We start from the raw sequence: 72089 nt of genomic DNA on the forward strand, positions 1-72089 counted from the left end.
TACCAAATCAATTCACATTTCCCTCAACCAAAAAAACGAAAAAAATAAAATTATTCACACCACACAAAGAGAGAGTCTTGCCCCGTTTTACTATACAAATGCTATTCAAAGCTACTCCCTCCTTCCATCTATATAGGGCCTAATGCGTTTTTCGATGCTAACTTTGACCAAATATTAGAGCAATAATATATGACATGCAACTTACACAAAGCACACGGTTAAATTCATCTGTGAAAGGTTCTTTCAATGATATAATTTTCACATTGTGCATGTCATGTACTATTAGTCTTGTTAATAGTCAAAGGCGGTCTTAAAAAACTCATTACGCCCTATATAGATGGAAGGAGGGAGTATGAATCCATGTTATGTCCGATTAAATTTTTTTGCTTGCTGTATAATGCATGTAACCTACTCATACCAACATTTTAGTGCATTCCAAATGTCTATACTACCGCTGTAATTCGAACTAAATTTGAATTCGTTTCTCTATTTCAATAAGAATCTACAATCATGATTGTTGCCAACTTCAACCATCATTTGTGTATTACCTTAATAACACACCACATGATTACTATAGAGATAGATATGAACTATGTGTACTACATGAACTCGATCTATTTATTGAATACACTTGATGTTGATTCCAAATAATAGTACATTTGATGTACTAACTATATATTCATAATCTAAACCATGTTCCATACGTACACCGTGTTTATCACACAAAGTGTAGTGCCCCGCCCCCTACATTATGACAAGTATTTAGACCTGAGCTGCAAAAGCCACACACTAGCCCAAATTATAATCAATGTTCTATGTATTATACGTAGTACTAGCAAGATGCCCATGCGTTCCACACAACATCAACATGATCAAGGGGCCTAATTTGCAAATATGGAGAGGGCTGTGGGTATCTTTTTTCAAACTTGCCATAGTTTCCTTCCTATCCGCCAGATATAAATCGGATGGCCTATATTGCAAGATGGCAAGCACACCATCATCAACAACTCCATTTTTATAAGAGTAGAGATAAAATATATTATATGTAGTATAACATGTTCATAACCACACCATGTGTATCACCGTTATATATATTCACACATGCGTCAGTTTAAAACACTATGACAAATTCTTCAAATATCCGAATTCGCTTTTTATAATGAAGTATGATCTCTATTCGTCTTTTACACCCACACAATCCTCTTATCTTTGTAGCTAGCGCTAACTTTCTCTCGTGCATGCACACGCCCGCATCCCTCTCACCCTCCCTCAGCATTCTCTAGCTCCATCACGCAAATTCGTCTTTTCACTTTAGATCGTTCACCCACGGTGTGTGTAGGCCCCCCAGCTCCCTCTTTACGGCACACATCGATCGATATGCCTCTCTAGCCAGGTGTGCCTAGCACAAACACAAGCTTCTCCTCTTCTCTTATCACCGACCATGCCTCACTCCCACCACTCTTTTCATCGATCTCGTACTCGCACACTCCTTCCCCCTCGATATAGTAATGCCTCTCGTACCACCTCCTAGATGCATCCCTCTCTCTCTATCCTTCTCCTCGTGCCTCATTTGCTTCTAACACACACATGCATGTATACTGTAGGATCTTGAAGTATGTCTATAGGGGGGTGATTAGACTACTTGACCAATTAAAAACTTAACCTTTTCCCAATTTTAGTCTTTGGCAGATTTTAGCTATCTTAGCACAAGTTAAGCAATCTTCACACAATTCAAGTAAGCATGCAAAGAGTATATGAGCAGCGGAAAGTAAAGCATGCAACTTGCAAGAATGTAAAGGGGAAGGGTTTGGAGGATTCAAACGCAATTGGAGACACGGATGTTTTTGTCGTGGTTCCGATAGGTGGTGCTATCATACATCCACGTTGATGGAGACTTCAACCCACGAAGGGTAACGGCTATGCAAGTCCACGGAGGGCTCCACCCAAGAAGGGTCCACGAATAAGCAACCTTGTCTATCCCACCATGGCCGTCGCCCACGAAGGACTTGCCTCACTAGCGGTAGATCTTTATGAAGTAGGCGATCTCCTTGCCCTTACAAACTCCTTGGTTCAACTCCACAATCTTGTCGGAGGCTCCCAAGTGACACCTAGCCAATCTAGGAGACACCACTCTCCAAGAAGTAACAAATGGTGCGTTGATGATGAACTCCTTGCTCTTGTGCTTCAAATGATAGTCTCCCTGACGGTATCCTGGACTAGGGGGTACTCAACGCGTCATCTCCCGATCAGTTGATTTGGGCCGAGGACCCCCATGGTCGTATACTCATGGGCCAGTCCGGACAGCTGCCGCATACAAGGAAGAATCCACAAGACTTGGCGATCAAGACAAGGACTCCTCCCCCACCGGCGTATTCGGCTAGGACTCTTGTTATCCTAGGCCTCTGGTGCATTATATAAACCGGGGCCAGGCTAGTCGATAGACATATATAACAACAATCATACCATAGGCTAGCTGTAGGGTTTAGCCTCCTTGATCTCGTGGTAGATCTACTCTTGTAATACCCGCATCATCAATATCAATCAAGCAGGACGTAGGGTTTTACCTCCATCAAGAGGGCCCGAACCTGGGTAAAACATTGTGTCCCTTGTCTCCTGTTACCATCCTCCTAGACGCACAGTTCGGGACCCCCTACCCGAGATCCGCCGGTTTTGACACCGACATTGGTGCTTTCATTGAGAGTTCCGTTGTGTGTTCGGCAAAAGGTCGATGGCTCGCCTGCAGATCAACTGCGACTGCGGCATCTTCGTCACCAGCTCGGCTGGTCACCTTGGTTCGACCAAGGACTGCACCCTACCTCCTATCGTCATGTTCGTATGAGGGCCTTCATCAACATCAACTCCAATCTCTATCAAGATAATGGAGGAATCATCCAGGGAGCCCGGGGGCTCAACGTCAACATTGCCCTCAAGCGACCGTACTGTTTTTATGGACAGTGGACTTGTGTCTGCCGCCACCGCCTCCTCGGGTGTCGTTTTAACGATCGCTTCGGTGGAATTGTGCGGAATTAAGTCTACAACAACCCTGCAAAAAATTTCGTCGAGTTTCGATGGAGGAATCTCCGGCAATCTCCGATATACCGGAGCCCTGTTGAATCTGGACGAGAATCCGGAGGAGTTTAGGCCTTGGTATCCAGCATCTAGCTCCGATGTCCTTTGGAGGATCCAACCGTTGATTTGCTACAGAATTCCCATATCTACCACCTGCCAAAAATGCAGCTCGATCCGACCGTCCAAACTCCCCGAAACTTGCGATTAGTGCATCACTTTTTGGATCTGTTTTCTACGCGAGAACGAATCCGACCCGAATTCATCTTTTTTATGAACGGGATCTCGGACATCCTTTTTGTAGGAAGTTTTCGTATGGGGTGTTGTATTTTATTCTCAAACACATCCCGGTAGTATTAAAAGTATTCTTGCAATATGAACTTCACCGTCGCGCCGGTGTCAAACCAGCCCGACAACATCACTCCACGGCGGCCGACCTGCGTTAGACATGTCGTCGCTTTGTTGAGCCGAGCTCAATTTCTTTGGATCATCATCTCGGCCAGCCGAACAATAGTTCGGCATCGCGAAGGATAAATCGTCACCAACATCACCGCCCCACGGATTACACGGAGCGGGCACACCTGCATCGCCACACGGTCACTTCATCAAGCCGGCATCGACCACGTCACGACCTGCATCACTGGACCGGGGGCTTCATCATCTCTTCATCAACCTACTCCGGAGACTTCGGCGTCGCTGGCCGACCAGCTCCGTCACGTTAGCTGGATCGAGGGCTTTGCCTCGGTGAGCCAACCTTTGCCAGTATCGACATGCCGTTGCTTTATCACCCATCAGGTGATAGGTGTGCGAATCGAGTCCCAATTTTGGGAATCACCTTTCTTCGGATTGCTACAACAAATAAGCCAGGTGCTATTAATCCTAGTATTTTTGGTTTGTTAGGGTTCATTTTTCCCAATGAATTATTACTATGGTTTGTCCGTCATATGTACGCAGGTCTATCAAATGGTGGCCGCATTAACGAGGTTGCATGGTGGTTCGGTCAATTTCCGTACATAGTCCGGCGAACGCCGCATCCGGAACTCAAACCGACCCGTGAATTCAGGCCTTGCCATGCCTTTACCGCATCAAGCCGCCGCCCGGCATCGATATTGACTTCGGCGCCAGGCCATATTTCTTTTATTACTCACTTTGCATAAATTATTTTTTATGCAATGAATTTTTTTTAGTTTTATTATTATTACTATTATCTCCGGTTTGCACTATTTTTTGTGCACAGGAAAATGATCCAGCCGGACTTTATCCTTTGGCGTCACCTCGGCTGGACGGGGGGCTTTGTCAACACTTCATTACCCCATGCCGGGGACTTCGGCATCACCCAGCCGTCCTGCATTGAACGTGCTATGTCACCACTTCGAAGTGCCGAGCTCTTTGCTCCGCCTCGAGACCAGCTCGGGGATGGAACCTTGTCCCGCACCAAGCTCGGACCGCGTCATCAATAATGAACACATTAACCAGCTAAGTTGTCTTAATGCTCAAAGTTTTAAATTTTTAACTTGTGTTCGGCTCGGCCAAGCATTATACTTTTTTGGAAAAAAGTTGCTTGTAAAAATTTCCTTGTCCAAACTTTGTTTGTGACGCGCAAATTCAAATACCCCGTTTACTTGGGGGCTTCCTTCATGAAGCTTTTGCCTCTTGAATATGGTTATACTTGTATGGCTTCGTTCCTTGTTCGTGTATTACGCCACAATATGCACCATATTGACTTAAGCGATTTGCAAGTTGGGTTGCCTGGCTCCTGTGTTTACCCCTATGTTCCCGATTGTTCGGCTAGGGAGTAAAGGGAGCACCTCTGCGGTTGTCACGATCGGGTCACCCGAGCCGGACCTCAGACTGGGTGAAGCCGAAAGCTAGCGCTCTTATTGTTTTCAATCATGGTCGGCACACAACGGAGCTCATCAGTACAAAAAATCTATTGCACAAGTCTCATAATAACAATGAGCACCGAAGAAAGGTATAGGTGGGGGTACTATTTTCTTCGAAGATGCTTCTTATTCTTTGCAGTAATATAACATAAGTTCCCTGAGCGCGCTTTGTCTGTTACAACCTTATGGCCTGATTGCCTGGTTATTGGAAACACCGTCGATGTTCTCGACAGATGGAGTACATAACACTTTTCGGTCCTTGACCAAAGAGGGAGAAGCCGACGGTCGGTTAAGACGCGTTTAAAGTTCTGTTGAACATAGATATGATATAAGTACTTCGGTACATGCAATCATTCTTTTACCCAAGTCACATGGGGGCTCTTAAATTTTTATGAGCCGTTTTATGATAAGTGTTTTTTTTCTTAGTCGTTGCAGATTTTTTATTATTATTTATCACTCCTTTTCTCGACACGAGTGTGCGGTCACTAGCCGGGAGCCTAATTTCTCTCTCAAAACCGCTAGAGTTTAGTTTAAACTGGCCTAATGAGAAGTACTCCGCCGTCGGGATGGGAGACTGAAGCCGTAGGCTGACCCGCTTGAAGTCTTGAGATAGGATGTGTCATGTCAAAGCACGGCAGAAGCACTTTTTTTCTAAAGTCCAATTTTGGGATTGGCACCGAACACTTGATCTTGTTCGGACGTCATGTTTTTACTGACGTTTTTTGGTTTTCCAAGCTTTTGGCACTTTTAAACTATTTGTGTGTTTTCAGCACAAGTCTCGCAGTGCAACGCCGGACACCTTTAGAGATTCGGCAAAAACATTCTCGGATATTGCTATATATGCATCAGTTTCGAATTGTATCTTCGGTCAATAGTTGGGTTGCCCGGCTCCCGCGCTTGCCTCCTACGTTTCACTTTGTTCGGCTAGGTGTGCAAAGGGAGAACCACTGCGATTGTGCTTCCAGCTCGCATGGTCAAGCACCTCCGTGGAGAAAGCCGAAAACTGACTATCACAATAGGTGTAAACTGGTCAGCGATCCGATGACTATATTAAATGACGGGCCATTCATAACATTGGCCGAAGTGTTTTCGGCTTGACCTCGACTGTCGCCGAACACTACCGGGGGCTATTAACTGGCCTCCAAAACTAAATCCTCGATATTTTGCTCTTACATTGGAGCTGAGGTTTCATGATCATGCTTAGCATGACAATCAAAGAAAGGAACCGATAGGGGGACTATTTTGTTTGGAAGACATTTCTTCTGTTAACCAGTAATATAACATATCTCTCCGCGTACCTTTGTTTATAAAACCGTATGGCCAGATTGCCTTGTTTGTTGTCAATCTTTGCCCTCATAAAGGCTTTATAAAGTAGGACAAACACTCCTCGGCTATTGGCCGAGGAGGTGGAAGCTGATGGTCGGTCAACGAAGTTTTGTACAATACGGATCCGAGCATTAATGACGTAAAGTACTTGGATACATAGAGTCATTACACATAATTTGTGATTTTACTATGGATATCGATCCTTAATTCGGCCTCCCGTGCCCGCATTAAGGCTCGGGGGCTACTGGGCTTCGGGCTTATTATTTACAAATATTAAAGGGGCACATCAATCCACTGATCTAGTGTTGCCACCCGACCAGTGTCTCGGGGGCTACTACATTGCCTGTTCTATGCAGAAAATTTTAAGTGCAATACAGTTTCCGAGGAGATTTTGATCCTCAGGTTGGTCGGCCGCACCCAACCTGAGTCTTGAGAACTGAGCACGCCGCTTTTTGTGTCCCAAAGTATTCTGATGAGCTAGGACTTGATCCCCAGACCGATTTTGCAAATCAACTTGAGTCTCAGCAGCTACGGGGATCAGCGGTCTTATGTCATCCTTCATGGGCATCTCGGGTTTTAGACCGATACCCACCTTGAGGGCTACTGGCTATGTATCTCGGCAGAGAATAAATTGCACCAGTCAAAAAATATTGACAAAAATCGGCCCACATTCGGGTTGGTGCACCACCTCAGAAGCAGTTCGGCATAAAGCTCGGGCGCTAGTGGCTGGCTCCATAGAGGGCATTTCCGGCATTAAGCTCGGCTAAACTCCTTCAAACTTCTTTGAACCAAGGTGATTTACGACACCTCGGATATAGTCCGGCATTGGAGCACGGATACATAGTCCGGCGTTGGAGCTTGGATACAGTCCGGCGTTGGAGCTCGGATACATAGTCCAGCGTTAGAGCTGGGAAGCAGTCCGGCATTGGTGCTCGGCTGCAAAAGGTACCTCGAATGCAGTCCGGCGTTGGAGCTCGGACGCAAGAGGACGTTGCCGCCCGGGAACAACTTCAAACCTGAGGTGTGGCATAAAAATAACAAGGAATTGATAAAGGCCGGAAACGTAAAGGGGCTCCTCGGATACCCGACATGTAAACTCATCGAATGCATTTCGGCGATCCTCAAGATAGAAGATGAGAAGATTTGTTGAACCAGTTTTCAAGACCGGCAACCGAAGATGAAGAACAGTTCGGAAGAATCGAGGAGCGTCCCTAACTTGAAGACCGGTTCAGGGGGCTACTGACGGTGTCCTGGACTAGGGGGTACTCAACGCGTTGTCTCCCGATCAGTTGATTTGGGCCGAGGACCCCCATGGCCGTATACTCATGGGCCAGTCCGGACAGCTGCCGCATACAAGGAAGAATCCACAAGACTTGGCGATCAAGACAAGGACTCCTCCCCCACCGGCGTATTCGGCTAGGACTCTTGTTATCCTAGGCCTCTGGTGCATTATATAAACCGGGGCCAGGCTAGTCGATAGACATATATAACAACAATCATACCATAGGCTAGCTTCTAGGGTTTAGCCTCCTTGATCTCGTGGTAGATCTACTCTTGTAATACCCACATCATCAATATCAATCCAGCAGGACGTAGGGTTTTACCTCCATCAAGAGGGACCGAACCTGGGTAAAACATCGTGTCCCTTGTCTCCTGTTACCATCCACCTAGACGCACAGTTCGGGACCCCCTACCCGAGATCCGCCGGTTTTGACACCGACACTCCCCAACACTCAACTCTCTCTCACATGATTTGGATTTGGTGGAAAGAAGATTTGAGTGGAAATCAACTTGGGGAAGGCTAGAGATCAAGATTCATATGGTAGGAATGGAATATCTTGGCCTCAACACATGAGTAGGTGGTTCTCTCTCAGAAATGGTAAGTTGGAAGTGTAGGTTTGTTCTGATGGCTCTCTCCACGAATGAAGAGGAGGTGGAGGGGTATATATAGCCTCCACACAAAATCTAACCGTTACACACAATTTACAAATCTTGGTGAGACCGACATGCAACTCGGTGGGACCGGTTCGCTCATTAGGACCGACATGTAAACCTAGTGACCGTTAGGGTTTTCGGTGGGACCGACATGCAACTCCGTAGGACCGATATGGTTAGGGTTAGGGCATAACGTAATCTCGGTGAGACCGATTACACAAAATCGGTGAGACCAATTTTGGTAATAAGCTAACCAGAGAGTTGGTCAGGTAAACTCGGTGGGACCAGTTCGCTCATTTCGGTGGGACCAAAATGTTACGAAAAGGAAACAGAGAGTTTACATTGCAATCTCGGTGGGACCGATCACTCACTTCGGTTAGACCGAAACGTTACGAAGGGAAACAGAGAGATTACAATCCCATCTCAGTGAGACCGAGATCCCTATCGCTGAGACCGATTTGCCTAGGGTTTGTGGCAGTGGCTATGACATCCGAACTCAGTGGCGCCAGATAGAAAGAATCAGTTGGCCGAGTTTGACTTTTGGTTTGGGTCATATGTGGATATGATAAAGTACTTGAGGGTTTTTGGAGCATATCACTAAGCACTGTGGAGCAAGAAACTCATTAAGCAACACCTCATCCCTCCTTGATAGTATTGGCTTTTCCTGTAGACTCAATGTGATCTTGGATCACTAAAATATAAAATGTAGAGTCTTGAGCTTTTGAGCTTGAGCCAATCCTTTTCATCCTTAGTATTTTGAGGGATCCACTTTCCTCATCCATGCCTTGCCATTCATTGAGTTTTCCTGAAATATTTGTCTTGGAATAGTATTATCCCAATGAGCTATATGTTGTTAGAAATTACCAAAACCACCTAGGGATAGTTGCACTTTCATATACCGATCGATCTCCCAACATATACCTAGATCGACTTTAAATATCTCCCCCATCGATCGACGTACCTCACAAGTTATGTCTCTCCTTTCTCTAACAAAGGGTGATTGATATTCCTATGTAATTACGTCTGCTTATCACAGCCATATCGTCCCCCCTCATCATTCGTGCATGCCTCCTGACCCGTCTCTCACACGCACGTGCACAGACAACAATAACCCATCTCCTCTCTTATTGATATTGCAGGCATGCCCTCCGTTTTCTAGCAAGCCTATCCCACCATTTTTTAGAAGCAACTCCACTACCAACCCCTCCAACACTCTAGCTCTGTATCTCTCCCAACCTTATTCCTCTCCTGCACATATGCATGGATGCCGATCGATCTCCCTTAATACATGAGACAGATCGATCTCCTTAATACATGAGGTAGGCCTCTCTCCTCCTCCACACATATACCAGCCATTGTACCTCTATAGTTAATTGGGCCTCCCTCTTCCCCCACCACACACCGATAGTCGAGCGCTGCAGGTAGGTATCCATGCCACAAAGACAAACTGCACATGTCCCCTCTCACGTACCAGTAGGCCAGCCACTCTATATCTTTGACGTGGGGACACACAAATTCGATGGTACTCTTTATCGATCGCGCGCGCGCACACACACACATCATCCCTCTCTTCGATTCTATGGACACCTCAAGACGATGATACCTCCACTCTCTTCTCGTGGATCGCCCCCTCTATATATATGTTATATCCAGGACTCTATTTCACACACATTGCATATGTTACATTTTTTAACCCCCACCCCCCCCCCCAAAAAAAAACTCTCAAAACCCACACACTATATCTCTCTAGGTTTGTATCTCTCTCACACAACCCCACGTAGGTGGTTTAAGTATACAAGAGAATAGGTGCACCGTGCATGTACTCACGCTTCGTGCCTAGCCACACCCGCACGGGTACACGGTGGAGCTCATTTCTTTACGAAATGGCAGCCCACGTGCTAATTTGAACGCCTGTAGCAGTTGTTTACCTAGGGAGGTCGTGTACCACGCATGCACGGAACAAAGTTCGACTTCACGCATTGCCGCGTTATTTTTAAATAAAGTTATAGCGCTCAATGGCATGTACACAGAATATAAAACGATTTTTATGGAAAAAAAGGTTGTCCGCTCCACTATATACAATGGAGCCTGCCTGCCTGGTTTGTCGCTCTTCGGAGCATCTCACACAAGGCTGCGGTGGCCTCTCTCTCTCTCACCATTGGTCAATGATCCGGCCGCATCTCGTCCGTCGGGGGAAAGGGAGGAAGTGCATCGTTTCTTTGTTCGACGGCGTCGAGGCAGCACGTCCCGATCTGCGGTACATGTCGTTCTCTCTGACCAAGCTCCGACGCAGCAGGGCCTATGCCACCTGCTCGCTGTCGCAGTATGGGCAGATTCCGCCCACCGCCGCTCACCTAGTTACATCCCGACGACCTCCAGGTATCCCCTCCGGCCTTGCTCCACTGCCCGTCTTCCCACATTGCTGCATGTGGATCTTCCATAGTTCTTTGCCCAAAACGTAGCTCATCCGGCGTACTTTCCATATTGCAATCTCGTCCTCACACCGTTTTAGACAAACACAACCGTGTTGTTATCTTCCCTTAGGACAAGGAATATGCTTCTTTTTGTCATTGCATGTGTCATCAACTGTTATTGGCCAGTAATTGTTTCCTTTTACCTCTTTTTTTGCAAACAGGGCTATCCATTTCACCTCGTTGCTATTGCGACCTTTGGTGAACTGCACAAATCACTTTTTTCTTAAGAGTGTTTTGTGCAGTTGTACTAAAATGTCACACGGGCAACATCTCTACATTTCAGTGCGACTGCACAAAGGGAGATTGGTTTTGCTCTATCCTCATCCAACTCCGGGCCTAATCTTCTCCAACTAGTTAGTCTTAAGAGAGACTACAAAGGTGATCGGCTTCTATTTGTGTGTTTATTGTTTCATCAGCAGTCCCCTATTATCGTAATCACACTTAACATCTTTGGAACAGGGACGCTCAGCTCTATTTTAGTGGAACTGCACAAAATGATCGGAATGTTGCATGCTCTAGACAGCTACTTTTTTCCCAACATGCCTTGTTGATTTAGACAGAGCTGGGGGGACGTTGCTGCCAATGAAAGCATGGATCAATTTTAATTTAACACCTTCTCACAACTCTATCTTCAGTTGTGATGTAAATATTAGCTCTGATCTACTAATAATTGACATGCATTAGCAAGGAAGTTAGTTTTTTATTGTTTCCGAAAGAGCATCGATGGCAAGACACACGAAACAAAAGTTCAAAGCTCACACCATTGTACAATTTCATGTCGCTGGAAAATTATTTGTATAGTACGTCAATTATGTAAAAAAATGATGGAAGCTTGATAGCATTGCCAGAAGCCTCTTCAGCATCCGGGTCCATGTGCCATGCACAAAATTATACTCCTTCGTTCCTAAATATTTGTCTTTTTACAAATTTCAAATGGGCATATTTTAGAGTGTAGATTCACTTATTTTGCTTCGTATGTGTACTCCCTCCGTTCCTAAACACTCTATTCGTCTTTCTAGAGATTTCAACAAGTGACTACATACGGAGCAAAATGAGTGAATCTACACTCTAAAATATGTCTATATAGATCTGTATGTAGTAGTCCATTTGAATCTCTAAAAAGACAAATATTTGAGTAGTCACTCGTCGAAATCTCTAGAAATACAAATACTCCGGAGTATATTTAAGAACCGAGGGGGTCGTTTCCAAAAAAAACCGAGGGGGTAGTGCACAACCGCATGGGAGACTCAGCCCGGTCGTTGCGCCACATTAATAGTGAGTAATGAGCAGTCAAATCATAAGCCCCACCTTTCCCACTGTAAGTTGCTCGGAAGAAGCAACCATGAATACGCTCTTCTTTGAATCCGCTCATACTACTCCATCCGTCATTGTTTATAGAGCGCGCTTTAGAAAAAGGAAAAAAATCTGTGGGACCAAGGCGACTAGCGATCGGCCTGAAAAATAGCATTGGTAGATATAGCACGGCGTCTATTACTAGAGGGAATAATGCGTACACACATGCATGCAGTGCTTCCACCCCGGGTACACACATGCATGCACTTACTCCACTCCGTAGTAGTACATCAAGAGAAAATTGTGGACTTGATTGCGGTTACCACACCCTAATTAATTTAGCATTAAACCAAACGCATCTAAAGTCTCTCTGGTGGTGGAAATGCATTGAGAGAAATGCATCATAATGAAGCGCGCCCTGTAAACTGTGACGGAGGGAGGAGTAGTATGAAGGTGCAAAACAAAGTACGTGTATGGCCAGTTGGTCAACGCACCTCCTCTTGGCATATCACTGACATGTGGGACAGGAATGTGAGCAAACCGATCTCAATTGACGGCAAAGAGCCAACCCGCCGTTCCTTGAGAGAGACGAGGAGCGAGAACACACAGACGGGCTCGCACGGAGGCCAAGATATATTTGAGCATGGTTGGTTGATCGATATCATCATTACATGTTGGGTTGCCGTTTTCCGCCCTTCTCCAAAATAAGCGTGTACTTTATCAGAGATTAAAAAAATAAGAGTACAGACGCTCCACCATGCGGTTCTAGTAGTAGTACTACTCGTACTACAAAACCTTGCGCTTGGATCTTCGCCTCTTCGTGAAGTCGAACAATGATGGTACTCCGCATGTTGGGTACTACAGTGTATGCCTTTGACAATCTGACACCGAATGGACTGATGCATGTCCATCGAAGGTAGGTTGCTTTAGTCAAAAGGCGTAAGCGAGCTTCACCTTGTCTTGCAAGCTTCTCCTCGTTTTGCGAGTTGACGGGACACACCAAAAAGTTGTGCTAGTCCATACTCCCTCCTTTTCGGTTAATATGGCTTAATCTTTTTTGCGGGTAAATGAGAGAGCTTTGCTCACATATAAGCATTCATAGGACGATCTGTCAAGACACTATTCACTGGGAAGCGAGGTACCCCGCAAAAAAAGAAGTAGGAAGCGAGGTGTTTCATCAAGCCAGCTCTCGGCCACATTCAAATTGCAGCAAGCACGGTTCGCACGAAGATGCGCCACAAGGTTTGCTGACCTGTTTACATGCTGAATAACAAAAAAAGTGGAAATATTACCGAGCACTCCTATTTGTAACAGGATATGAGCCAGAATTAAGCGAGAATTGTGGCGAGTGTTCCATGCAATCAACTTCCATTATCACATGCGAGAACCCTCAAAGAGAACCAAATGTGTTGAAGATTGCTTTATCATATTTTAAAATTATAATAAGAGTGCAGACGCTCCTCCATCCGGTTCCTAGTACTACTAGTATAGTACAAATCTCTATAGACTATAGTAGTAGTACTAGTACTACTAGTAGACTTTGCGCTGGCTGTTCGCCTGTTCGGGAAGTCGAACAATAATAGTACTAGTAGTATAGTGTATGCTTCTGGCAATCTGACACCGAATTAACTGTTGCACGTCCACCGCCTGAGCGAGGGAGAGCTTACATTAGTCAAAAGTTTCTCCTTGTCCTGCGAGCCATCGTGCGCAAGCTTCTCCCGTCCTGCAACCTTCTCCTCGTTCGGCAAGTTGAAGGGACACAGCAAAGTAATGCTAGTCCATACTGCCTCCTCTCCGGTTAATATGGCTTAATTTCAAACGTGATAAATACACTGTTGGTCACTATATATTTGTAAAAATACGGTCAGTGGACTTCATAATACACTCATTGTGCTCAATATAAATTTTTCCGGTGTTTATACGGTCACTAACTCACCCTGACTGAGTATGTGTGTGCATGCACGTGTAGGTTGAGCACTTGAGCGTGACCGTGTGTGTTCCGTCGTGTGCTCGGACATGCATGCATTAGGGCGTCGCGCGCGTTTTTGCATCCATGTGTATGTGTGACTGTTGCATACACGTAGGGGGGTACGTGTTGGGGCCACTAAGGAGTAGTCAAATCACACAGTAAGTTAGTCGGAAGAAGCAACCATCATTTCACTCTTCAATGACACGTACGCAATATAAAATGGTTGATATGGAGAGAAAAATAAAACCACTATATATACACTAGTAGGAGCCTAAGCTACAAGCCTGCTTGCTTAGGTTGCTCTCTTCACAAGCATAGAATGACGGCCCTGATCCCGCAACTGGGGGAAGGGAACAATGTTCTGCGTAGACGCGGTCGACATCGGCGAGGGAGAAAACCCACAGTCGGTGCGTCCCAATCGAGGGTCACCGCGGTATGGGCCGATGCCGCGTCCCAACCGCCCTTCTAGCTACAGCCCGACGTCCCAGGTAGTCCATCTTCCTTTTGGAGCCGGCTTGCTCCACTGCCGTAGCTCCATCTCCATGTCGATCTTTCTCTACTTCTACCGGCTTCTACTTGTGATGAGTTTATGTGTCATGAACTAGTGCCAGTTCTATTGTTCTAATCAGACTTCTTCAATATCTTTGCCATCAGGGATGCTCAGGTCGATTTTAGTGGAACTACACAAAAGCATCATATGATCCGAGGGTGTCGGCCATCTTTCCTTCGACAGGTTCTACCTGGCCAGGAAATTAAATCCTGTTTAGGGTTTAGGGTTTAAGTCGTAGTGACCCCATCATTATTTTTTCTTTCGTACACACTCTCACAACTTTTGTCTTTAGTTGTGAAGTAAATATTGGCTATGATCTGTGAATCATTGAGATGCATCAGTGTGCGTGTTAGTTTTCCTTTGTATTTGATGGGATGTTGTAATGGGGCAACCTTGGAATAGGAATGAAAATGGATTGGAAAGTTTCTGTTTTTCCGGAGAAAAAATGGAAACGGAGAGAAACCAACGTTTCGTTTCGTTGGATCACGCCATCGAGCAAAACCAACGTTTAAATCACGTCTGTCATGTTCGTGTCTCACCCTCCTCCATGGCTCGACCCCACACAATCGCTCGGCATGCCACTCACCGCAAACCGAGTATGCAATAACTTTCCCGCCTGCTTGTCGATGGATCGCGCCATGGAGTACTAGCACTACTGGAAGAGATTGACGAGTTGGGGGAGGACAGCTAGCTGTAGCACGGACTCCCAAGAACTTTTTACATGCATGTTGTAGCCGGCTATTGTGACCTCTGGACATGGAGCAGTCGCGTGCACCAAGAAGCGGCGCGGACGATGCTCTCTCGGTCGGCGCGCAGCTTCAATTCCGGCGCTAGTGAGAGGTCACATCCGCTCTAGCCGGGCATGAATTCGGCACTGACCGTTTCAGGCGGGAAGCACGCGCGGGTGATGAAGAGGGTTCAGGTTGGTCAGGACCGGCCGTGACAGCGGTCCGGACGTCCGCAAACAAGAGATGTTGTATGTTAATATTGCTGCGTATATAATTAACAACGTAAATAATGTGCCAGTTGGACAAATATGATTGGAGATGGAGATGGGAATGGAATTTTACGTAAACACGGATATGCATGTCTATGTCTATGTGTATCTGCGCGACGAATCTCGCAACCTGGAAGCAGGGGCGTGTTTTTGATCGAGTTTTCTTTCTTGGTACGTTAAAAAATTGTCTGCCAGTTTTCGTTTTTTTTTCGGGAATGCGCGTATTCTATTTAAAACCACTGCTATGGTGAGATTTTTTACTCCATTATAGCCTCTTGTTTGATAGAGTTTCTCACGTCTCGCTCTCTCACCCTCTCCATATCAAAACAAGATGACAATGTCCACTCTATCTCTCTCCTCACCGGTGGTCACAGATCCGGCCGAATCCCGTCTGCTATGGGAGGTGAGGAGGTGCAGCGTTGACGTTGTCGTCGTCGGCGATGGAGGAAGCCGATGCGCACCGTCCTCTCGGAGCCGGCGCTGGCGCGGACGAAGATCCTCCGCGCCCTTGTTCGCTGCCATCGCGTGGGCAGATCCCGCCCGCCCGCCTAAACGACATCTCGCCCACCTGAGGTATAACTTCTTGTACTGGTCCAGCTCCCCAGGTCGTTGCGCGCGGGTTTTCTTCTATGCGACTACTCCCCAGCTCCCCATGTATAGTAGCTAGGGTTCGTCGGCTGGTCCAACATCACCTACTAGTACTATTATAGAGGAAATTCCACTTGAAAACTTGTCCTGATTTATGCCTCGGTGGAGGTATACATGTTGTTTCGACAAAAAGTACATGGTGGTTGTACGGTCATTGTCCATATGGTGGTAGTACTATCACTGGTTAAATGAAGAAATGCTTTTTTTCTTGGGTATCCTGGTTTAGTTCCCATCAAGATAATTATGATGCTTCTGTTTGTTGGTGTACTTTTCATTAATTCTTATTGACAATTGAGATGTCGTTGCTAATCTTGTAAAACAAAGTAACAACACTATATCCCTTTTTTATATTTTTGGAAACAGCGATGTGTATCTCCATACCCGGGCATGTCTTCCTCAATTTTAGTGGAACTACACAAAATTGGATGGCCATTGTTGTTCCGCCTCACTGTCCTCTGCCACGTGGTTCTTCCTTCCTCGATCTTGATTACTGAGAAGAAACAGTCCACAGTGAGGATTTGTCGAACTTCATAGGTGCCTCACCCAAACTTGATGCCAAATGGATGATGCATCACCACGATTACCTATCGATGCTCATGGTTGCGCCTCATGGTTGCGTCGGCTAGTGAAGCTGATCGATTTTCAATGAAAAACAAGTTGTCTTCCATCAGTGCTCTTTGCTTGTTACGCACAAAGATGATATCCTTCGTCAGTTCACCTTGGTTGCATTGGAGACGCAGTCGTCTTTCACGTTGGTGCAATTTTACCACACAATTGGCTATGAACCAAATGTTTCCTCGAAGAAGGATCGACATTGGTACTAAGAGCATAAGTTTTGTATTGATTTCTAAGCCTTCTCACAACTTTGTCTCCAGCTCCCATGTAATTTTATTTGTCCAGCTATTAACTTTGATTTAAAAAATGGTGTGGACTAAAAACCCGGATGGACGTAGTAGCCCTCCATTTTTATTTACTCCGCATATTAGATTTGACTGAAGTCAAACTTTGTAATACTCTCAAACCTTTCCGATAATTGAAATTAAAATTCTTTATTTGTACACACTCTCACACGTTTCTGATAATTTGGCGCATGTGTGGTTGTTCACTTAAGGGAGGGTAGTGTACCACACCTGAAGGACATGAAGTGCGACAGGGATGCGTGGATCGTTAGTTCATCGGAAGTAGTAGTAGTTTTCTTCACTGTATGTTAAATAACGAGTTTCATTTCGTACTTACACAATTTAAAACGATTGTTATGGAGAGAGTAAGAAAACCACTCCACTATATTAGTCATATACACGAGAGTACTATATGGACGCAACTTCATTGACTTAGTGCACTTGCCTTTGGGTTTATGATAGGTGGGCCCAAAATGTGGCTGGCTCACCTGTCATACAGCCAAAAGCAGGTGCAGTGAAGGCACCGGAGCTCAGTCCGTACTACAGTAGTATATATGTAAACTGGAGCCTCAGCGCTTGTTCACTAGGGTTTGCACTCTCCACACTCTCACCACACTACATATATATATATACACGTTGGAGGCTCAGCGTTCATTTGCTAGGGTTTGCTATATTCAATGTCCCTCTTCACCAGATCTAAACAAGATTGCGTTAGCCTCTTGTCTCTCTCTCACTCCTCACAGCTGGTGAAGGAGGCGTTTGTATCCCGTCGCACCGAGAAGGGGAGGAGGTGCAGTGTTCACTCTATCGCCTTCGGCGAGGGAGGCAATCCACTGCCGGCTGCACTGTTTTCTTTCATCCAGCGCCTGTGCAGGAGGGCCACCGACCCCTTCTTCCTCGCTGTCGTGCGTAGTGTGGGCAGATCTGGCCTCCCACCGCACGCCTTGCCACATCCCGACGACCCTAAGGTATAAGTTTCTTTGAAACCGTCGTTGCTCTAGCTGCATGTGGATCTTTTTCGATCTGTAGTCGAATCTAGGTCTTGGTTCAAAGAGGAAAAAAGGGTGTGGTGGGCTGGAGCAAGAATCTAGGACGTGGTTCAATGAGGAAAGGAGGGACAGAAGGTAGTATAGACTGGCAATCCAGCCGCTTTGTTGGTCGAAAAGGGAAAAAGTGGGTAACCCAGTACACACATCTGTAAGGAACCAATCTCTTTGTTGAAAAGGGAAAGAAACTGGGGGGTCAGGTAGTTTGTGCAGGACTAGATTTGCTGCCCTCACATAGGAAAAAGGTTCAAAGAGAACAAATATGGGCCAACGCATATATGCTGCTCTGCTACATACTCTGCATCACCCATTTATACGTGTGGACGCACGTGGTGCTGGCATGTCCCATACAGCTATTTTGTTGTTGTTAATCTAAGAATGCCGTCGGAAAATTGAAGCAATGCCACTGTTAAAAGTAAATTACATTTTTAACGAATGTTCTTTTAAGAGAATGTCTCTGTTAATATGAATCAATGCAACCGTTTTAGAAATGCTCTATCCTACTTTGTTTTCCATCCAAGATAAGTTAGATGCTTCTTTCTGTCACCGTCTGTTTCATCCTCCTATATCGGCTAGTAATTGATTCGTTTTTTGCCTTTGTTTAAAGAGGGATATCTATTCAACTTGTTGCTATTGCGACATTTTGCTTCGCTACGCAAAACACGTTGCTTGATTTCAGTGCAACTGCACAAAATGAGATTGGCTTTCCTATTCATGTTGGCAGATTCGTACATTATCTTGTGAGCGTCATGACAGGTTGGTACTTGCCTTCATCCACATGATAGTGCAGTGTGTTTTGAGATAATGTGCTACTTGTATTGGTACTGTTTTAAATAAATTTAGAATTGGAGCTATTGTATTGCTCTCTTTTCCCATTAAGTAGTGAACAAAAATGGTACCAACCCAGACATGATGCTTGTTGCTTTGTTACAACAAACTTTGCATCACCCCGTTTATAAGTAGATGGAAGCACATGGTGTTGTTGCACCACTCTCCCCTGGAACTATTTATGCTTTTTGTTAATCTAATGCCACTGGTAAAATTAAGCAATGCCACTCTCAGAATTAACTAATGAATCTTATTTCAAAACTGCAACACTTGTTAGGGATTGGCAGGATTACCATTTTTTGTGGCCGCATGTTTCATCCTCCTTTATTAGCCAGTAATTGATTCCTTTTTTGCCTCTCTTTAAATAGGGATATCTATTCAACTTGTTGCTATTGTGAAATTTTGCTTCGCTACGCGAAACACTTATGTTTTAAGAGTGTTTTCTGTAGTTCAACTTGAATGTCACACTGGCGACTTTGCTTAATTTTGGTGGAACTGCACAAAAGGAGATCGGATTTTCATATACGTGTTGGGATTTCATTCAAATCCTCCTCGCGAGTTGTTTCAAATCTTGGTCAAGAAAGGTCAGTACCGACTTTCATCCACATGATGATGCAGTGTGCTTTGAGATGTTGTGCTACTTGTATTGGAACTGTTTTGGATAAATGTTGAATTGAAGCTATTGAACTGTTGTCTTTTACCATTACGTGAGCAAAAATTGTTCCAACCCAGATATGATGCTTGTTTCTTTGTTACAACAAAACTCTGCATCACCCCCTTTATAAGTAGATGGAAGCACATGTTGTTGTTGCGCCCACTCTCCCATGGAACTGTTTATGCTTTTTGTTAATCTAATGCCGCTGGTAAAATTAAGCAATGCCACTCTCAGAATTAATTAACTACTGAATCTTAGTTCAAAACTGCAACACTTGTTAGGAATGGTACTATGCTGCTTTGTAGTTCTTTCTACATGTTTAACCAAGGTATTGTTAAGATAATGTCTCTGTTAAAATGAATCAGTTGCATTGTTTTAGGAATGGTACTTTTCTGCTTTGTCGTTCTTTATACATGTTGAAACAAGGCATTGTTAAGATAATGTCTCAGTCAATATGAATGAATCACACTGATGGAGAATTGCTACTCTCCTGCTTTGTTTCCCATTAAGATAAGGTAGATCAGTAGATGCTTTTCTTCTGGGAGTACAAGTCATCAACCGTTATTTCTCAGTAATTGTTTCCCTTATACCTATTGTTGCTTATGGGGATATCAAAATTAAAGCTCGGTTTTATTCCGACTTCGATTTTAGTTGAACTACACAAAAGGAGCCAATGTGTCCAAGGCAAACTGCTGCATTACTGGGTCCAGTTGGTCGTTCCACTTTGCAGAAAGAAGCAGACACTGTTTGCGCTACATTACAGAAGGAATGACCGAGAAGCTTTACAGAGTATTATTAGACGTTGGTGACATGACTAGTCTGCAGAGAGCAGTGGCAATTCTACAACACGTGGAGTGCACTGGGCAAAAAGTGCCCAAACAAGTACAAGAAGCTACGACAGGACTCCACGATCATAGGCATTACATATTTTGAATGGAAAAAGCTTGTCAAAGTTTAATCATTGATGTTAGCAAGAAGATGTTAGTTTAATATATTTGAATTGGAAAACATTGTCAAAATTTGCTCATTGATGTTAGCCAGAAGACATGCATTTGATATTTTTGAGTGGGACGCCCTTGCTGTGAGCAGCGTCGATTGTTTTTTCCTATTCCTGTGTTCAGTTTAAAAGTAAATAGTTAATCTGCTGAGATATTCCTGTGTTAAGAGTTTGTTCTGAATATTGTCTATGTAATGCCAGGCCTTGTGTTTGATTGCAAAGTTGAGCTTGGAATGTTGTGGCATGCGGCATCACGAGCTGTTCACCGTGCCTCCTGAGAATAATGCTTCATATTGTTTTGCATGTCGATCTAATGCCAGTGATTTGCTTGTTAAGAAGATCATCCTCTTTTGTTGTTTCCGTGCTTAAGAAGTTCATCGTCTTATGCTTCATTCATAGCCGACACTGCAAGCTCGGCTGATGCTACTATCATCAATGCTAGGAATATATAAATAGAGAGTGACCACATGCATATTTTGTGCTGCAGCCTGGCTAGCTACTTGCATATCTGCATATATCCATCTAGCTAGGAAATACGGTTCTGACACCCTGTCTAATGTATCCACTAACGGATCTCCACGTGCTCCCCATTTTTTATCCTTTTACAGCATTTGCCAAAATATACATCATTTTTTCTTGAAGAGATTTACAAATTCGATCATCTGTTGTGCAAATTTGGTAAACCATGAAACTTGCACATACGGCTTCGATATCTTATATTAATGGGTGATTCAAATCTGCACCGGCCTTGTGTTGAGACAAGAAATGTATGGCCTAACTAGCTAGCAACCCAAGGACTATCACTACAGGAAAGGTAGCATTACAATAATCACCATTATTTTAATAAAGCTCATTAACTGAATACAACATTAGGAATATAACAACAGTCTAAGATGCCCGCAAAATCAGAATAAGGATAAGTCAATCCTGCAACATTTTGAAACCTCTAGTTACATCCTATAAGTTGATTTATGTTGAACTAAAATGTTCAGGAAGAAAGAACTAGGAACATGGAGACACCATTTCTTGTGGTGGGAAGCAGTACAAAAGTAAGATGTACCACAGATTATGTATAGAAACCTAAGCCGATTGAAAATCATAATGGTGAAAATGGGCTAAAGATTCAATTGCGCTAGCATAGATCTGATACACAAAATGTAGGCTTACTAAGCGTAGTCAACCAATTGAGATCTGGATGGATCTTCAGAGTTCAGACGACCTCGCCAAGGGGTCTTCGATTCAAACGAGAGGACAAGATAAGAGATCCATCCGATTCAAATGGTTTGTTGTGGCAACGGTGGCTCGTGGGATTTTGCAAAATTTTGGGTTATAAATAAAGGGAATTTGGCAACGATGGAAACCCTAGGTTATGAAGGGGATTTGGACAAGGAGAAGAAAGGAAAGTACGAACTACATGCTTATCTTTTCCTTATAATCTGATAGTTAGCCTCAGCAAGAAACACAAAATCATTCTGAATATTGAGGTTTGATAACGACAGGATAGAATGGGTCTTTCTCCATCATCAATAACACTAGATCAAAACGTATTGGGGCGAATTAACACTCGCGCATGTGCGAGGTTTTGGTGTGATGACGCAGGGGGTGATCTCCAGCACGACCTTGTAGACGTGCAGCTTGATGTTGTATTCTTGGTCCAGGAGCTCAAAGATGCACACGTCCCACTTCTCCAGGTTGTTCTCCATGGCCAGCGCGCCCCACCCTGCGCTGAATGCCGCATGGGGACTAGCGTACTCGTACCACACCTTCCACGGCTTCGCCTGTGGGTCCCACAAGGTCATCTTCCTGCTCTCTTTGGGGAGAAATGTTTTCACGAACTTGTCCGGGATGATCTGCAGTTGCAGGTTGATCATGACCAGTCAGTGAGCAATGCATTTTTTAATATGTGTATTGAAAGGAGAAATTTAATTGATAATTACCATGAAGTACAAGGCATAGACATCGTTGTGCCTCATTGCCTTGATGTAGAAGGGCCTGTCGGATTTGAACCTCAGTGCCCTCTCCATGGCGTATTCCTTCTCCCTTTGAGTTACTAGACGCCTCTGTGACATTAATCCTGGCCTTCTCATAACTTTGATGAGAACTAGTATAAAAAGATGTAGACTATGAGGATAGTTCACTTCAAGTTTGTTCTAATTAGTACTAGCAGTATAATAAAAGGGCGCGCATACAAGAAGTAAGGAAGGAAGGAAGGTAGTAAGGAAGTAAGAAAGAGATTTACTTCTGCCAGGTTGGTTTTCACCATTGCTCTTGTTGAACATCGGGAATTGATTCTGCTTACTAAGCCTTTTATCAAAAGATTTGTTCCACGTGGTTATGTTCGAGGACACGGATTCTGGCGCAAATACACCTGTATGAACTATATGTGGGTAAAGTTCATTAGCTCCATGACAAGAGAATATAGATAGGAACCATTTACAGTATAAGACTAGTGCTATGTAGCTAGCAGAGCATATTGATAGCTCGATGACGCAACATCTAAGACATCTCAACCAATATATGTGTGTGTGTGTAAAAAAAAGTACTACTCATTTTGAAATTGATATGTTACCTGCCAAATTGTCACTAGATGTTGTTTCTTCCAAAGCTTTTTTGAGAGGAACTCTTTTAGATGCTGAAGCAGCAGACCTGGTATAAACAATTAAAGGAGTAGCAGAGCTTTTTCCCTCATCCTTGGAGTCCTTTGATGGACGACTAGCCAACTCTGCTTACAATGGATGTGCACATAGGTTAGCTAGATAACAAGAGTCTATGAATCATGTGACAACATTTAGCCATCACAATATATAGTTAATTTGAAATTGATCCATTCAATGGTCATTCTGAATTACCTGCCAAATTGTCACTTGATACTGCTGACATAGAAGCAGAACCACCAGATGGAGACCTTATCTCCTCAGCCTTGGACATAATGGGTGGATGATGCTCAGATTCTTCTTACAGTTTGATGTGCACATAGCGAAGGTTAGCTCGATAACAAGAGTATACGAATCATTTTACAAAATCAATCCATCTCATACCAATATATACGTAAAAAGTACTACACGTACTAATTATTTTTAAATCGATCAACTGATTAGAGGGCTCTTCTTAATTACCTGCCAAACTGTCGCTTGACGCTGCTCCCCCAGAAGTTGGTTCACCAGATGGAGCTGTAGAGTTTTTCCACTCCGCAGTCCTGGACTTCTTGGATTGGTCCACTTGTGCCATGATATCATCAACCTTCCTAAACCTAGCCCTCTTCCTAACCATAAAACCATCGCCGGTCTTGCATCGATCATCCTGTTGTTGTTGCGCTGGTTCTAGAGCATCGTTGCTCCACATGCGACGTTCACAGTCTTCATCATTCCCTAGAGTTTCTGATAATGTGTCTTCAACATCATGTGCATCTTCATCTTCTAAAGAATTTTCTTCTTCTTCTGAAGATTCATTTTGTAGTGTACCATCTATACCGGTGTCAGTGTGAGTGTCTTCTTCTTGCGGGGCAGTACCATCTGCATTGGTGCTCGTGAGCCCTTTGTCTTCATCACTGGCCACGTTGATGTCCTTGTGTTGCGGCTGGGCGAGAGACGCGTACGGAGCCTCGCAGGACGATGGCAAGAAAATTGTCACTGAGAACTGTGACTGCCCGTCGTAACGGAATACCAGCAGGTAGCCATACCCGACGCGATGGTCGGAGAGGAACTCCTTCCATCCACGTGCAAAGCATAGCTCCCCGGAGATTTTAGCCAGCTCTACAGGCCATTTATTCCCGCTTGGACCTCTCAGGGAAACCAATGATGTACAATCTTCCAAGTTTTTGTGGAATCCTACTGGAATGGTCTGGAACATATGTAGTCATACAAATTAATTTGTAATGGCTCAAGACATGTCGAGCACAACCCAAACATGCATTATATGGCATTTAACCTTTCCTTATAGTCCAATCCCATCTATCAGTCACTGCTCAATTGGCATTATATTTTGTAGAAATATTAGATATGTCTCTTTTATTTACAATCTACATTTTTTGTAAATACAAAAAATATCAACTTTCATGAAGTAGTTTATATTTTGGATATGTTATCTCTTTTATCCTTCTCAATGGTAGAAAAATTGTATAGTCCATGTTTCAAACATATCATTCATAAATTGAACAAAAGAATATGTTGGGTGAAATAGATTATATATGTAAAATTTTAACTCTACCAAATTAGAGAGCATCATTCCTAAAAGTGAACCACAATGGAAAAAGATAACCTTCACAACAATCATGCAAAAATACGATAGGTAAAAATGGAACAACTAAAATGAGTTAGTCCCTTTCTTAGTTGTTATGAATCAAGAAAACCTACCACATGTTCCATAAATGAATAGGATATGATCGCTCTAAAGAAGTGGGGGCAATTTTTATTGCCATTCTGGTCCTTCTCATCCCTTTCCATCGAATCATACTCCTCTTTACCATTCTCCTTCCTTCCCCTCTGCTCATTTATCTCCTTTTGTTCCTCTTCTTTCTCTTTCTCAATTTCTTTTTGCCCCTGCTCTTCTTTCTCATTCTCCTCCTTTTTTTTCCTTATGTGAGTTCTCCTTCTTCCCATTTTCCTTTCTTTTCCTCCAATCCTCCCTCTCCTCCTCACCATCCTTCTGATCAACAACTCTCATTTTCTTCTCTTTGACCTCCTTGTTGTTAGCTATCTTCCTCTTCGATAAATTTTGCTTTCCCTCTACTTTCTTATCACCTTCAGCTTCATTTTGCTTCATTTTCTCTTTTGTGATAATATTGTCATCTTTCTCTTCTTTTACCTTGACCTTATTATCTACCATGCTGATTGGACCTACTGATGGCAGGTAATTCTCTGTCTGCAATACAATAGGAGATATATGGTACATTAGCATAATACTTCCGTAATGGTAACAATGGCATATAATACCACTCAAGTTCCACTCGAGGGTTGAATCTACATATGAAACGCTTTCCTACTTTGGGTTTTTGTTCTGACTATTCAATGATTATTCCAAACTACTTAGTTATTTTCAAGAACACTCCTATAGAGTCCTTTTCTTACAAATTTTAACAGCCAACATAAATATAATTTCCATATAAGCTCTTTAGGGAATAAAATAGAACACTATTTATCCCATATTAATATTCAAATATTCACACAAGTACACATCATACATGAATGCTCGGATTATATATAGAGTGGCCACATGGAAATATTCTGGCGAGCCACACTTGCACATTTCTATATATTCATTTAACAAGGCAATCCGATTTTGATACCTTATCCGATATATCCACTACTAGACCTTCATGTGCTCCCCATGTTTATCCTTCTAGAGAACTTGCCAAACAAACATAATTTTGTTTTGATGAGATTTACAAATTTGATGATTCCATTATGAAATATTAGTAAACCAAGAAGCATGCACATATTGCGTGTATTACCATCCTTGTGTTGAGACAAGAAAGGTATGTCCTAACTAGCAACCCAGCGGTTCTCACAAGAGAAAAGGAATGTAGAATTATACTAATCCGAAATGTTTTAATAAAACTAAATACAAGTTTACAAATATAAAACAATATTTCCCCTAGTGGGATTCTTTCTTCCATATATATAGGGCATTAGATCATTCTTCCAACATGGACAAACTTCCAATGCGAGGATGACAATGCCAACAAAATTATTCAGTGTTTCACAAGAATCTATAACACCTCCCCTGTCTAAAAGTGAGAAGAAGGATACATCAATCTTGTAAAGAAAACCTCTAATTATATCCCACATGAATCTATGCTCAAGTAAAGCATTTAGAAACCATGAACATGGATACGACCGTCCTTGTGTTGGGAAGAACAAAAGCATGATGCACACTGGATTTAAAGAATAATAAGGCGAGACGTAATCATAAAAATGAGTCAAAGATCTAAATGCGCTAACATAGATCAGAAATACCGTAGGGCTTACCAAGCGTCGCGAATCAATTGACTCAATGGAGAAGTCGAGAGAAGAGACTGCTTTGATTTAGATAAAGGAGAGCATGGTTGGTGGTGGCGGCGGCGGTGGGTCGATGGACATTGCGAGATTTTGGGGTTATAAAGGGGGGTTGGAAGGGGGAAAACCCTAGGTTTCGAAAGGGGTGGGCCTTGGGAGAACAAAGGAATGTCCATGCTTATTTTTTCTAGGCCCATCATCATCAGTTGAACAATATAAATCTTGATAGGCCCAATTCTAGGCCCACCAGTTTTCCTTCCACGTATCAATTGTAATACTTCTACTGAAGGTCTATTTTAGGCCCATTTGTTGAGGTGTCCCGTAGAGGGACAATCTATAGAATTTTTTATTCAAAATCAGAAGGCCAAATAAGTTGATTTACGTTCGTCTAGTATATATTTTTAGTTTTAACTATTGGTTGCTAAAGTACTTGTATTTTAAAGAGAAATCTTATTTTTATGATATTCAACAAAATAAGTTTGGATATGGGACCGTGTTCTCCAATAGAAACTACAGATCATCGATCAAACCAATAGACTTTTTTGTATTTACCCACCCGATTTTTTATTCATGTGTAAACAAGGAGATCGATGAGAGTTCTTTTTTCATATAATCAATATCATGACATTATGATGCACCGTACAATACACTTGTTTGTGAAAATGTTTTCCTATATAGTGTTGTCGAAAGGTTTCCTTGGTAATGATATTATCTCTTTCAAAACAAAATAAGACAAATCTTATAGATACTGATGGGTTGTGTCGGGGGGATGTACCCCAGGTAGCCTCATCCGCACACAATAACATTTCAAGACATCGGGGCTAGCAAAGCCCCTCATGCTACTAGCCACACGGCCGGCTTCCAGAAGACGGCGCACTCTTAGGGCGTGTTCGGTAGTCCACCAACTCCTGACTCCTTGAACTCCAGGTTGGGAGCTGAGTGGCACCGTTGCCGGGGAGGCTAGGTAAGTGAAGGTATATCTTTAGATCTTGCAATCGAATCTTTTTGTTTCTTGCTTTAGCACTAGTTTATTTTATAAAAGAAAACTACAAAAAAATGGAGTTGAGTTTGTCTCATACGCTTCACCTTTTTAATATCTTTCGTGAGTATGATGGAAAGGAAAATTGTGCTCAAGTGCTAGAAGAAGAAATCTCTAAAATGTTTGGCACTAAATATGTGAATGATGAGCATGATTGCAATGTTGTTAGTACGAATTCTTTGAATATCCATGATGCTAATGATGATTGCACTAGTTATGATGAAAATATCTCTTATGAGAATGTCAAATTTTGTGGAGTGCATGTTTGCATGAACACACCAAATATAGAAGATATTTATTGCAAGAGGCATAAGTACTTAGAAACCAAATTGTTGCAAGAAGAGCTAGATCAATGTGCTGAAAGATTTAATATTTTTTGCGCTCCTTGTGAACTTTGCAATGAACATGGTCATTTAAAGCTCCAATGCTATTTGTTTCATGATCAAGTCGTGTCCAAATATTGTGATAATTTGATTACCTTTGAGCATTATAAAGAGCTTAGCCTTCTTTTGGGGTATGAAGAAATGAAACGAATAAGTGAGGGTATTCCAGAATTTGCCCTTGATAGAATTCTTCATTTTGATCTAGAGAAGATTTATATGTATTGTGCGGAGAATTGCATTGAAAATCCTTATATTGCCAATTACATAAAGAAAAGAAAGCAAATAGAAGATGATGAGAATACTAATGAAAGGGAAGAGGCTTCCCAATGTCCTCCTATTATTTCTTATGATGAATCAGGTAACGAGGAGGAGCCTTCTATTCGACCAATCTCATCAATAAGGAGCTCCAAAAAGAGGATTGAACCCACACATGAGGTGAAGAAGAAGAAAAGAAAAAGAAGGAGCAACAAAGGTAGAAAGGTATCCCTCCCAAATGATGTTGCTCCTACTACTCATTGTGATGATGATAATTGCTATACTATTGGTGCTATCAATATTTTTAATGATGAGAGTGATTATGCTTATGATATGAAAAGGCCCAAGCTTGGGGAAGCTATGTTTGATGAGAATGACATATTTGAGAATATATTTGCTGAAATTAATGTTTGTCCCAAGCTTGGGGATGCTGCGTTTAGTGACGATGATATTTTTAGCATCCCAAGTTTTGATATGCAAAGTTGTTGTGATAATAGCATGCCTCCTACGTATGATGATTATATTGATGAAAGTGGGTTCGGAAGAGTGTCAACTTTAGGAATTAGTGATCCCACTATTTTTGGAGGATGTTGGATTTTATTGTGATGAATATGAAAGTGGATTTGGAAGAGCGTCAACTTTATTTAGTGATTCCACTATCTTGGGAGAGGTTTCAATCGATTATGATGAGAACGAAGTTGCTACTTATGATGATTATTGTGATGAAACCTATGCTATAAAAAGTAGTGATGATTATATTTACAAATCTTGTCATGATTATGATTACCCTTTTTCTGAACATTACCCTTTTAATGTGGAAACAATTTTTAGTGTTCAAGTCTCTTATGATACTCCTACCATTCCGAATGAGAAGAATTTTGCTTATGTAGAGAGTAGAAAATTTTCTATGCTTGTAGATCATGAAAAGAATGCTTTAGGTGCTGGTTATATTGTTGAATTCATTCATGATGCTACTGAAAATTATTATGAGAGAGGAACATATGCTTCTACATATTATAATAATGTCAAGTTTCCTCTCTATGTGCTTAAATTCTTGAAGCTATGCTTGTTGTGCCATCCTATGCTAGTTGATTATTGTTCCCATAAGTTGTTTGCTCACAAAATCCCTATGCATAGGAAGTGGGTTAGACTTAAATGTGCTAGTCATATGCTTCATGATGCTCCCGTTATGTTTCAATTCTTATCTCTTTCGTGAGCATCATTGTCATCATCATGCCTAGCTAGAAAGGCATTAAAGAAAAGCGCTTGTTGGGAGACAACCCAATATTTATCCTTAATGTTTTTGTGTGTCCACATGATTATTCTACTGTAGTAATCATGTTTTATAGCTTTTGTTTCAATAAAGTGCCAAGTAGAACCTTTGGGAAGACTTGGGTGAAGTTTATGTGATCTTGCTGTGAAAAACAGAAACTTTAGCGCTCACGAGATTAGCTGCCATTTTTTACTGGAGAGTAGTTTTAGGTTGATTCTTTTTGCATATGATTAATATACAAATTGCTCAGGTCCATAAATTTAGTTAATAATTTTTGGAGTCAGGGAAGTATTGATACTCTTGCTTTCTTTACAGACTGTAGTGTTTTGGCAGATTGCTGTTATGGTTGCATTGTTTGCATATGTTTGCTTGTTTAATGATTCTATTTGATGATAGGAGTATTAAATATGCAGAGGAATTTAGTATGAAATGTTTAATAATTATTTAAGTGATTTGTTACAGTAGAAAATGATAAGGTTTTGCATTGGTTTATACTAACCTATCTCACGAGTTCTTGTTGAGTTTATTGTGAATGAAGCTTTTGATAAAAAGAGAAACCATGATATGAGAGGAATTAAGGAGACACAAAAGTTCAAGCTTGGGGATGCCCAAGGCTCCCCAAGATAATATTTTAAGAAGTCTCAAGCATCTAAGCTTGGGGATGCCCCGGTAGGCATCCCACCTTTCTTCTTCAACAAGTATCGGTTAGTATCGGTTGAGCCTAAGTTTTTGCTTCTTCACATGAGTTGTACTATCCTTGCATTGTAGTTTTATTTAGATTTGCTTGCTGTTTGAATAAAGTATCAAGATCTGAAATTCTTTAATGAGAGAGAGCCTTACACAAATTAGAATTTGCTAGAATACTCTATGTGCTTCACTTATATCTTTTGAGCTTGATAGTTTTGCTCATAGTGCTTCACTTAGATCTTTTAGAGCATGGTGGTAGTTTTATTTTCGAGAAATAGATGAACTCTCATGCTTCACTTATATTATTTTGAGAGTCGTTAATAGCATGGTAATTTGCTTAATGTTAATATACTTGGTGTTCAAGATATGTGAACCTTTCTTTTGAGTGAATTGAATACTAAGATAAGGTTGATGCTTGATAATTGTTTTGAGATATGGAGGTGATAATATCAAAGTCATGCTAGTTGGGTGATTATGAATTTGAGAAATACTTGTGTTGAAGTTAGCAAGTCTCGTAGCATGCACGTATGGTTAAAGTTATGTAACAAATTTGAAACATGAAGTGTACCTGGCTTGTGCATCCTTATGAGTGGCGGTCGGGGCGAGCGATGGTCTTTTCCTACCAATCTATCCCCCTAGGAGCATGCGCGTAGTACTTGAATTTTTGATGACTTCTAAATTTTTGCAATAAGTATATGAGTTCTTTTGACTAATGTTGAGTCCATGGATTATACGCACTCTCACCTTTCCGCCATTGCTAGCCTCTGCAGTACCGTGCATTGCCCTTTCTCACCTTGAGAGTTGGCGCAAACTTCGCCGGTGCATCCAAACCCCGTGATACGATACGCTTTATCACACATAAACCTCCTTATATCTTCCTCAAAACAGCCACCATACCTACCTATTATGACATTTCCATAGCCATTCCGAGATATATTGCCATGCAACTTCCACCATCATCACCATGACATGCATTACTTTTGTCATATTGCCATTGCATGATCTTGTAGTTGACATCGTATTTGTGGCAAAGCCACCATGCATTATTTTTATGCATGTCACTCTTGATTCATTGCACCATCCCGGTACACTGCCGGAGGCATTCATATAGAGTCATATCTTGTTCTAAGTTTCGAGTTGTAATCCTTGTGTTGTAATTTATAGAAGTGTGATGATCATCATTATTAGAGCATTGCCCAAATAAAAAAAGAGAAAGGCCAAAAAGAAAAAAAAGAAAGGCCCAAAAAAAGGGGTGGCAATGCTACTATCTCTTTTTCCACACTTGTGCTTCAAAGTAGCACCTCGTTCTTCATGTAGTGAGTCTCATATATTGTGCTTCAACGTAGCACCTCGTTCTTCATGTAGTGATTCTCATATATTGTGCTTCAAAGTAGCACCATGCTTTTCATGTAGTGAGTCTCATGTGTTATCACTTTCATATACTAGTGGGAATTTTTCATTATAGAACTTGGCTTGTATATTCCTACGATGGGCTTCCTCAAAATGCCCTAGGTCTTCTTGAGCAAGCAAGTTGGATGCACACCCACTAGTTTTCTTTTGTTGAGAATTCATAGCTCCAGTGCATCCGTTGCATGGCAATCCCTACTCCTCATGTTGACATCAATTGATGGGCATCTCCATAGCCCGTTGATTAGCCTCGTCAATGTGAGACTTTCTCTTTTTTGTCTTCTCCACACAATCCCCATCATCATATTCTATTCCACCCATAGTGCTATATCCATGGCTCACGCTCATGTATTGCGTGAAGGTTGAAACAGTTTGAGATTATTTAAGTATGAAACAATTGCTTGGCTTGTCATCGGGGGTATAGAAGTTGGGAACATCTTTGTGTGACGAAAATGAAGCATAGCCTAACTATATGATCTTTGTAGGGATGAACTTTCTTTTGCCATGTTATTTTGAGAAGACATGATTGCTTTGATTAGTATGCTTGAAGTATTATTATTTTTGTGTCAATATGAACTTTTGTCTTGAATCTTTCGGATCTGAATATTCATATCACAATTGAGAAGATTTACATTGAAATTATGCCAAAGTATCACTCCGCATCAAAAATTCTTTTTTATCATTTACCTACACGAGGACGAGCAGGAATTAAGCTTGGGGATGCTTGATACGTCTCCAACGTATCTATAATTTTTGATTGCTCCATGCTACTTTATCTACTGTTTTAGGCAATATTGGGCTTTATTATCCACTTTTATATTATTTTTGGGACTAACCTTGTAACCGGAGGCCCAGCCCAGATTTGCTGTTTTATGCCTATTTCAGTGTTTCGAGGAAAAGGAATATCTGAGGAGTCAAAACGGAACGAAATCAACTGGAGAAGATAATTTTGGAAGGAAACCAACCTGATGGGCTTGGAGTGCACGCCAGGGGAGCCCCGGGCTGTCCACGAGGGTGGAGGGCGCCCCCCTGGGCGTGCCCCCCTACCTCGTGAACAGCCTGGAGGTCCACCGACGTACCCCCTGCACCCATATATACCTACATACCCTAAAACTTCTGGAACATAAGATAGATCGGGAGTTCCGCCGCCGCAAGCCTCTGTAGCCACCAAAAACCAATCGGGACCCTGTTCCGACACCCTGCCGGAGGGGGATCCCATCACCGGAGGCCATCTTCATCATCCCGGCGCTATCCATGACGAGGAGGGAGTAGTTCACCCTCGGGGCTGAGGGTATGTACCAGTAGCTATGTGTTTGATCTCTCTCTCTCATGTTCTCTCTCGTGTTCCTCTATGGCACGATCTTGATGTATCCCGAGCTTTGCTATTGTAGTTGGATCTTATGATGTTTCTCCCCCTCTACTCTCTTGTGATGAATTGAGTTTCCCCTTTGAAGTTATCTTATCGGATTGAGTCTTTTATGAACACTTGATGTATGTCTTCCGTGGGATAACGTGGTGACAATGGGTTATTCTATTGATCCACTTGATGTATGTTTTGGTGATCAACTTGCGGGTTTCGTGACACTTGGGAACCTATGCATAGGGGTTGGCACACGTTCTTGACTCTCTGGTAGTAGCTTTGGGGCACTCTTTGAAGTACTTTTATGTTGGTTGGATGAATCTGAGATTGTGTGATGCATATCGTATAATCATGCCCACGGATACTTGAGGTGACAATGGAGTATCTAGGTGACATTAGGGTTTTGGTTGATTTGTGTCTTAAGGTGTTATTCTAGTACGAACTCTTTTATAGATCGATCTGAAAGAATAGCTTTGTGATGGTTTCGTACCCCGACCATAATCTCTACGTTTGTTCTCCGCTATTAGTGTCTTTGGAGTGACTCTTTGTTGCATGTTGAGGGCTTGTCATATGTTCTATCTATGTTATTATTGTTGAGAGAACTTGCACTAGTGAAAGTATGAACCCTAGGCCTTGTTTCCTATCATTGCAATACCGTTTACGCTCACTTTTATCGCTCGCTATCTTGCTGTTTTTATAATTTCAGATTACAAAAACCTATATCTACTATCTATTTTGCACTTGTATCTCCATCTCTTCGCCGAACTAGTGCACCTATACAATTTACCATTGTATTGGGTGTGTTGGGGACACAAGAGACTCTTTGTTATTTGGTTGCAGGGTTGTTTGAGAGAGACCATCTTCATCCTACACCTCCTACGGATTGATAAACCTTAGGTCATCCACTTGAGGGAAATTTGCTATTGTACTACAAACCTGTGCACTTGCAGGCCCAACAACGTCTACAAGAAGAAGGTTGTGTAGTAGACATCACTGGGCCGAACGGTTCAACTCCAGGAGTTAGGCCAGAGAAGCAGGAGTTTTTTATCAGTGCAAAATTTGAGGAGTTGAGGGGCTGGGAAACACAGACTCCTCTAAATTCATGAAGCGAGAGTTGCCTCAAATTACCTTCCTTTGCCACCGCGAAGTCACTGCGCGTACCGGTTCGAGGCCATCTCCTCGTTCGAGCGAATCACCCTGGAGGGGCTCGTCCACTCATCTCTCCCATTCCCCTCCAACCCTAGCCGCCAGAGGTGGCCGCCCCACCGCTGACCACCTTGTCCGCCGCGAGTCACCGTCGTTTGCCGCCATCTCCGACCAGCTCATCTGCAGCGACGTGTCATCCCCACCGCCATGCTCACCCTCCACCACCGCGACCCGGCCGCTGCCGCGCTCCCCCTCGTCCGCCGCCATCCCCGACCGCTGGATCAAGCAGGCTGCTTCGCGGAGCTCATCGTCGACATTGTTCTCTGCCACCCAGACCATGTCATCCGTTTTTCAGAAGGTCAAGGAAGAACTACCGGATCTGATGGTGATATGGTGATGGGCTGTGGGCTAAAAATACATGGTCGAATGGGCCATATATGGTTTTCGTTGGCTTTTAGGCCTGCCAGATCGCTGACTGCCAGGAGTTGTTGCACCGAACAGATCATTCGCTCCAGGATTTCACGAGAGAAGTTGGCGCTTGGAGTTCGGCGATGGAGTTGAGGATTTTCCAGCCGTGGGCAACTACCGAACACGCTCTTAGAAGGCGGCTTTGGGGGTGGGCCGGCTGCCAGCAGCCGGCCCCTCCTCCTCCTTGGGGTCTGCACTCACCCACCACGACGAGAGGGGGCATGGCTACAGTGCCGCATGCTCCCCTAAATCCCAGAGGAGCGTGGCTACAGAGCGCGCTGACCAAGCGGCCACCTACCCACACTGCACGGGACTGTAGTCATACGACGCATGACGCGGCCCTCGTTAGCAAGGGTCACGCTACAGCAAAAGGCAATCTACATGGCCCGTAGGCAGCGGGCCCTATTTGTCAGCCGAATTCCCGGTAGCCGGCGGGGCCCTCTAGAGGCGGGCCCCAACAGCCGGCGAAGAACCCAGTCATCTTAGACGCTGACGTCCGGGTCCTACACCCGGCCATATTACAATTGTAGCCCTGGGGGGGGTCGGCCTATAAGACCCCCTCGGGCTCACCCATGCAAGGGGTTCAGCTCTTACTCCACACACACCATAGCTAGGAGAAGACGGAGAGCTCTACCCTTCTTCCTCCTCTAGCAACACAGCTCTAAGAGCAACTCTGTATACACTTGATCATACTCATCTCAGCAGGACTAGGGGTGTTATCTCTCCGGAGAGCCACGAACCTAGGTACGTCTCGTGTGCTCCCGAGCTCGTGCTCACTCTCGCTTCCGAAACCCGACGATGTCCTCATTGCTTCACCCACGATAAGCCACCCCCTAGCATCTGCCGTGAGATTACCACGACAGTTGGCGCCCAACATGGGACCATCCGCGGCGTCGGTCGGAGTTGTGTTCCGGGCGGGAACCACCCTCCCCTCCGGCGAGCGCATCGCGTCTGGCCTGATCAACCAGCCCGTTGCGGTCATTTGCGCTTGCACCGGCGCATCATGCGATGTTGGAGCCGTCTGCCCCGTGAGCTGCCTCATCGACCCCTTCGGGAAGCTTAGCCTCTCTGATGTGTTCGTCTGTGCTACCACCAGCGCATCAGCCGACGCGAGAGCCATTTGCTCCGCGAGCTGCCTCATCGACCTCTTAGGGAAGCTCAACCTCTCTAACACGATCGCCACTGACGAGTACCAAGGCGACATGGTGATCATCGATGACCCGCTCCCTCTTGTCGTTAGCGATGCCTCTGCCGGCACGCTCGACACTAGCGTCTTTGTGGAGGTGATGGTCATTGGCGACAGCCTGCACAGTGGCGGGGCCGCTAGGGACCCACTGCGAGCAGAAATGCGGGGCCGCCAGGGACCCATTGCGAGAAGCAATGCGGGACCTGGCTGCTCCCGTCGGTGCCGACATCGGCACGGTGGCGCTAGAAAAAATCCGTGTCAAGCTCCTCGATAGCGCCACCAAGATAGCGGCCATGAAGCACCGCACTGAGGCTAACCAGCGCGAGATTGCCTGCATAGCGGGGGGCACGTCGGCTGCAAGGGAGCCGAGCCGAGCCGGCACAGTTTGGCAACGCAGCGCGGCCGTTGCTAACATGCTGGGAGTCGGATCGATCTACGACACCCCAGTGCAGAACTGGTGCGTCGCGCAGGCGGTGATAGAAGAGTTCGAGACCCTAGAGGGCGACAAGCGGCACAGCCAGCTGGAGCGCCTCTAGGAGCTCCTCAACTTTGCAAACGCGCGACAAGATGCGTGCAACCGTGTGGTGGCAGTCGGCAGGCCGACCTCCCGGAAGGAAACCCTCCACCCCGCCGCGAGAATGGAGCAACCTCTCGGTCCCCTAGCGGCGGCGGCCATGGCAAGCGATACCTGGAGCTAGTAGCTAGACATAGTCAGCGCTCGCACGAGGCAGTTGTGGGCAGCCGAAAAGTTCCTCTAAACCCGGAGGGCTGTTGCCAGTAGGGTGAAGGTCTGCCTCTTCCCCGCAGGGAGAGGCTGGCTTCTTCGGTGCCGGTTGAGCATCCGACTTTGGGGGGCCGGCTAGGCCCCCATGAAGCAGTCGGTGAAAATGACGCTCGTCACCGGATCGAGCAGCTGGCCCGGTCCCTGGTAATGGAGGATGAGGATACAGTTGGCCTGGCCTGCTTCTGCCCCCTCATCCGCGACGAGCTCTTCCCCAAAGGGTTCTCGCTTCCTTGCAACACTCCCAAGTACAATGGCTCCGTGAAGCCGGAAGATAGGTTGACTGACTACACCACAGCAGTCAGCATAGCGAAGGGAAACAAGCGCGTTGCCGTGAGGTACGCTCCGCTCATGTTGCTGGGCATGGCACGGACATGGCTAAACAGCCTCCAAGCCAACAGCTAGCTGGACTTCAGCGAAGCCTCCGTGTGCAACTTCAACAGCACCTACAAGCCTCGCCAGCTCACCATGCGTTCAGGGCCAGAACGAGTCCACTCAAGACTACCTGACGTGATGGCCGAGTTGCGCTGAAGGAAATATGTCCTAGAGGCAATAATAAAGTTGTTATTTTATATTTCCTTATTCATGATAAATGTTTATTATTCATGCTAGAATTGTATTAACCGGAAACTTGATACATGTGTGAATACATAGACTAAACACCGTGTCCCTAGTATGCCTCTACTTGACTAGCTCGTTGATCAAAGATGGTTAAGTTTCCTAGCCATGGACATGTGTTGTCATTTGATGAACGGGATCACATCATTAGGTGAATGATGTGATGGACAAGACCCACCCGTTAGGTTAGCATAATGATCGTTCAGTTTTTTATTGCTACTCCTTTCTTCATGTCAAATATATATTCCTTCGACTATGAGATTATGCAACTCTTGGACACCGAAGGAATACCTTGTGTGCTATCAAACGTCACAACATAACTGGATGATTATAAAGATGCTCTACAGGTATCTCTGAAGGTGTTTGTTGGGTTGGCATAGATCGAGATTAGGATTTGTCACTCCGAGTATCGGAGAGGTATCTTTGGGCCCTCTCGGTAATACACATCATATGAAGCCTTGCAAGCAATGTGATAATGAGTTAGTTGCCGGATGATGCATTACGAAATGAGTAAAGAGACTTGCCGGTAACGGGATTGAACTAGGTATGAAGATACGGTCGATCGAATCTCGAGCAAGTAACATAACGATGACAAAGGGAATAACGTATGTTGACATTGCGGTTCGACCGATAAAGATTTTCGTAGAATATGCGGGAACTAGTATGAGAATCCAGGCTCCGCTATTGGTTATTGACCGGAGAGGTGTCTCGGTCATGTCTACATAGTTCTCGAACCCATAGGGTCCGTACGCTTAATGTTCGATGACGATATGCATTATATGAGTTATGTGTTTTGGTGACCGAAGGTTGTTCGGAGTCCCGGATGAGATCACGGACATGACGAGGAGTCTCAAAATGGTCAAGAGGTAAAGACTGATATATTGGAAGGTGGTATTCGGACACCGGAAGGGTTCCGGAGTATATCGGGTACATACCGGAGTACCGGAGGGGTTACGGGACCCCCCCCCCGGGAAAGATATGGACCATATGGGCCATAGGAGGGAGGCTAACCAGCCCACAAGGGGCTGGCGCTCCCCCTCACAAGGAAGGATGCCGAATTGGACTAGGGAAGGGGCGCCACCCCCTTTCCTTCTCCTACTCCCTCTCTTTCCCTCTTTCCCCCTCCGGTAGAAGGAAAGGGGGGGCGAATCCCACTAGGAGTCCAAGTGGGACTCCCCGCCACTTGGGGCGCGCCTAGGCCGGCCTCCTCTCCCTCCCTCCTTTATATACGGGGGTGCGCCCCTATGAGACACACCAATTGCTCCAAGCCGTGTGCGGCGCCGCCCTCCACAATTTACGCCTCCGGTCATATTCTCACGGTGCTTAGGTGAAGCCCTACGTGGATCACATCACCATCATTATCACCAGCCATCGTGCTGACAGAACTCATCTACTCCTTCAATCCTTTGCTGGATCAAGAGCTCGAGGGACGTCATCGCGCTGAACGTGTGCAGAACTCGGAGGTGTCATACGTTCGGTACTTGATCGGTCAGAACGAGAAGACGTTCGACTATGTCAACCACGTTAAGCAAACGCTTCTGCTTTCGGTCTACGAGGATACGTGGACACACTCTCCCCCTCTCGTTGTTATGCATCTCCTAGATAGATCTTGTGTGGGCATAGCAAAATTGTTGAAATTGCATGCTACGTTTCCCAACAGTGGCATCCGAGCCAGGTCTATAGATGATATGAACGAGTAGAACACAAAGAGTTGTGGGCGGTGATCATCATACTGCTTACCACCAATGTCTTATTTTGATTCGGCGGTATTATTGGATGAAGCGGCCTGGACCAACCTTACATGAGCGTGTTCATGAGACCGGTTCCACCGACAGACATGCAACTAGTTTTGCATAAAGGTGGCTGGCGGGTGTCTGTTTCTCCAACTTTAGTTGAATCGAATTTGACTGCGTCCAGTCCTTGTGAAGGTTAAAACAGCAAACTTTATAAATCACCGTTGTGGTTTTTGTGCCGTACGTAAGTACGGTTCTTGCTAGAAGCCCATAACAGCCACGTAAAACTTGCAACAACAAAGTAGAGGACGTCTAACTTGTTTTTGCAGGGCATGTTGTGATGTGATATGGTCAAGATATGATGTGATATACGTTGTTGTATGAGATGATCATGTTTTGTAAAAGTTATCAGCAACTAGTAGGAGCCCTATGGTTGTCGCTTTATTGTATGAAATACAAACTCCATGTAATTGCTTTACTTTATCACTAAATGGCAGCGATAGTCGTAGAAGCAATAGTTGGTGACACGACCACGACGCTACGAAGGAGATCAATGTGTCAAGCCGGTGGCGATGGAGATCATGACATTGCTTTAGTGATGGAGATCAAAAGCACAAGATGATGATGGCTATATCATGTCACATATTTTGATTGCATTTGATGTTTATCTTTATGCATCTTATTTTGCTTAGTACGACGGTAGCATTATAAGATGATCCCTTACTAAAATTTCAAGGTATAAGTGTTCTCCCCGAGTATGCACCGTTGCGAAAGTTCTTCGTGCTGAGACACCACGTGATGATCGGGTGTGATAAGCTCTACGTTCAAATACAATGGGTGCAAGCCAGTTTTGCACATGCGGAATACTCGGGTTAAACTTGATGAGCCTAGCATGTACAGACATGGCCTCGGAACCCTGGAGAGCGAAAGGTCGAACGTGAATCATATAGGATATGACCAACATAGAGATGTTCACCATTGATGACTACTCCATCTCACGTGATGATCAGACATGGTTTAGTTGATTTGGATCACGTATCATTTAGATGACTTGAGGGATGTCTATCTAAGTAGGAGTTCTTAAGTAATATGATTAACTGAACTTAATTTATCATGAACTTAGTCCTGATAGTTTTTGCATATCTATGTTGTAGATCAATGGCATGTGCTACCGTTCCCTTGAATTTTAATGCGTTCCTAGAGGAAGCTAAGTTGAAAGATGAGGTAGCAACTACACGGACTGGGTCCGTAACTTGAGGATTATCCTCATTGCTGCACAGAAGAATTATGTCCTTGATGCACCGCTAGGTGTACCACCTGCCCCAGCAACTGCAGACATTGTGAATGCCTGGCAGTCGCGTGTTGACGACTACTCATCAGTTCAGTGTGCGATGCTTTAACAGGGGCCCCCTCACTTGTTCCATCAACCCATTGCCTCTCCTACCTCTAGAGAAAATCACCATTGCCTCATATCCCGTGTTCTTGCTTATTTTCGTGCGATTTTTTATCTCCTTGCTCGGAGCTCAGTTTTCGAAATTGTTTTGGGGGATTACTCCTTGGTATGTGACACCTCCAATGGTCCAATTAGTTTTTGTTCTAGTGCTTTATGTTTTGCAAATTTTTGCTATTGTGGTGACCATGTATATGAGCTTGCATGTTGAATTTGTATTGTCCAAAGTAGTTTTGGTGCATGATATACCCTCTAGACACTTATGAGAGTAGTTTCTATCAATTTTGTTAAGTTTCGTTCACTTTTATTTTGAGGTACTAAAAAATTCAGAAATTTTTAGAGGAAGAAAAATACTTAGAAAAAATGTTCAATGGAGGTTCTTCATGAAAGAACTCCCCGAGGACACTAGCTGGACATGGAACCACCACGGGATGCTCTCGTGCAACCATGTGAATGGCCCTCCGATCCCTTCATGATACGAGCCGGCATCAAGGAAGAATTCGATATGTACGTACACAATGCTGGCTTAACGAATTTCTTATTAGATAAGCGCCCGCAGTACCATGACCTCACTGATTCCTTTGTAAGGAAATTCAAGTATGCATCTCAATGCTCCTCTCATGATGTTATGTTTGACATCTATGATAAATCTGTCTGCATGACCGTTCAAGAATTTAGTGAGGCTTGTAGAATTCCTTATTGGGGGACATGTCTTGAACAACCTCGTAATGTTGATTGCAATAAATTTCTTATGTGTATTAATAGAGGTGAAACCAGACACATCAAGCAAGCTAGGATGGGGAGCATTCACTTTCCAGCTATCCATTATTTTGCTCTATTCATAGGTAGGTGCATCAATGGCAAACATGGCCCTAGTCACCTGTGCGCACCTGATTTAAGCATTCTTAAGAGCACGGTATTGAGAGATAGACAATTTAACATTGGGGCTATGATTGCACGTCGTTTACATAATAATGCTCTTGTTGGTGATGTTGTTGGTGGAATGTTTGCTACCCGTCTAGCCACTTATCTTGGCATACCCATAAAATAAAATGACACCCTGTTGCCACCCAGTTACCTTGATTATGAGGCTATGGAGCATCACCAATTTTTAGAGAGAAACACCTCACCATTTCGATATAGGCTAATCTTTAATGGGCCTCGTGTCGTCCATACTACTTTGCCTGCTCCTCACTTCTTTAACTTTTAGGAAAAACAAATATATTTTATGCTTGAGGATGAGGCGGATGTATACGAGACGGTAGAGAAGACTACTCGCCGTAATGAGGTGGCCCGTCAGGCCGTGGCTGCTGCACTCGAGTACAACCCGAACTACTATCACGGGTACTATCCAGGCCACCAAGGGTCATAGACTAACTTAGGCCAAAAGCCTAAGCTTGAGGGAGTACATATTTCTCACCGACATTACATTCATGTACCACACATTCATTTCAATTGTCGGTGTTCATCCTTTTTCATTGTATATCCATGCTAGTTTTATTTTCGTATTCTTCTTGTGTATTCTAAAAACTTTGAAAATCCAAAAATATTTCTCGTTTCTTTTCTTTCGGTTTTTCTTTCTTGTTTAGCTAGTTTGTAGTAGTAAAAGAAAACCAAAAAAATCCCGTTCTTCTTTTGTTTGTTAGGAGTTCTCCCGTGTAAATAGTTTTTTTCGTTTTCGTTTTTTCTTTAGTTCGCTTTCTTCAGAAAAACTAAAAACTCCAAAAATATTTCAGTGTGTTTCTCTTAATTTCTTTTCTTTTATTTGAGTTGTCGTAAGGAGAAGACGATGATGAAATTGTTGAGTGGATCTTATGTACTTTGTTGTCGATCTAATGAAGAGCCAATATTACCTTTTCTTCTTCTTTGAATAAAATGTTTGCAGATTCCAGCTTAGTCCATGGCACACTTGCACTATTATTATTTTTATATCATTCGGTCGTGCAAGTGAAAGACAATAATGATAATGATTTGATGAAGTGATTGCGGTGAAGTGAAGTTGGTATGAACTCTTGTTGTTTTTCGTTTATATAAATATGTTTAACCCAGTCGATCTAGATTCAAAATATTATGGGTAAACATGTTTGTGATGACAATCTATCTATCTATTATATACTTAAAACGATAAAAACGAGTGGTGATGATTTGACACTCCAAAAACTAAGATGTATTAACAGTGAAGATTAGGCAATTACTACCCGTAAAAAACTGAAACCCGCTTCGTATGTCCACCCTAGCAAAAAAAACAGGGAGACCGAAAAAAGGAACAAACATGATCTTTTTTTTGAACCATCAAGACTTTATTCCTCAAATAATAGCGAGATCATTTACAATAGCATGAGAAATAAAGTCAGGGATAACAGATTCCAGAATAAGGAACTTCTATTACTAAAAGCATTGCTTGCTAATAAGTGTGCAGCCTCATTTGCTTCACGAAGACAATGTGAGAATTCAACTTTGGCGAAGTTTAGAACTAGATGTCTGCATTCCATCACAGTCGCCACATTCTCTCCCGAATACTCCCCTGGGTTTTGAATCACCACCATGAAGCTATTATCCGACTCGATATGAACCTTGTTACAGCCAATTCTGTCAGCTAAGTAAAGACCATTATGAATTGCCACAGTTTCAGCTGAGTCGGCATTGTTTATATGAGGGAGAAACCAGTTTGCTGCTGCTATTAGTTTCCCTTGGCAATGACGTGCGATGGTTCCTGTTGCACCTGAGAGAGTTTCAGGTTGGAAGGCAGCGTCCACATTAATTTTAATTACTTCACTTAATGGTCTTTTCCATATTTGATCGTTCTTCCTCTCTGTTTGTTTGCTCGAGTATGCACGAACGAAATTGGTAGCAAGAACCCTGATTGATATGGCTGCTTTATCTGCAACTTGGATCGTTCCCCCTTTCACATGCTGTCCCCTCCGCCACCACGGGTATCAAGAAGCCACCAGGATAAGTTCAGGCACGGGGAGGTCATCAGAGGCGCCCGGCATCCCACTGAGGATTTCCATTGTAACTGACCCTGACCGGTCCTGTTTAACTGCATCCAGTATAATTTTTTGTAACCCCAGCTCTGCCCACACCTCCTGTACCCTTGTACATGAAAATAAGCAGTGTTGTATATCCTCCAAACCCAATGAACAAAAGGGGCATTGCGGCACTAGAGGAATGAACACACACACGATCTTTTGAAACAGACCATATCTACAGTCTGCAGAATCCTAACGGAATACGCTCTAAAAAAGAATCCTAACAAAACACGCCATCACATATAGGCAACGGGCCGTAGCAAACCCCCGTAGCAAGCTAGCCAGCCGATCCATGCAAAAAATAAAAATAAAAATAAAATAGCCAGCCGATCGTACATATAGCCTCTTACCTTAGCCGGCGGCTCACGCCAAGCCGGCCAGTCCGTGCACGGCGCATGCATGCGTGTAGCTCCGGCCCGATGCGTGGCTCTCGCAAGAAACGCACAGGCACGCACGCACGTATAGGAGCCTTTGTGCGCGTCCTCGCCGATGAGGATCTACCATCGCGGAGCAGGTCGCTGTCGTTGCTCTTGATGGAGATTATGATTACAAGGGAGGATATCATGATCAATGTGCATGCTAGGAAGAAGCTTTCTCGGAAAAAGCTTGTGCCTCATGACGATAGGTGATGGCTATTAACCCTCTCTGATCTCTCCAGTCACACCATCACCGACGCATACTGCTAATCCAATAATTCCAGTGTGATCTAGGATGACCGAAGACCAAAAGATTTTCTTTGCAGGCATTTCAAGCAAAACAAAAAAAATACTATGGAAAGTATGGGACATGCCAGCATGTGCGTAGATGGAATCCAATTCTACATGGAAGATCCATGGTTCCAGTTCTACATGCACACATGCATTGACCGCTCCACGCTTGATTGCTTAGTTGTTACTTTCCAGAAAAGTAAATTAGGATTATGGGCACCAGACGCAGGCACAGACCGTTAAGAATCAGGTATACTATTTCATATCCCACGTTGGTGCACATATGCTTCACCTTCCATCACCAAGGCAGGGCTGTCGTTGCTCTAACTACCGTCATCTACAACGTCCGTTGGGCTATCCATTGCACAAGGTGCGACACTCTATACGTTATAGGATTCAGAGTTTCAATTGACTATAGGCAAGAAACTGGGGGGTCATCGGGAAAAAGAACGCGCGAGTTATCAAGAGCAGGACACGGGATTAAGGGATTTTCCTTATTGTTGGCAAGAAGCTGGATGGATGTGTATGCGTACATGATCAAATGCGATTCGGCAGAAGTACAGAAGGTGCACATTGATAACTTGATCAACAGTGTGCATGAGAGATATGCCACTGGCAAGTTTGGTATTAACTAATTTAAGTGTAGATTAATTATGATTGCTTAGAACAGAAGACATGTTTTTATAAAAAAAAATTGTTAATACTTAGCTGCTTGAATTTCACAAAATACCATTTGTATAAAATTGCACGTCACTTTTCTAACCTTGCAGTACTGAAAGTGTGTATTTTTTTCTTAAACTAGCTGTTTTTTATAGTTCTATATTAAATATGAAAAAAGGTTGAGACAAGGATAGTTCATGGATGGATGTTGATCCAAATTATGGCTTAGAAAGATGAAATGTAGGAAAATGATTGATCATCTTTTCTACTTCTATATGGGTGATACCAAGCAATTGACCGAATTCAGATTGGAAGGCAACTTCCGTAAGGTAACTATCTAATCTTTTTGGAGCAATGAGTGTACAGAAATTGATGTACTACAATTTAAATATGGCTGATATATTGTAGTTTTATCCACAGTTATAAGAGTTTGTTACCTCCGTGTTTTTGATTAAAGATTAAGATGTGGCTATTATATGCATTGCCAAAGATTTCTTACCAAAATTTCTACGAAATTCGTACAGGTATTGTGATCAATGTTTGCGGTAAAATCAAGTCTATATCTTTGTTACCCCGTTGCAAGGCATGGGAATATGTGCTATATATCACATAATAATTCAACCAGAATTTTACAAGAAGGCATTCATGATAAAACTCTTAGGTCTGATCTAGGACACACTTTTTCAACAGCTCTTTTTTCAAGATGGCCGTACAATTAAACACACAAGGCGCCCGACAAATCAAAGGCATGGCAAAAACTCCGCGAACCAACCTGTGGTTGAGATGGTTAGGTGGACAGTGGTATCCTCAACCCACCAGGGTTCAAATCCTGGTGCTCACATTATTCCTGGATTTATTTCAGAATTTCGGACGATGCGCTTTCAGTGGGAGGAGACGTTCCCGTCGACGACGAGGCGCCTACGGTGGCTTCGTAAATCTCAAGATGATATGCCGGCTCAGTCTCTCGGAGGTGCTCATAGGGGTAGGGTGTGCGTGTGTGCATTCATAGGGGTGATTGTATACGCGTGTGTATGAGCGCTTGTGTCTGTACTGATGCTCAAAAAAAACTCCAGCAGCCTGCTTCCAATATGCGCGTGAGACACCGAGACGAGCGAAGGGACCAACAAAACATCCAACACCATCAACCTTTGGTAACCTTCACATGCAATTCTTCATCAGTGCTTCTGCATTTTGATCTCATTTTAATAGCTCAACCTTGCTTCTAATATTTAACTTGAGATATCAACTATGGCAAAACTCTTCTGATATTGAACTATAAAGCACGTTTCTATTCAATGCATCCTGACACTACCATAACAGTAATGTGAAAGCTACAAAAAAGCAACACTATTAGTCTATGATTTGAGAGAAAAGAGCAATACTACAGCCGCGGGAAGTAGAGAAATGATACGTATGAAAATGGGCCTCCATCACGTCCTCTCGGCCTAAACTACTACTAACCGGGCTTCATATGTGGGCTGCACATACCCATTAGAAAAACGTGGGCCGCACAAAGCTTGGGAAACATCATGTTTTACTAAAAAAAATATTGATCCAGTTCACACTTGTGAGGAGTGAGTGACAAGAAATTGCGGACTTCTAAATGTTTATCTTGGAAGTTAGAATAGTGGGTGTATCTGGTATAAGCTTTGGTAAAACGTATAATAGATGGAGAAAAACAATATGACCATATAAAGCTACAAAAATGAATATGGGGTTGCTCAATACAAAATAATATGAAGTTACCAACATTAAATATTCAAATCTCTAAAATTAAATAAACTGAAAAATTCAAAAAAGTAAATATGACCGTAAGAAGTTACAAACATGAACAGGGATGTGCTCAACACATAACAATATAAAGTTCTGAACAATAAATGTTGAAAATTATAAATTTAAACATCACCGTACCAATTATTAAAAAAAATCCAATCCTAGCCACGCGAATGCGCGGGTGCACCCGCTAGTTGTACTTCTATAGGAGAAATATCTAACATGACAATACATATTGCGCAACAGAACATCATACAAATTGTACTTCCTTTTTAGTTTTGACGAAATATAACAGTGCTTCATTTAATCTCTTCGGAGGAGTATCCAGCGGAGTTTTATAGTCAGGAGGGAAAACAAGGATGAGAATGTACATATCACATCATATATATTTCTTTTAGAACGAAGGCTCGCAAAGAGCCCGACTTTGAATTAACAAAGCCATCAACCGACCAGGAATTACAACAGACAACCCAACTTACAACGGTCAGAACGATACAACGGGGAACACTGGAAAGCCTACTCACTACAGCCTCCACAAGCCGCAAATGAATTGCAGCTAGCAAGGCAAAGCACTCCACACCAGGATCATATGTAGCAGAAACAGAGCAGCACAGCAGGACATAGCCGACCTTCGAGGATGGACCATGCTCCAGGAACACCTAGAGAAGAAAGGAACCAACATCTTCCCTCTCAATCACCGAAGAGGGACCCTTCCCCCTCGCCATGGCTCGTAGGCGCCGTATCGTCGGGATTTCGAGAAGCTCACCCTAGAGTTGGAAGATTGTCGCCCTCGCATCGCAAGATGGACATAGGATGCCCACATCGATTTGGGATATATCTCGCCGGCTGCTCCGCCACAGTCCAAGCCCAACTGGTTGAGGACAAGCTTCAAGGAATCGGACGACGCAGAGGTGGTAGCTCAATCCCTCACCTGCATAACCTCCCGACTGAGCCCCGCACCCTCGACGACGCCTCCAGCAAGGTCACGACGCGCAAGGCGCCGCCGCCGCCAAATCCGCCGAGGATAAAAGTTTTCACCCGGGCAGGGGTATCGGGGTGGAGAGCAGGGGACCTCGGCTGCGCCCCCATGGAGGAAAGCAACGCCATTGGGCGTTGCCGCTGCCGGGCCGGCCAGACCGGCCAAGGTTTCCCCCGGTACCCTAGCTGACCACCAACACGCACCAATGCCGGAGCCAGACGCTAGCCCACACCGGAGGCGAGAGCGAGGCAGCAGGGGATATGGATTTCGCACCTCCAGATCTGACGAAGAGATCTTCTCGCCGCGCCGGATTCCACCAGCCACCCGCCGCCTGCGCGGCCAGGCACGCTGGCCAGCACCCCCTGCGAACGCCGCCCACCGTCTGATGGCGTCGCCTCTCCGGCAAGGGCCGCCGCCCCAGGAACCACGACCTCCAAGAGGGGAAGGAGCGCCGAGATCCCCGCCGCCACCTTCACCGGCGTTCGCACGGGCTTCCCGGCGGCCGTCTCTGGTAGCGGCGAGGGGGAGGAAGGGAGTGGAGGGGGGTGGCGGCGGCGGCAAAACTCTAGTCGCCCCCGAGTCGCCCAAGGGGACGATGCGAGGGCCGGGAGGGGAGAGGGGGAAACCTCACCCTGCGACTGTCCCTCGAGTTTTGTTTTTTAAGGTACCTTGATTGGTGCTAGTACATATCACATCATAAGGACGCCGCTTACAACCACCAGTCTAATCGACACAATCACACAACCAACACAAATGAGGACTTCAACTTCCATCTTCATCTTACCAAACATGGAGAAAGACTTCAGTCATGGTGTATCCTTGCTTTCCATGCAGCTTCGTCTTCTTTGATAAAGGGTGATGACAACGCATAGTGTCTTGGGCTTGGTGGTGCTCTCTGAGCACAGGGTCTCGATCTCCGTAGTGAAAAACCTAGGTTCGACCTTCGATGGCTGCACTCGGTCGTGCGGTGTTTCACATGTGGTGTCCTTGTTGAAAGAATTGCTTCGGAGTCTTCTCAGATGCTCTCCGGGGTGAACAATTTTTGAAAATATTGACCAATTTTTTTTATTCCAAACAATTTTCAAGGGCAAAACCAACTTTGAAATTATAAACATTTTTTTAAAAGATTTTGAATATTTTTGAAACTTGTAAATTTTTTATAAAAAACACAGAAAAAAACAATAGAAAAAATTGAAAATCTGATGTCGGAATTTTGGGCATGGCAAGTCGAACATTTTTATGGAAAATTATGTTAACATAAGGATGACAAATTTACCACGCGTAAACGCGGTGAGTAATCTTCAAATCATTTTTTATGGGGATGGCAAATTTAGTTTGCAACCACGACAATTTTTTGAAGAAAAAATAAATTGAGCCGGTTTTCCATGCTTACCAACTAAACTTGACATCATCGACAAACGAAAATTGCCATAAAAACGTTTGAATTGCCATAGTAAAAAATGTAACGTCAGATTTGTAGTTGAGTCCTAGAAAATACTGGTTCAACAACCTTATGATAGGTTCCAAAATCAGGAAAACAAGCAAGGAAAGGTTCCTGAAACCTGGAGTCTGTACATTGTACCTACAGAAATGGGCCTGCTCAATATCTCGATTGCTCGTTCGTAGCCTGTGCGAAGTGTCGATAATCCGACGAAATAAGCGTGACATAGGATTCACCTCAACATTCCGCCAACATTTCCAGGAGCGTTATTTGACGCACCCTGCGTCAAACAGCGTCGTGACAAACAGACAACGCCGATAGCATTGAGGTGGGCCGGTCCAATACGGCGCTGAGCTTTGACACGAGTTTCGCTTTTCCCTTGCTCCTTTCCGCCGGTTACTTTTTAAACCAACTGTTAGATATTGTACATATAAAGTAAGATTTCTAAGATAACAAATTTTAAGAAATTTTACAGACCGTTTGTAAACTTTAGAAAATGATCTTAAAATAAAATATGTTCATATTTTAAGAAAAGTTCTCAAATCTAAAAATATAGAATTAAACAAAGTTACCATTTAAAAAAATAAAATGAAAATTCAGTAAATGTTCCAGAATCCAAAACATATTGTAGAATTTCAAGAAATTCTTTCGAAATTAAATAAAACAAATTGCAAACCAAAAATGGTTCAGAATTTAAAATTATTCTATAAAACAATATTATTGAATAAGAAAACATTATAAATTTAGGAAATGGTCTCAAGAACTAAAAATTACCCCAAATACAAAAAAAAATCTTGAAATCAATAAAAGTTCTGAAAAATTGGTTCATTTATAAATTATGCACTCAAATTGAAATAAGATATTGAATTCACAAAAAGTTCCTGAATAAAAAATACGAACATCTTTGTTTTGGAAATGTGAAAGTTTTTTGAAAAATTGATTATTTTTGAAAAAAACAAATTGCGAACATTTCCTGACAAATGTAATCGTTTAGTAAAGTTTTGGAACATTTTTAAGACACTAATAGTTTTTCATATGTCAAAACATTTTTTGAAATTTGATTTTTGCAAACATTTCTTGAAAATTGAAACCCTTTTTAGTAGTATATGATTTCATTCTCTGAAAACCTGAACAGTTTTAAATTCCTTTTTTTCAAAATCTGATCTTTATCCAAAATTCTGAATAATCTTTCTAATATTTATTATTTTAATAAATTAAAATAAAAATAAATGAAAACCCGAAATATACCTCTGACAAAAAGAAAAGTTAATAAAATAAAAATAATATATAACTGTAAAAACCAGTAAAAAAGGAGAGAAGAGTTCTAATGCCAATTTCCTAAGTTTGAGATCTATGTTTTAAGACTTTACGGGACATTTAAACGCAGAGAGCATCAAATAGGAAAACACCCGGTTTGCCGATCTCAGCGTCAAACAGTGCTTTGACGCCACGGATCGAGTGCAAAAGGGCTGGCCCATTCTAGCGAGCTGGTTATTTTGTTTTTTTTTTTCTGACGTTTTTTACCATCTTTCTCAAAAATCAAAAACATATTTATCTCGCAAGGTGAACAAATTTAGAACTCTGTTATTTAAAAACTGAATATTTTGAAATTCTGAACATCTTTAGAAAGTCAATTTTTAAATAAGGTGTGTATTTTGTAAATTTTGATCTGTTAAGAAAGCATGAAACATTTTCATGAACCCAAACATTTCTGAAACCAAAAACTTGTTTTAAAATTTCTTATTATTTTTTGAAAACACAAACAGTATGTAAATTGTGAAAAAAAAATTATTTTATTTTATAAAAAACCTGAACAATAGAGAATGAAAACAAAAAGTAAAACTGGTATAGAAAAACAACAAAAAAGGAGGAGGACACAATATGTTCAAGCATCTGTACTATTAAAGGGAAGTATGTATCTCGCTCCTTTAGTCCCTTGCAGTCATTTATGCGAAAATAATGTGGAAAGAGAGCCCCGAATCTTTTTAAAAACTGAGCTATTATGTAATTATGTAGCACATTTTTTAATTAGGCATGTGGTTAATCTGGTTTGTTTAAATAGAGATTTATCACCCGAATCAATTTGAAAACTGAGCCACTAATGCAATTAATTAGCTAGACAATTAATTAAGTCTGTTTACATAGAGATTTTTATCAAGAGGCCTAATGGTAAAAAAAGTTGTTGCATGGCTTGCCGGCCCTATAATCCCTGAGGGAGTAACTTCGCCGATTGTTGTTTTTTCTTCGCATGCCCAAGGGATGTCAACTGATTTCTCTACTGTAACGAAATTAAGCTTTCCATCTAAATAATCAACAAATCAAGCAGCAACAAAGGGTTTCGATGCTAAAGCTTTTACACTGTCACCCCATCTGCCTCTACTCAATGGTAGCCACCGACAACCAAAGCTTGCCGACAACGCTGCGTTGATTGCTCATCGCCACGGGTACAAAGGTGACTCCCCCACAATGACTATGCATGAAGTCTAAGTTGCCTACACCGGTGGCCGCGCTAGGTTGCACGATCTCCCTTATTATCCAGCAATGAGCAGGCGACATGACATGCTAGCGTCCTCATCCGTTGTCGGTGCGCGACAAAGTCCAAGGAAACCTAGGTGGTTGGTTGGATGAAGGCCATTGAGGATTAGATCTTAAACCCTACCTCACCTCTCATCTTGCCACCCTTCTCCGGACAGGAGCTAGTAGCCACCAACCTTGTCACAGTACTATTGCCGCCACTGTGCCGAGGACAATTGGTCACACACCACCCATGGCGGATCCATGAATTCAAATTACCAGGGGTGGAAAATTAACTTAAGAAATGTGAAGCACGTGCTCTCTGAAAAATCAACATTAACTTACAAAATTCAAAGCTATATGCACTAAAAATCAGCTAATGATCCAAAGTAGTTCATGATTCTGAACAACTAGATAACGTAACCTCTAAAAACCTCAAAATACAACATAAATGTCATGGAAGACTACTAACATGGACTCCCAAGTCTGATTTGTACCTACCACCACTAGAAACAGGTTCCGGCAAAGAGCTCAGTTAGGCCAGCATTGGGAAGCTGCCACATGGCCAGCTATGCCATCCGCCAGCAGACGGCATAGCTGACCAAATAGGCAGCCAGTGTTCCCAGTGCCTACAGGAAGCTGCCACGTGTACTCTTTGTCGTCTGCTAGCGGACGACAAAGAGGCTATATATCCCCTTTTTACATTTATATCCATTTAATTTCACTGGAATTCACACACAGATATACATATTTTTTTCACAGGACAGCAAACATATGATCTATGCAACACATAGCTCCATCCATGACAACATATATACATACATAAGAAACATAGTATCATCCATACATCTTACACTACTATCACAATGTTCATCCAACACATTGTTCCATGCATCCATATAACAAGTTCCACATTATTCTTCGATAAAAACAAAAAGAAGAACAGAGAAACAAGCACTCCATCCATGCAAGCTTCCATATAGTGAATTAAATATGCAAAATGGGAAACAAGAAAGTTAGAAGAAGAAGTGGAAGAAAACTAGAAGAAGAAGAAGAAGAAGGAGAAGAAGGAGAAGAAGACTAGAAGAAGGAGAAGAAGACTAGAAGAAGAAGAAGAAGAAGTTCTTTTCTTCCCCTTCCTTGATTTTCTTCATCTTATTATGTCATTTGTGGACTAAATAAGCTAAATTATGTCATAAATGGACTAAATAGGCTAAATAAGAAGAAAAATACCATTTTTGAGCTAACGTAGCAAATTATGCCATTTTTGACCTAACTAAGCTTATTGTGTCATTTTAGAGGACAACAAGCTAAGTATATGACATTTATGAGGTTAGCAAGGTTATGATGCCATTTACGAATAAAAACAAGTAAGAGGAGGAAAAGAAGAAGAAGAAAATAAGAAGAAGAAGAAGAACTTCTTCTTTTCTTCCTATTCCTTCTTTCCTTCCTCTTCCTTGATTTTCTTCATCTTATTATGTCATGTGTGGACTAAATAGGCTAAATTATGTCATAAATGGACTAAATAGGCTAAATAAGAAGAAAAATGCCATTTTTGAGCTAATGTAGCAAATTATGCCATTTTTGACCTAACTAAGCTTATTGTGTCATTTTAGAGGATAACAAGCTAAGTATATGAAATTTATGAGGTTAGCAAGGTTATGATGCCATTTACGAATAAAAACAAGTAAGAGGAGGAAAAGAAGAAGAAGAAGAAAAGAAGAAGAACTTCTTCTTCTTCTTCTTTTCTTTCTATTCCTTCCTTCCTTCCTCTTCCTTGATTTTCTTCATCTTATTATGTCATTTGTGGACTAAATAAGCTAAATTATATCATAAATGGACTAAACAGGCTAAATAAGAAGAAAAATACCGTTATCACGGAGGTGTAGGAATGGTCGGGGCTTCGCCATTGTTGGCAGACGGAGGTGACGGTCGGGGTTCCAGCATTGGCAGACGCGGAAGGATTGGTCGATGCTTGTCGGGAGCCATGCTGAACCAAAGATCATTTCCAATAATGTCTCGTTAGCATGATGCAAACTGAAATGTGAATAGTAGTAACTAAGGACCATTCAAATCAAACTCATCGTGCCCGCCAGAGCAATCTGGGGCATTGGCGGAGGGGCCTGACCGTTTTTCTCGCACATGGTCTACACATTTGGTTCTCACGAGTCAGTCATATTAGTTAGTAATGCGAACATTACGTGCATGATTGGGCTAATATGCACAAGGAACGTACCACGATGAGCTTGTATAGGGCCCGGTGAGACGCATCATTCCGGTTCCTCTCCTCCTCCATCAGCTTAGTCGTCCCCTCCTCCCTCTCGATCTCCCTCTCCGCCGCCTCCCTTTTTGCCTCCTCCAAAAGTGCATGGGTCTTCAATCTCTCTTTCTCAATCGCTGCCTACAACACAGCACTCCTCGTTAGCATTGTAATCATCGACGGGCGCACCCACAATGTAATGGACGAAAGGTCAGAGAGCCTGTATAACTAACCGCTACAGCGAGCTCCGCGGGCCGTGCACGAGGCGTTATCTCAGGATCAGAGCTACTCAGGCGCTTCTTGATCTGCGGGAGAGTCTTAGGACAACGAATCAGTCCATCACTAATGGCTTGAGAGCCATGGGATCTCCTGCCACCAGATATCATCACCAGCTCTGTATCAAAAGGATCCTGGCTCGGGTTAAAGTCCTCCCTTTCCTCATCTTCCCCTCGTCTCTGTACTTCACAAGCTTGTGGTGGGAGGATATGTTGGTGAAGCTCTCTGGATGATCTAGGTCAGACTCCGTGAATGCCTTGGCCTTCTTGTACGGGGCCATATGGGCCATGCCATAGAGGCCGAACAGACTTGGCACATGCTTCTTGTTGTACTGCACTTGAGAGAGAGGAACAAAATATTAGTTAAGGGCTCAAGCTAGCATTAAGAATGATATTGCTATGTAAATAGGTCATTTTGGAGCTAAGAAAGGTTATTATGTCATTTTCAAGGAAAATAAGCTAAGTTTAGGTCATTTTCGAGGTAACCAAGATTATTATGCCATTTTTGACCAAAGTATGCTAATTATGTCATTATTGAGCTATCCAAGGTAGTTATGCTATTTTTTAGCTAACTATAACATATTTAGGCATTCTATAGAGCTATCTAAGGTTATTATGTCATTTTAGAGCTAATTATGTCATGAATGAAATGGACTAAGATTAGTTTAAGTCGTTATTGAGCTATCGAAGGTAGTTATGCTATTTTAACTAACTAAAGCATATTAAGTCATTTTATAGAGCTATCTAAAGACTATTATGTCATTTTAGAGCTAAATATGTCGTAAATGAACTATCCAAGGTAGTTATTATGTAATTTTAACTAACTAAGCATATTAAGTCATTTTGGAAAGGATAAATGCTACCATGAAGAATGAAATTGCATGAATCACGTAGCAAACCACATACCCAGTTATCCCTGTACTCAAACAGGTTGGAGCTCCCTTGATGGTGTGGCGCACCTTCCATTTGGTCGCGCTTATCCTTGGCCCTTTGGTGTTCGAGCCGCCATTCGGGAGAGCACCACACATCCACCAACGCCTCCCAACAACCCATCTTATCGACACACCATCTCGGGGGCACCTAAGTGAGTCAAGAGAAATTTTAGCGCTACGAATCAAATCAATAAACCTAAGTTCAAGGCCTTAAGAATAGGTATAATTACCGACAAGTACTTCTCCCTACTCAGAAACTTGTTGCGACACTTCTTCTTGGCCCTCCTAATACCCTGCAAGGCGTAGTAGTCTCGAACGGCCTGCACCCGAGCCTCATGCCGTAAGTTCTGAAGTAGGCGCTTGCACTCGGCTTCGACAACCATAGCCGCGGCCTCCTGTTCTCCCTCTGAAACCCTGTAGAAGGTCTGCAATCAAAGAAGACAACAATGATTAGTACAATCACTAGGTAGGTAGTGTTCATTTTTAATTTTGTAAAGGAGAGATTACCCAAAACCGATGTAACACAATGTCAGCCACCGTCTCGCATGCGACACCGGCGACCATCTCCCCTGGAGGGGCCGGGGCAACAGAGTACAACTCCCAGCTTAGTGCTAGCTGTGGAACCTGACCCTTACCGGGCATCATGACCCACCCAGGGAAGTGCTGCCGGCAAAGCGTGCCAAGGACCTGGTTGGGCTTGCGGACACCACGGTCACGGGGGTATACCCAGCCCCTGCAGTATGACAAGGCCAACACATTAGATATTAATTTGAAGGAACATGAAGGGAAAAGGTTAAAAAATAGTAAATGCACTTACTTCAATCCTTTAGGCGCAATCAACCACCTCTGGTCGGTGGTCGTCGGCACGGGCAGGAGCTTTGTACCGCCACGCTTGTAGACTTTCTTTCCCTTCTCAACTAGCTAGTTGTCGTTGTAGCTATCATTTGAAAAGGTGTCCTCGCTACCATCCTCCGGGCCACTAGCCTCCGGAGTCTCGTGGGAAGAAGACGACGGTATCGGAGTCTCGTGGGAAGAAGACGGCGGGACCAGAGTCTCGTGGGAAGAATACGGCGGGACCGGAGTCTTCTGGGACGAAGACCCCGTGACCGAAGTCTTCTGGGACGAAGACCCCATGACTGGAGTCTTCTGGGACGAGGACTCTAGGACCGGACTCACATGGGGCGAAGGATCGGCGACCCAAGTCTGGTGGGGTGAAGGATCAGCAACCGGAGGCTCATGGACCGGAGTCCGAGACGGGTCCACGTCAGACGGAGCAGTCCTGTGGTCGGGTGAATCAGCTGAGGGTGGCGGCAAGGAAGGCGTAGCAGCCTTCCTACCTCTCCCGCCACCACGTCCACCTCTACCAGCCTTCTTCGTCCTCCCCCGACCTCTCCCAGCCGAAGTAGAAGCGCCCGCCGCAGTTTTCTGCATACTATCTAGCAGCACTCTTCGGAGGGGCTAGGGTGCAATAATGGAACCACCCCTCACAGTAGCGCTCGCAGGAGGCTCGGGGCGCTCTGGACCCTTGCCCACCATCCTGTCAACACCTACAATGACAAAAACTAAACAAAATTAGTACAACATAAAAAAATTGGATACCTGACATGAACATAATAATATGTACATAATTTAAGTGTATCATCATCATGAACATAATAAAAATACACCCGATCAACACAAATATATATATGATGTTTTTGTATCATCATCATGTCCGGGGTTGATCGGGGTGTCAGGGTGTCGGGGTGTCGGGGTCGGGGTGTGCTGTCAGGGTGTCGGGGTGTGGTGTCAGGGTGTCGGGGGTCGGGGTCGGGGTGTCGATTTTCGGGGTCTCAGGGTGTCGGGGCGTCGGGGTCGGGGTGTCGGTGGTCGGGGTCGGGGTCGGGGTGTCGGTGGTCGAGGTGTCAGGTGTGGGGGTGTCGATGGTCGGTGGTCGGGGTCAGGGTGTGGTGTCCGGGTGTCGGGGTGTCGTGCCGGGGTCGGGGTGTCAGGGTGTCGGGGTCGGGGTCAGGGTGTGGGTCGGGGTGTGGTGTTGGGGGTCGGGGGTAAGGGTGTCAGGGTGTCGGGGTCGGGGTCGGGGTGTCGTGTCGGGGTCGGGGTGTCAGGGTGTCGGGGTCGGGGTCGGGGTCGAGATGTGGGTCGGGGTGTGGTGTCAGGGTGTCGGTTGGTCAGGGGTCGGGGTGTGTGTCAGGGTATCGGGGGTCGGGGTCGGGGTGTCGTGTCGGGGTGTCGGGGTGTCGGGTGTCAGGGGTCTGGGTCTCTTTTTTCCTTGTCTTCTTCTCTTCTTCTTCTTCTTCTTCTTCTTCTTCTTCTTCTTCTTCTTCTTCTTCTTCTTCTTCTTCTTCTTCTTCTTCTTCTTCTTCTTCTTCTTCTTTCTCCTCCTCCTCCTCCTCCTCCTCCTCCTCTTCTTCTTCTTCTTCTCCTCCTCCTTTTTCCTCTTCTTCTTCTTTTCTTCTTACTTCTTCTCCCTCCTCCTCCTCCTTCTACTTCTTCTTCTAAACTAAAACTAAAACTAATCTAAAATAAACTAAACTAAAATAAACTAAAACTAAAACTAATCTAAAATAAACTAAACTAAAGCTAAAACTATAACTAAAACAGAAACTAAACTAAAAGAAACAAAAAGAAACTAATTAAAAAAGGGGGAGGAGCTCACCTGCAGGAGGAGGCGGCGACCTGGTGGAGGGGGAGGCCGAACGGCCGCGGCGGCCGCTGGAAGAGGCGGCGACCCGGTGGAGGGGAGGCCGAACGATCGCAGCGGGACAGGGCGGTGACGGCGACGGGGCGGGGACGGCCGCGGCGCGGCTGGCCGACGTGGAAGGAGCGACGGGGCCGCGATGGAGGTCGGGGAGGGGTGCGGGGTGGCGGGGCGTCCAGCTATGTCGACGGGGTCGCCGGCGACGGCGTGGGCCAGTGTGGGTGGGGGGTGGCGACGAAGGGGAGGGGCGGAGGGGGGCGTGGAAGGGGCGACGGGGGTGAGGTGGAGGTCGGGGCGCCGCAGGGGAGGGGTGCGTGGCGGCGGGTGGCCGGCTACGGTAGATGAGGTCGGCGGCGGCGGCGCGGTTGTGGGTGGGGAGGGAGCGAGCGAGAGAGAGTGGAGAGAAGAGACAGAGGACGGGGGCGGGACAGCCGTTAACGTACCCGACTCTTTGCCGTCCGCCAATGGTCGGCAAACATTCTTTGCCGCTCGCTTGTGGACGGCAAAGAGGTGGGGCCGGTGGGCTTGGGTTGGTTACACAATAACTGAACCTACTAACCTCTTTGCCGTCTGCTAGAGGACGGCATAGTTTCTTTGCCGTCTGCCAGCGGACGGCAAAGAGTTAGCTGATGGCAAAGACCTTGTTTGCCATCAGCCACTTTTTTGCCGTCCGTTTTCATGTGGCTGCCGGTAAAGATCTTCTTTGCCATCCGCTAGTTGGTAGACGGCAAATAAGCTAGTTCCAGTAGTGTACAACCATTTAACAAACTGCATATGAGTATATATATATATATATATATATATATATATATATATATATATATATATATATATATATATATATATATATCTTGCACAAGTTGGCTAATAGTTTCAAACAATAGATAAGAAAATTATTTACCTGCTAACATGGACCATTCTTTAAATACTCCCTCATCACCGCATCTCTAATTTTTGGGCCAGTATTTTCACTAATATGTTTATGGAGTCCCGGATCAGGTTCAGTATGAGCTCGACTAAATCCTTGAATAGGAGCTTGCAAAACATTAGCATTAGAGCCACATTAGACACTTCATGTTTAGGACCAAGAGCGTGTAAAAATGTTTGCATCAAATACTTCATTAGACACTTCCGGTTCAAGTCTGAGACTTGACATTGGTGCTTGCATTATTTCTAAATTTATTCCAGGCTTCCGGCGATGTTTGTTCAATGGGAGGATACGTGTCTGTCGAGTGCGAGGCGCCTATGGCGACTTCGTAAAATCTCAAGATGATATGCCTGCTCAGTCTCTCGGAGGTGCTCATAGGGGTAAGTTGTGCGTGCGTGCGTTCATAGAGGTGAGTGTATGTGAGCGACTTTGATTGTATTGTGTTAAAGAAACTGACTATTTCCTTCTTTTCAACATGCATGAAAGACACTACTTATATTCTACAATAGTTAGAATTGTATAATAATCAAATAAATAAATCATATGTGTTTTCAATTTTAATTTTCATATGCAAATTTCAAACGACCAAATCTTATTAAAATATATTGCAACCAGTTTCCCAGCAACGCGCGATGTATCATTAGTGCTTTACATCATGCCACCCTATGCAAGTTTGTTTTGCATATTCTCTCTCGAGCCGTGGACTTCCGCAAATCGGCCTAATAATTAACATATTAAAAGCCTGATTTGCCAAATCTTCATGGTTCTTGAATCGGCCCAGTAATTTAACGAAGTATGAAGTATATGACACAAAAAGTATATTGTTGTATTTGTATTTGTAAGAGGTTTCTCATGTATATTTTTGGCGACATATAATTTATATTTTATTAACTAAATTTATAGTCAAACTTTGACCCAAAATAAGAGTGACTAGTCCAGAACAGCGCAGGACACTCTTATCATATCCATAGATTTGCTTTAGTTAAGATAAGAGGGATGCATAATAATCAAACTATGCATGTATGGGGTGGGAACAGTGCATGCTGACTCCACACGATGGCACATAGCCTCAAAACTAGGATAAACCTCGCCATCACCTAACACACACGCGCACACCAGAAAAGAAAGAAAAGAAAACGCATGCATGTTTCTTCCATGGTCCGGTCGACCTCAGCTAGGTGCATCATGTTCAAGCATGAGCTTTCTAGCTAGGCGCTCTCATGCCCGGGGACAGGGCCTTCATCCATACATCCATCAACCTCTTCGTTCTTTTCAACCCGTCTTCCTTTCTGTGACATTCTCTGATTGGTGGGGAGGGCCACATGGCGCAAAGGCGTGTCCTCCAAAGAGGAGGCCGTGACTTAACATGAAAGCTTCGCTTTACAACTCCAACCCCATGATCAATATGTGAAGCTTCCTCCTGCATATGTTTGGAGTATGATGATATATATCTACATGTCCCTGTGTTTTAGTACACGCATTGCTACCTAGATAGGGATCTCGATCGATCACCGGTGCATGCATGTCTGCCTCCCTGTCAACTCCTTTTTGCAAAAGCAGCCGGCCTCTCCAATAATTTTTGCAATTCCAGCGTAGGGTAGCTGCATGATGAGATTAGGATAGATATGTTGAGGAATCTGCCTCTCTGGTGAGTGGTCACAACTATCATGATATTTACTGTGTGATTCTGAACTAATTATAGACTTTCAAGTGCAAAAGTGGGTGCAAAAATCATCATAGTTGATAGTTCACCACAATGTAAAATCCAGTACCAGCTACTCCCTCCGTTCCTAAATATAGGTCTTTTTAGAGATTCCACTACAAACTACGTACGGATGTATATAGACATATTTTAGAGTGTAGATTCACTCATTTTGCGCCGTATGTAGTCCATAGTGAAATCTCTAAAAAGACTTATATTTAGGAATGGAGGGAGTAGAATGTATTTCGTTTAGCAGAAAATGGTTCCTTTATTATCACATATGCACACAAATCAAATAAAAGCGCAAAATACGCTGAGAAAGCCATCAAGTTACATATAAGACGAAAAAAATAGAGATAAGTTTATTTTCTACTCCCTCCGTCCTAAAATATAAAAACGTTTTTTACACTAGCATAGTGTCAAAAAAGTTTTTATATTTTGGGACGGAGGAAGTATCACTTAGCTTATCACGAAGTACAGTTTTTGTCTCTGAACTTATCATGACATGATATTTACCCTAAACTATGAGCACTAGGTAGACTTGGCCTATCACAGTGTATTCCTTAGTCATACCCAGTTTTGACATAATGTAGCATGGACGAGACTGCACAAAAACCATGAAGGTCACCATGGATCCAATGCGTACAAAAACTCTAGATTAGAATGGTGTACCACCCCGTCATCCTATTACTATCAACTCATCGTCCATAACAAAGCATAAGCGAGAGTTGCTTGTCAGATGGCAAAAGTCGACACCATGACTGCCGTCAAGGCCACCACCTCAGCTTACATGCCATCATCATCACCGATAACCTCAGCACAGAGGAAGAACAACGAAAGCCACTCTGTCAACGTTCCACCACGAAGCCGATGGGCGTGTCATGGTGGGATATATGCGAGAGCCGGTAGGTGGAGGTTGCTAGTATAAACACACCTAGATTATATCCCGCATGTCGTCGTGGGAATTACTTGTGATATATTTCAATTATATCTTTTTTTTGCGGAAAATATTTCAATTATATCTGGTTAGTTATGTGAACATGAATATTAATATACGAACTAAAATTGAAAATACATATGATTATTATATAATTATGGAGATACTAAATATAAATAGCATAATATAATTAAAAAAATTGAGAGTTTTTGCATGCAATGTTGCATAGAAATGTGTCTTTTTGCATGCATGTCTGCATGTTGATGTGTTATACTCCCTTTGTTCCTTTATATAAGGTGTATGGCACGGTGGCTAACACACATAATTAGAGACAAGCTAGGACGAAGTTACCCTTGGTAAATTTGTTTGTTAGTGGGAAGTAAATCAATTAGTCCTGAAAAATAAGAGATACATGCAATCGACAGAGAGATACTTTCCTTTTTCCTCTACAAAGAAAGATACACACAATCAGAAGAAAGATTTTTTCCTTTTTTCTGAAGGGCTACAAAAGAATTATGAGGAATTAAAATAAATGCATCTTATATTCTAAAATTTTATCAAAAAAATACACCTTATATAAAGTAACGGATGGAGTAGCTGTATTGAGAATAGTATGTTTGTGAAGATCATCTATAGTGAGAATAATAGCTGTATGTGAGTATTATATAGGATGAGGGGAGCTTTACCCCCAAAAAAATATAGGACAAGGGGAGACAGCTAGGGTTGGGGAAGAGGGTGGAGGCGTGCTTTCCTCCAGCAAGGTACGTGGTGTATATGTACCAATGAAAACAAAAGACCGAAAAGTTTGCCTGCACGTGTCTGTTTCCTCCAGCAAACTTGTGTTGGAATAGATGGCGACCGCGTGGAATATTTAAGCCGATGGTGCTCGATGGGCCATATGCATATGCTCCCTTTACACATTGTAGATCTTTCATCTATAGACCAGCTGCATCTCGTGGATTTGTTTTGTCACCAACTCTCTCTTATTCCACTCCTTCACTTTCTAGATCTTCTTCTTCTTTGCACTTTCGTCGATTGGTTGCTTCTCTTCTCTAGTACTCCCTCCGTTCCTTGATATAAGGTGTATAGATTTTTGAGAAAAAATCCGAAATATAAGGTGCATTGAGTTGCACCTCTCGTTTGAATATATTTTATAGGAATTTTATTACATTTCCTTATATCAGGCAAGCTCCTCTATTTATTCATGTCAATTAGTCAGGTGTAATCTCACCCAAAATTTGTGAAATTTTCCCTCCATGTGTGTTCTTTAATTTCCGTGCCAAAAACTACACACCCTATATCTAGGAATGGAGGGAGTATTAAACAATTCCGCGTGAGATGTGAAAATTCAATATTGTAATTCTATGAAAACTAGATAAACACTGTGTAGTTTCTGCAAAATAGATTACAACAATGAATTAATGCGCTTGCTCATTACTAAAACTTAACTAAAGAACAATTTCTCATCCATTTTCTAGGTAAGTTCATCCCAAAAAAAAACACAAAAGGAATATACTTCTTCGTCCGGGTTTATTAGACACCTCTTATTTTGGGTCAAACTTTGACGATAAATTTAACAGTTGAAACAAAGATTATATGTCACAAAAATTATACCGGAAAGAACTACTTTCAAATACAAACACAATAGTTTATAGAATAAATAAATTTTTGTTAGTTACTATGAGGGGACCAATAAACCAGGATGAAGAAAGTAGTCTGATAATCTTATCCTTTCCGAGCATATATAGATTATATCTGGGTTTATTAGTTCCACTGCCGTAGTTAAGTACATGCGTGTGATTTTTTGGATAAGGAGTGGATTTTATTGACTCTAAATAGATGTGTGTGATGGAGGCATCATATTCTCATGTGTACAAATTGGTTAAAAACATCACCCGTCCAAAAAAAAGGCCCTCATCAGAGCCATACGTGTGGCATGAACACATGACAACTCTGAACGTTTTTTAGGCAAATTTCATGAAGGGAGGATGACAACTTTAGTTGTCAAGTATGACAACTTTTTTCCGGATGGCAAGTTTCAATTTCTTTTTTGGGTTTGTTTTTTATTTTCAGATGGCAACTTTAGTTATAGAAATCGTTAGGAAAAAATGACCAACTCCGTGCCCCCGGCCTACAATATCCAGGTCATCCGATCGACGTGCTAGTCCGATCCGATGCCTATCTGTGGAAGGCTCGGGCACCGACCAGCGAAGTGCCGGCTCTTCGCTGGCTGTTCGTGCAGAAGAGGCAACTCACAGCCGATCGCCTAATGGCTTGCTCGGCAGCCGAATGCCAACTCGTGCCCGCTTTGCAGGAGGAGTCTCGAGACGGTGCCCGTCGCCTCCGATGTTTGCAGGTGGCTCCTTACCGGACTGGTTGGTTGCCGACACTTCGGCTGTTTTTTCCTTCGTCTTCCTTTTCGTTTGGGTCGATTTTTAAGCCTCTCTTTGCACCGTTGGCGCTCTCAATCGAATGCGCAGCTCTTTTGCGCACTTCTAAAAAAAATCACACAGGTTTTACAATAAAATTGTACTGTACTCAGTCGTAGTACTAGTCAGTAACCAATAGCAACATATTATAAACATGAACGCCCAAATTAAGTCCGTAGGTAGGCTGGTAGCCAGCAGGGAATGATGAGGGGCGCCGCACGCGCATGCGCGGCATGCAGTATGAACGAAACGAACGATGCTCTCTCCATCTCCACATCCACATCCACATGCACGCGCGCCGGCCGGCCGGCCGGCCGCTCTCTGCGACGACATTGCATGCATGCACGCTACACGGTTGCTCATCATGTCATGCAAGACCGGCGTCCGCTCCGTCCGAGCGGGTTCATCTGCGCATGCAGCGGAGCGGAGACATGGGCGGCACGCGTGGCCCCCGCAGAATCCGACCACAGGACGGGTGCCTCCAAATGTTCTCTCCTCTCCTCCCCTCGCTGACCGCACGCTGCACACTCGTTGACCGAATATCGCTTGTGCTTTCCCACACCGCGTCTTCTCCGTTCATATCTCTGCCACGAGAAAAAAAAAGCATATAGGTAATACTCCCTCCGTTCTTAAATACAAGTTTTTTTTAGGTATTTCACTATGGACTATATACGGAATAAAATGAATGAATCTACACTTAAAAAATATCTATATACATTCGTATGCAGTTTGTAGTGGAATATCTAAAAAGACTTACATTTAGGAACGGATGGAGTATTTTTTGCATGCATGGTGATTTTCTTTGTTAAAACGGTCACTCTTGCTGCCATCTTCTTCTGAAAGAGCATTTTGCTATTTCCCATCTACGGATGTGATACTCGGGTCGATTTCCCACGGACAGATGCGAACGTTAGTTTGTTGGCTTTTGCGTGCGTGCGCGCGTTGCATGTGCGGCCGTGTGGCCGGTGGTGGCAACCACTAATTTTGGAGAACATTCCCTTGTCCTCCCTCCGGAAGAAAGGCCCCAAGAGCTACGCTCCATGGCGCTGCCTCCAACTCCAACCAGCTTTCTTTCTCTCTCCCTTTTCACCCAGCCAATGCAAATGACCCAACCATCCCATGCATCTCTTTCTGCCTGACCACCACCCTCTCCAGCCAACCAAACCAACTAAATTTCATACTACTACTCTGTAGTAGGAGTATATCTTTACATGCTAGTGGTAGCTAGCTTTATAATCTTGCCTACTAAACTAATCCATTCTTCACTTGTATGCCAAGTGATCTTCTTTCTTGAAAGGACCTTGGTCGGCTGTTGGTCAAAAGATGTGAGCAAAGGGGCAAACAAAGCCGAGCTTTTCCTCCGCTGGCGCGGCAGTTAAATACTAACAGCAGCTGGCCGCGATGCTAATTAACAATCAGTGGCCCAGCACAGTAGGAGTATATGAAACAGTTGGGGCCAACAGGAACGACCTAACATATGTTACAGCTTGTCAGTACTACATACACACTCATGTAGATAACATATGAAATCGTCGACAAGAGAATAAGCCGAGTACATGCATGGTGCCAGTGCACCAACTACTACATGATCGATCGCCCGCCCATGGAGTCAAATGCCGAAAGAAAATAAACATGTACGCTGCCACTGCTCCTTAAGACTGTGGCCAGATGTGCAAGTACTGAACAGCGTGAACAGTGGCGCTGAAAATTCACTGCGTGTGTGTGCATGCAGCAACAGTGTAAAAACACACACGAGTAACAGTCACCGGCCGGCAGCGCGCAGAGCATGGTCCTGATTCGTGTGCCTACCAAACTGCGCAGAGGGCAGAGGGCAGAGGGAGAGAGAGAGAGAGACATGATCTTGTTTGGTGATTGGTATGGAGAGGCTGGCGCAAAAGAATCTGGAGCGCATGCCGTCCAACTGCTCCAGACAAAACCCCACCTCCATCGATCCATCACAAGCGAATGGAAAAACCTAGAGGGAGCACGCTTTTATCCCATGTGTCTTCGCCTTCCCCCTCCCCCTCCCTCCCTCCCTCCCTCCCTCGCTGAGAAGAAAGGCTGGGATGAGATGATGGCTTGTGCAGTTGCGGTATGGGAATAATGGCGATTCCTCTGCCTATCTGCTCTCTGTAGTCTCCATCCAGAGCCAAAGCTCACAGTGTGCGTAGCATGCACCACTGCGTGTGGGGCCGGGCCTAGGAGAAGCCAGCTTGCAGCTCCTTCATCCATTCCATTCCAACCTAACAAAAAAATGGGTGCAACTAATCAGTCAACTAATCAAGTGGGGTATTTGCTATTAGTATATATAGTTTTTCAATGCCATTGGTGGTTGTTGAGGAAAGTGCACCGCTTTGCTTGGCTTGGAGTACAAACTCTATATGTATGTATTTTCCACTTACTAATCACTACTTTTTCGTAAGAAAACTTTCAATCTATTCATTTTCAATTATGATAGTACAACAAACCATGAATAAAAATAATACAAATTATATCCAGACCCGTAGACCACCTAGCGACGATTATAAGCACTGAAACCAGTCGAGGGCGTGCCGCTGTCATCGCCCCTCCCTCGCCAGAGACGGGCCAAACTTGTTGTAGAAAGTCAGAAAGTCGTCGTGCAAAGGCCACGTAGGATCAGCGTAGCAGAACACCTTCCTTCGCCGATGAAGGTGTAGCGTATGTTAGAAGGATCCAACCTGAAGACACACGAAACACAGACGAACTACGACCACATCCGGGCAAATGCATCAGGACATATCCGCTCGAAACACGCCTCCACAAGCCCACCGACGATGCTAAACAGACCACACCGGCACGGGGGCTAGGCGGGGAGAACCTTATTCCACCTTCAGGGAGCAGCCGCCGTCTCGTCTTTCTGAGCAGGACACAAACCCTAACAAAACTTAAAGAAATGTCTGAAAACAGAGCCCTCCCGCCGGCAAGGCCCGGGTTGCACCTCGCCGGCATGGCCCTAAAGCCAACGGAGACGCGGCAGACCGGCGGCGACGCCGGCGGGAGGCAAATAAACCCTAATCTTTTCGTAGGGGAGAGGTGGAGTTGCGATCTCATCTTTACTACTTGCTAATCACTACCTCCTCATCATGGTTTACTAGAACCTTCATATTTTAGGTCATATATTTAATTGTGATTTTAGTTAATAAAATATAAGTTACACCTACAAAAGTAGTATCATCAAAATTACTTTCAAATACGGACCAATCAATATAGTTTTTAGCGACATGCATTAACAATTTAATTATCAAATATGCTCACACTTTGGCCTAAAATATGGTGAGGACTAATAAATTCGGAAGCAGTAGCTTTCATTAATCGATAAACTGGATTTATTTTTTATAGTGCACCAGCAAACCAATACCTTAAAGTGGAGTAGGAGTAGTGTATAAATGTCCACATATACAGTGCAATTATTATGTGCCCTGAAAAGATGCAAAAGTTTAGTGATTTTATTAATTAACTAACCCATGCATACATCCAAGCCCAAAATACATAATGCATGCACATGTCTCTAGCACCGAGTGCCAATCTTTTTTCCACTCTCTCTGATTTCCCAGCAATAAACAATCCGAAGAATAAACCGTTGTTGGGTTTGGTGGACCGGCGGTAGACCGGCGGTAACATCAGCCAGAGTCTCCTCCCCCCTCTATAAAATCCAGCTCCTCCCCCCTTCCCTTTCCTTGCACCGCACCCACCTCCCCCCGCTCCCCCCTGTCACCGCCGCCGCCGCTCTCGGCGCTTCCATGCCACCACCAGCAGCTCCGGCCGTACCTGTGTTCCCCAAGCAAGATCTCTCTCTTGTTTCTACCGCTTCAATTTTGGCTGCTGCTACTGATGGATGGTGACGTATCCCTCGTCGGCTACAGTTCTTGCGGAGGTTTGTTTGTGTGATCGACCGGTTTGATGGGCTTGATCAGCTCGTCGCCGTGCGTGCGTGCTTGTGTGCCTGGCTCCCTGTATGCCACTCATGTAGCCCAACCCGCGGCGTGATTGGATGCTGTGGGTGGCGTGCAAGGAGCCAAGCATGCGTACATACATGCCTCCCTCGATCTCTATCTTCGATCTCATCTTGATTTCCATATGTGTCTAGTCTAGTCTAGCTAGGTAGTATGTACCATACCGTAGTATTTCCGAGATACTTTGATGCATATACAGATGACATGGATAGATAGATGTACTTCCATGGTATGCGATTTAGATTTCTTGTGTTTTTTATTAGTTGATTGATTGTGCAGTGGCTTACAGTTTTGATGGTTCACAAAGATTAGTTTGATATTCTAATTATTCAAGCTTGAGCCAGTGTGATATGATTTGCCGCTGTTCTTCTTTCTTTCTGGTCCCCAAAGGCCAAAACTGTTGCTCGGTTTCTCTTTTCCTATTGTTTATGCATCTCCAAGCTATATCTTGGATGAAAATCTTTGATCCATGCTTGGCTTACCCTTTTGCTCATAGAAATGGTCAGGAATAAACATACACTAATTTGCACTTACGTTAGCAAGGAAGCAGTCTAATTGTTTCTCATCACCATGGTGCAAAAGCCCTTGCGCATGAATGCTGTTTATTTCCTGCAGCATTTTTCAGTTTTCGATTTCGTAGGCAAAAATGTGTTTGGAGGGCGTCTTTCTGTTTGTTTGGACCTGCTGTACCTACTTTTCATGGCTGTGGAGGTATGCAGCGCAGGCATCATACATGTCGGCCGTTACTTTGTAATTTTGTCCTTGCTGGGCTGGCACGATTTGATCTTATTCGCTTTAGGATTACTGGCCTAGTGACGTCCAGTTAGCATTGCTTGCTGCTGCAAATGACGCCATGCGTGTAAGGGCTGTCGAGCTTCAGTTTCAACTTTCTGTTCGACCAAAAGTTGCCTTTTTCTCCTGTATGTGCTGTCCATTCATTCATGCTCTCATCTTTTACAGCCATCTTTTTTTTTTCATACTAGTTCTGTCACCGTTTAATTAACACTGAAATTTTAGAGCTAACAACGCACAGGGGTTTTGTTGTACTGTATTTTTCAGAAAATGCAGGTGTCTTGTTCCTGAAACACAGGTGTCGTCAGAAAATTCTAGTGTTGCATTTCTCCTAATTATCTGATAGGAGTGCTAACTACTATACTTAACTGGCTAGAATACCTGGAGATTAGCACTTGGTGTGTTTCAGGAACAGGAGCTTAATATACACTATACCCCATGTATTTGTTGGTCTGCAATAATGGATTTTTGTTGGCATATACACTATACCCCATGTATATAATTATTCCAGAATGCCAACATTCCATGCCCATCCGCCGAAATATCTTTTACAGCATGTTGGGCAGAAAAAACCAGTCATCGGACGAAGTATAAGATATTTCCGAAGTCTCTAGCCCAATGTGTATGTATACTTCTTACTCTAATTTTGAGCATACTGCTTCCAACTTAGTACGTGGGAGTTGGGAGTTGGGAGCAACACAAATGTGAATGCGTTTAAAGAAGGAGAAATACACATTCTCCGTTGATTCATTGTTGTAACAAATATTCTCCAAGTTCGCATCTTTTTTTTTCTTTCTATGAAGCTCAAAAGTTCATGTCAGGCAAGCATACGCGATGCCTTTTTGAGAACCTGTGCATCACAAAGTTCTGAACAGAGACATGACATGACCATGCACACATGCATCTGTATGTACAACACGTCTACAGGTAGATGCTGCTACACATACGCTGCTACTGAATCCACTACAACAAGCTTGTGTTGCAAGAATGATCTCCAGAGAAACTGTGCACTCCAAAGCTTTGAACAGAATGTACACGTCCGTTCATCCATGACATGAGCCTGCGTACATGGCTGTCTATGTACCACAATACGTCTACAGGTAGTACTCCTAGATAGTTGTACTGTATAAGGTAGTATACTGGTATCTGTTGAGAGAGCTGGCAGATGATGGTGGCGGCCGTGCATGCCAATGCCAGCTCTTAGCCCTAGGTAGGTAGCTGCACTAGGCTAGCTAGTCAGCTCCATGCCATGGCCTTTCTCGGGCGATGCCTGGGGGCCAGGCCGAGCCAAGCACAAGAACTTTGTCTCGCAGGCGCTGTCTGACTGGTCTGCACTGCTAGCTCGCTCTACGCTACAGCCAGACTACGGCCCCCATCCATCATCCACTCCATCCGCTACCTGAGCTGAGAAATCGCATGTGGTGGGGCCCGCGCGCCCGGAGGTCGAGTTAGAGCTCTTGTGCTTGTTCTCTTCTGCAGCTTTCAGAGAAAGGGAATTGTGTAGAGAGAGAGAGGACATGGAGAGGGAGTTGCTGGCAATGGCGTTGTCCTCTCTGACGGGCGAGCTAGCGAGCTAGGGCATGCATGCGCTCTCGGCTTTAGGCTTTCTCTCCTTCCGAGGCTCCCCGGTGGGAGAGAGATGTCCCTCTCTCCCTTCCTTTGCAGCCAAAAAGGAAAAATCTCAGTCTCGTGTTCTTATCCTAGTGCCGGCCCTGTCAGTCAGTCAGACTCCTAGTGCATGCGTGCCACTGCTCCCAAGAAGACAGCCGTTGCATGATCATCGACATGTGCTTAGCTTAATCCCATGCTTGTTCAGGGTTAAATAATCTCTAATGATCAATGTTTTAAATAGGCCGCTATAGCCCGTTATAGACTTTGAGAGTTCTTCCGCTAAAGCTATTATGCACTTTTAACGCTAAATTAAAATGACACTAATTGCCCGTTATTTTTCGCTATAGCGCTACATTTGCAGTCATTTAGCCTGCTAAACCGCTATACAAAACCATCCTTCCACATTATATTTTGTTCTTATTGATGACATATATGATGCATTGATGCTTATGTTGCGACTGTCCCTCTAAACATCCAGTTCAGGAGATCTTTAGTAGGAGACGGATGGAACGCGTGGTTACGTCTAGTATGGATATTCAACTCTCTGACGAGCCAGATGTGATTCACTGGGGACTATCTGCTAATGGAATTTTCTCAGTGAAATCTAATATTTAGATTTAATTAAATCTGGTCCAATTCCAAAATCGCTACACATTTGGGAGATTAAATTGCCTCTTAAGAACCAAAGTCTTCATATGATTTGTTCACAAGGAGGTGATTCTGACTAAGGACAACCTAGCAAAGCGAAGATGGGAGGGTAGTCAATGATGGTGTTATTGTGACCAGGATGAAACTATTAAGCACCTCTTTCTTAATTGTCCTTTCGTCAAACTTTTATGACGGTCAATTCATATAGCTTTAATGTCAGCCGCCCAAGCAGTATTAATACGTTATTTGGAACATGGCTAAAGGGAGTGGATGCAAACACTGCGGGCTTATAGGAGTATGCGCATTACTTTGGGCTATATGAAACTGCATAAATGACATGATTTTTAACAAACAAACTCCTGTAGACATTTTGCAGGTAATTTTCAGGACCACTACTTGGATCCGCACATGGTCGTTAGGGAGCTTTTGGATACTGGGTGTAGACGGTGGGAGATGGTAGCTGGGGATACCTACAACCAGTTTGGATGATGGTCAAATAATAGGCTAGGTGTTTAGTCATCTCGACCTACTTTCGTTGGTTGTGGCAAATTTATCTTATTTGTTCAGTCATTTTAAGCTTCGAGCGAGCTTGTACTAGACTGCAAACCTTTTGGATATTTCTTGAATAAGAAGGCTACATGCATCGTTTTGATGCAAAGGCCGGGAGTAAAACTACGAGCAAGAATTAAACTTGGAGATATTGATTTGTCTCGAACATATTTATAATTTTTGATTGATTCATGCTATTATAATATTAATCTTGGATGTTTATTATGCATTTATATGCAATTATATACCATTTTTGCTTGTTTTTGGCTTTTCAGAAAATCAGTACCAAACGGAGTCCAAATGCTACGAAACTTTTTGACGATTTTTTTTAGACCAGGAGGGACCCTAGAAGCTTCGGGAGAAGACCTGAAGTGTCACGAGGGAGCCACAAGCTTGTCAGGCAAGCCCCCCAGGCTTGTGGGCCCCTTGTGGCACCTCTTGACCTAATTCCAGCTCTATAATTTCCAAATATTCCCAATACATCAGAGAGCCACCTGAAACACTTTTTCCGCCACCACAAGTTTCTGTTCTTCTAGATCCCAGAGGCCTTCTCCAGTACTCTCCTGGAGCGGGAATCGATCACGGAGGGCTTCTACATCATCGTTGTTGCCCTTCCAACAATGCATGAGTAGTTTACCATAAAACTACATGTCCATAGCTAGTAGCTAAATGAATTCTTCTCTCTCTTTGATCTTCAATACAATGTTCTCCTCGATGTTCTTGGAGTTCTATTCGATGTAATCCTTTTTTGTGGTGTGTTTGTTGGGATCCGATGAATTGTGAGTTTATGTTCCGATTATTTATGAATATTATTTGAGTATTTTCTGAATTCTTATATGCATGATTGTTATAACTTTGTATTTCTCTCCGATCTATTGGTTTGGCACTACCAGGGAAAATCTTATA

General features: G+C 43.7%; 1 pseudogene; it reads right to left on the reverse strand.

Moving 5' to 3' along the window:
• Positions 1 to 22098: 22098 nt before the first annotated feature.
• Positions 22099 to 34448, reverse strand: LOC123158307 (uncharacterized; annotated as a pseudogene).
• Positions 34449 to 72089: the final 37641 nt, after the last annotated feature.

This window comes from Triticum aestivum, chromosome 7B (genome assembly GCF_018294505.1).
Source record: "Triticum aestivum cultivar Chinese Spring chromosome 7B, IWGSC CS RefSeq v2.1, whole genome shotgun sequence".
Lineage (NCBI taxonomy): Eukaryota > Viridiplantae > Streptophyta > Magnoliopsida > Poales > Poaceae > Triticum > Triticum aestivum.